Source organism: Diadema setosum, chromosome 10, assembly GCF_964275005.1.
Source record: "Diadema setosum chromosome 10, eeDiaSeto1, whole genome shotgun sequence".
Classification (NCBI taxonomy): Eukaryota; Metazoa; Echinodermata; class Echinoidea; order Diadematoida; family Diadematidae; genus Diadema; species Diadema setosum.
The window spans coordinates 39,412,551-39,484,639 of NC_092694.1; the positions used below are offsets into that span (position 1 = coordinate 39,412,551).

Sequence of the window (72,089 nt, forward strand, 5' to 3'; positions counted from 1 at the left end):
AGACAGACTAACGAGTACAACATCCTGATATTACAAATAAAATCAGCGTGACACACGAAACGCTTATCAAACAAGGGCATGGGGCTCAAGTCGTCTAACCTCCTCGTGGTGAGCCCTGGTAACTGTGCCAACAGCCAGCTTTTGACACAGGCGAATGACGACACCAGAGACTACTACTGCTACTACTACTGCTTCAACACCAAAGCAAAAGATGCCTTCTGGACAGCTGCAGTCTGGCCTTTCCCCTTCCCCGGAACACGTGCCCTTTCGAGGGCAGGCACCAGCTGGTGTCAAGCCGGATGGGATATCAGTCCTGCAACTAAATGTAGAAGGTATCACCAAGTCCAAGATCTCAGTCATCGAACACCTCCTTCAATCATACCAAGTCACTGTGATCCTTCTTCAAGAGACCCACTCCAAGGAGACCTCCAATCTAAAGATCCCCGCCTACGTCCTTGCAGCCCACACAAAGAGTGATATCCATGGTATTGCATCCTTCGTGAGACACTCTACCCAATGGCGAGAGCTTGGTATATCTGCTCCTGAGTCGAGTCTGGAATGGGCAGCCACTGAGGTTGAAGGTGTCCCCGTTGTTAACATCTACAAACCACCTCCCTTTCAGCTCCAACCCGACTCAATCCCAGTGTTTGCCAGGCCGTGCATTTACGCCGGAGACTTCAACTGCCGCAGCACAACCTGGGGCTACTCTTCATCGAGCCCAAATGGAGATACCTTCGAAAACTGGGCATCAGCATCTAGCATGCACCTTCTCTACGACCCAAAAGCAGCCAGACAGCTTCCACTCTGGCCGCTGGAATACCACATCCAACCCAGACGTAGCATTCACCAACTTAGATGGCCCAGCTCCCTCCCGCATCATCCTGGACCATTTCTCCAAATGACAACACAGGCCTTCTCTGATCATCTCAGAAAGTCCAATTTCACCAATGCCTTCCAAGCCGGTGAAGAGGTGGAACTTCCGGAAGGCTGACTGGACCAAGTTCGAAAGCCGTGTGGAGTCAGGCATTGACAATCTTCCCCACTTCTCAAACGCCAATCTGGACCAAGCATACTCTTCTCTCTGCAATCTCCTTCTCAGTTCAGCAAAAGCTACCATCCCCCGCGGCACCCGCAAGTGCTACATCCCACTATGGGATGATGAGTGCTCCACCCACTATCAAGACTTCCTACACACCCAACCTGGAGATGAAGATGCAGCTAACAAGGCATCAGCACTGACTGACTGTTTAGACAGGAAACGGCGAGAGCGATGGGAGGAGACTGTACAAGGTATCGACTTCTCCCATTCCAGCAGGCAAGCCTGGAGAACTCTCAGTCGCCTAACAGGAAGAAGCTCAAAATCTACACGATGCCCTGTGTCTGCAAATGCCATTACAAAACAACTCCTGGAGAACGGGAAGTTCAAAGATGCCAGCAAGGAGCAGGCACTCCATGTCAAACAAGAAACATCTGCCCTGTGGCAAGCCCCTGGAGTCAATGGATTTCTGTCCACTCCTTTCACCATTGAGGAGCTTATGCTAGCCGTCCGCCAACTCAAGAGTGGAAAGGCCCAGGGCCCAGACAACATCCCTCCAGAGTTTCTCATCCACTGCGGCTCAAGATGTCTTGGCTGAGAGGCTTTTACTCCAGCTGCCTCTCAAATATGACAGAACCTAAGATTTGGCGTAAGGCAACAGTCATCGCCATACCCAAACCCAACAAGGCAACCGACGACCCAAAGAACTATCGCCCAATATCGCTCCTTTGTGTCGCGTTCAAGCTCCTGGAAAGACTCCTTCTAGCTCGCTTGGAACCTATCATCGACCCACAGCTGCCGCATGAGCAAGCTGGTTTCCGCCGAGGCAGGAGTATCTGTCCATCAGATTGTCAACCTCACCGACGACATTGAGGAAGCCTTCGAAAAGGGCTACAAGGCGGGCGTGATCTTGGTGGACCTTACAGCTGCTTACGACACGGTATTGCACCAGGGTCTTACCCTGAAGCTACTTCACACCATTCCCGACCGTCATCTCGTGCGGTTCATCTGCACTGTCATCTCTAACCGCAGCTTTATACTGAAGACAAGCGATGGGCAGGTCAGCCGATTGCGCCGCCTCAAAAATGGGGTCCCCCAGGGCTCAGTTCTGGCTCCAACACTCTTCAACATCTACCTCAATGATCTCCCCTCAACCTCATCGTCCAAGTACGCCTATGCAGATGACCTTGCACTCCTGTACTCCGGCAGAAACTGGAAGACGGTTGAGAACACACTGTCAAATGACATGGATGCTCTCGCCAAGTACCTGAGGACATGGAGACTAAGACTGAGCTACGCAAAAACCACTGCGCCACCCTTTACCTTGAACACAAAGGAAGCTCACAGACAGCTTACAGTCAAGCTTGATGGCTCAACACTCCCGAACAACCCCACCCCGACTTACCTCGGGGTGAAACTGGATAGGCAACTCACCTTCAAACAGCACATCGAGGCACTACGTGGCAAAGTGACATCAAGGAACAGCCTTCTACGCCGCCTTGCAGGTTCTTCCAGGGGAGCCCACACAAGCACTCTCCGAACAGGTGCCCTCGCACTCGTCTATAGGCCTACTGCGGCAGAATATGCCGCCCCAGCATGGTGTAGGAGCTCCCATGTCTACAAACTGGATGCTACTCTCAACGACACCATGAGAATAGTCAACGGTTGCCTACGACCAACCCCAGTGAAATACCTCCCTGTCCTCTCTGGAATTGCCCCACCTGCACTCCGTAGAGAACACCACATGGCCATTCTGGTGAAGAAGGCTCTTCCAGACACCTCACACCTCCTACATGCTCGTGTCACCAGAGCCCAAAACCTCACCCGCCAACGCCTACGCTCTCGTCGACCCTTCAGCCGTCATGCAAAATCACTAGCAACTTCCAACTTCAACCTTATGGAGGAATGGCAACATGATTGGCAAGAGACGACAAAGCCCACACAGTTCACTATCCCCCCTGGCATAACCATCCCACCAGGAGCTGATCTCCCTCGTAGAGAGTGGGTCACCCTGAACCGCCTCCGCACTGGAGTAGGTCGCTTCGGGGCCAACATGCATCGCTGGGGCCTCAGTTGCTTGTCTGTGTGGTGCACCTGAGCAGACAGCGGACCACATCCTGCTGGAATGTACCAAGCTCGGACCACCTCTAGGATCCCACACTAACCTGACCAACCCATGCCCAGCAACTGTGGAATGGCTGTGGCACCTTCAAGACGTAGCATAGCAGCAGGTCTCATACGCAACAACAACATCATTCAACTTAATGTTGTGGAAATCAGATTTTTTACTCGAAACATTCGTAGCTGGCTTTAACACATTCCAAGTATTTTTCATATCAAACTTGTATCTTTGCAATTGCTTAAAATAATATCTTTTCTTTTCAGAACGTAAAATCATAGAGTATTTTTATATGAAGTGTATTTACGTTTTGATCGCTCATTTTTATTCCAATTTGTATCTTTAATACAATCGATTTTTCCTGTTAATCGACCGAAGAATTGATTTTGTAATCCACGGCAACCTAGATGTCTTTTTATAATCTGGTTTATTTTTTTTGTTTCGGAATTACATTATCCAAATGATAATTAAATGTTTCCATGAAATAATCAAAAGACAAATTAATATCATCACTTTCAATTACTCTTGACCAATCAACAGTTTCGAGAACCGCATCAAGACTAGCTAGCTTTTCAGATGAGACTCTACGACTCAATAAAGGAGATTAAAAAAAATTAACACATTATTAACTGATTCTTTAAGCGCAAAATGAGTCATAATTGGATAATGGTCTGTCGTATCTGAAAGAATTATATAAGAATTAATAAGGGGTAGGGTATTACAAAACATATTGTTGATCAGAGTAGCGGAGTGATCAGTGACACGCGTAGGTTTCGAAATAAGCGGAAGAAAAGAAGAGGACAAAAATGTTTGAAGAAACTCGTGTGCGGCAGTATCATTTTACAACTTGATTAAGTCAATATTGAAGTCGCCGAGGAAGAAACAATCCTTATTTCTTAAAAACTGGGGATTTCATCAAATCTGAAAGGTAACTTAAAAGATCCTTGATATTGGAGTTTGGAGGTCTGTACATAATGCCGACCACAATATTCCCAATTCCTGGGATGTAAATTTCTAGAAATAATGATTCAACAATATTATCCATTCTGGAAATATCATCATAACCAATACATTCAAAAGCATTCGATATGTACAGTGCAACACCTCCACCACTCTTATAGGGCCTGTTAGCAAACATATTGTAGCCGTCAATCGTGAAAAAAAAAATTTCAGAGTTGGAATTTAACCAGGTTTCACTTAAACCAATAACAGAAAATGCCTGATTTGCATCAGTCTCTAAAAATGATTTAACTCATCAAAATGCTTATTCAAACTCCTGATATTTAAATGCAACAAAGAAAATCTATCTTCAGAAAAACTTTCGTACATATCTTTACATTGATTCACAGTAATATATTTACACAACATATTTTCAGTTAACTCTCCACCAAAATCATGAGGCAATTCATTTACAGATGAATTTAAGTTTTCAGCGACAGCATTGTCATAAAAAATTGTTCGTGAATTTATACTCCACGAACCGGATCTGAACCTAACCTTATGTGCTTAAATAACTCAAAAAAGTCATTATTTGAAAGAGAACTAAACGGTGCATTCGGGAAATTAGCCATTATAAATATGGAACATATCTATGAAAGTTTGTATTACCAATCTAGCCTCAATGACATACTGCGAGAAAATAAGCAACCAACAGAGTGAGGTAAGACACTGGAGAAGCCGAAGAACATGGATTCTGTCAAAATCATAATGAGCAGAGGATCGCTGCGAAGAAGTCGAACAGGGAAGAAAAGAGAGCAGTATAGTAGACGAGAAAGTTCAGTAACAACGAAGAGAAACATGAAACACAAACAACATATAAATGGGGACAAATCAGGTGTCCCCGAGAGATTTCGAGACGATAACAATGGAATATAATCTACAACACAGAAATCCGAGCGGACATTAGGAATGACATGCTAATAGTTTTTGACTGGCTCCCGCAATGTATAGCTAGTGCGCTTTGAGCGCTCGAAAAAGGTCCAGTTGTGATGTAGTGGATGGATAAAAGAGAAAAAAGAATCACTATGCTGAAGATAATAACAGGATAGAAAAAAATATAAACTGTTTGACAGACAGACTAACGAGTACAACATCCTGATATTACAAATAAAATCAGTGTGACACACGAAACGCTTATCAAACAAGGGCATTTGCCCATATAATTAGATGCATTTAAATATGACATTGCGGGGCCCATGGAGTTCCTATAATAAACCAGATCACTAACATTAACAGTATCACAAACCAAGGCCGTGTAAAAAATAACCACTAAACGGGTATGGAAAGCTGTGAGTGGTGCGATGTTTTAGCCAATCGGGTTACAGGGACTCCCATTATGCATAATCAATATACAAGGAACACATATGGAAAGATTTATAAGCATTACAGGGGTCGGTGACTGAGTGAACCAACTTCAAGTCACTGATGTCATTCAACGTGGGCTCACTAGAATAAATCAATAGGTGACCGGACAAAAACCAAACAAACGAAACACAGGCGTGATCGAGAAGGCTAAAAGTAGGCTGAAGCACTTAAGGTATTCGATAGTTTGTCAGACTGAAGAAAACATGAGTGCGCATAGTGATAACACATAATCAACAACTGATGTGTAACAAGAATAATCAGCTGTGGTGCTAAGTACGTAATAAACTATGATAGATTATGCATGACTCAGAGGAGAAGGAATCTGATGGAGCAGGGTTCACGACCACAGAAGACTGTACACTATCATGCAGACAAAGAGTAATTTGAAATCATTTAAAGGATCAAATTGCCAATTCTAAAGAATTTGGTGGACTAAAAGTAGGCAGGAGCACCTGAGGTATCCAACAGTTTGTTTGACTGAAGAGAACATGAATGCTCATGGTGATAACACAAATTATCAGAAACTGATGAGAATAGTCAGCTCTGGGTGTTAAGTGCGTAAATTGACTATAATAGAGGTTATGCATACCCATAAGGAGACGGAATCTGGAACAGGGTTAACGACCACAACAACTTGTGTACAATATTATGCAGGCAGGGAGTGATATAAAAGCTCTTAAAAATCGGTTTGCCTGAGTGAATAAACTCCGTGGATGGTTGAAAAAAAAAAACCACCCGGGAATCTGGAACAGAGGAATTTGATTTGTATAGTTTGATTGTTGCTATGCATGGAAAACATCGGTCACCTATTTGGTAGTTGTAACAATCAACTCGAGATTATGCATGAGGCCTCAACTACAAACACACTGGTTCAGCAAACAAAAATGAAAAGCACAATCAGAATACAAGGGGAAAGTGCTGACACGGCTGTTGAGGTCACTCAACCTCTATTATGTGTGGTACATTATACAACAGCAGCTGGAATGCATTGAACACCCGAAACGAAGTATAATTAACTTCCTTGAGTGTTAGTCGACGACAAATGGTTTGTACACAGAAACTCTTGAACCTAACTGGAAATCTGATACCAATAAATGCTCGTAGGAATTTGGCTTCGGATGGTTTCTATATCAGTCATGAATTTTCATAAAAAGGGACGAGTATAATTATGCATGCAATTATCGTATATGATATTTTTGAAGTGTATCTTAATTTATAGGAATTAAACACAATGACAGTCCCAATATCTTTTGTAAGATGTTTGAAATATCGCGCAGCTAGAAAACAATTAAAAACGATATACTCAATTTGTAATCTAGTATGAATGATGGAATCGAGATGATTTTTTTAAACAACATAAAAGAATCTATAATTTGGAAAATATCGGAAATAGAAAAAAGAAATGAAAATACTTATAAAGTTAAAATTGAATAGGTATGTTACAGTTGTTCGATCAATTTTCATAATTATATTGACATGACATGATCTTTACCAGTCTTAACGCTTTTGACTGGTCATAACAACGTCATAACGACGTCATAACGACGTCATACGATTCATTGCTGTATCGATCATGAACATACATGAGATTAAATTTGATATGCAAAAACTAGTGAAAATAAGGAAAAACATTAATGATTACTGTACTTATGCTGGGTTCAAACTTTAAACTGTATCAGAAATTGTACATTTTATTCTTATCTTATTAGAACTAATCCAACCTTGTGTCATAGAGACATATTTTCATATTTAATTGGGTTTCTCACAAAAGTCTGGCCTAATTTAGTATGTCATGAAGCATCACAACTTTTTGCCCGTTTATATAGAAACGTGATTCAACAGTCCAGTAACTAGGAATAGATGGTAGGTATAGGAATATGACTTAGGACTTTAGGAGTACTGAGATGGTTAGATTCGTAGGATTGTACCTGAAGATGCCCACACCTTTGTCAGATCTTGTAATTAACATAGTAATTGATGTATCTCTGCTTAAAAACGACGTCAAACTGACGTCTTTTTCCTCTGTTTATTTTCGTCAAACTGGCGTCTTTAAGCTCTGGAGGTAGGCTCGGCCGCGGCCGAGACCGGCCTTTTTTTACTTTTCAAACTGGGCCAAATGCGGTACCAAATTGCTATCGGCGCGCTCCAAATAATAGTCGTTTGTTTACAAGCAGAGCACCATTACGACAAAATATTAAAAGGTTTGAATCAAAAGCTCGGGCCCAGCCCGGCACTGTAAACGGACAAAATTGCGGGGACGAGTACCACAATTGACGTCGGACCTCAGGCCCAGCCCTGCACTGTAAACGGGGTCCTGGATGCGCGAGTTTAACTTTGGAATTGTTTAAACCCACGAGCGCAGTGAATGGGTTTAAGACTGTTCCAAAGTAAAACGAGAGGATCCAATATTCTCACCGATCTACGAAATAGGCCTGTGCATCATTTGTGATATAAAATGGGCCCATAAATTCACGAAATACAACCATTTTCCCCATCTTGCGTCCGGTACACTCAAAACACTATACAAGAATTGAGCCATGCATTCGGATTTTACCGCACGCATGGCTCAGTTTGGATCGGTAAAAATCAATGCATGACAATTGACCAATCAGATTGCAGAGATTCTGAATTTATAACATCGTTATCAAACATACCCTATGAAAGCTCGATTGGAATTATACAGATTTGCTTCAATTTTCCTCTAAAGTAATTGTTAGCTATTTCACCAAGCTGTCTTTGTGACCACTCTGCCCCACAAGCAGCAGATAATGGGGTCGTGTTTGAAATAACACTACAGCGACTTATTCCCTCCGCGTGGCGCCAAATGAAAAAAAAGAAGGAGCTCCTTTTTAGTTAAAGATGTCTTTATTTTTCTTCTTTTCTCATGAATCTGCCTTGATAAAGAGATAGCATTAATTAAACTGAATGAAAATGAAAGTCAGAATGACAATGAAGTCTTTATTGGGAGGGAAGGGGTGCCCAGACTAATGTTACCAGCTATCAATATAAGACTATTGAAACTTTTGTCGCGTAAACTAATTTATTGCTTAAATGTAGTAAATAAAAACTTACCTGCAATGTTTCTATTATGTGCCTGTCTTGAATACAGACAAATTCATGTTGTGCAACTATAGCAAACACGTAGGCGTACGAGTAAATAATAGAAATTATGTTCAACATTGTCTATAGATTGACTTTACACCTTTAATCGATGAGGGAAACGGTGACGTTAATCACATTGTTTGTTTATCAGTCACGGGAAGAACATAGAAACTTCAGGGTACCTTTCCTCGGATTAAATTTCCCTGTAATATAAGGTTGCTTATCATCTTCAAACTCTCTCTATAATCAATGATGACTCGACAAGCATCCTTCTTAGCCCAAGATCGAGAGGATGAACCTTGATCCGTGTCTCTACCACGTTAAACATCCTGCCTTCATATTTGTACACCCCACTTAAGTAGAAATTAAATAGTCTCGTTTCTCCCCATTCTAAAGTGCAAAAGACCCATTTTCCCAGGTGCGCGTACCCACCAGAAGCATGGAACGCCATATCGTTGCTGGGGTGACAAGACCTCTTATCTACAAAATGTCAAATGTTCAGGAGAGCAAAAAACAAAACATGGCAGCCAAAGTAATGTAACAAATGGGATTCCCTTTCCTTTGACATGCTGGGGTGGCTCCACTTTTGGGGTAAGACAGCTAGAATTTGGACAGGACATCACTTAACTGATTATCTGACCATTTATCCAAAAAAGTCATTTTCAACAAAATTTGAGATACAAGGTCTTGTCACCCCAGCGACGATATGTTTCAAAAGTCACAGACAAACCCTTGATCAGAGGTTTTAAACAACGCAAACGCCAAGCAATGTCTCGCCCGAAAATGGCAATTTGCAATTATTCAATGCAAGTCCAGTGTCCTTTTGACCTTTGACCTTTTCCGAATTATCCAATATTTGAACTCTCTTTAGGTGATGTACATGTGGCGTGAGTTTTGTCGTCATATCTCAAAGATGTGGAAAGTTATTGAGAGCACGCAATATTTTGTGCTTAAATAAAGGAAAGTATTTTCTACCGATTATGCTATAATCAAATCTGTTGACAATATTATTGATGCGCTTACTAAAAAGGAGCACATAATTGGAGTCTTTATGGATCTTAGTAAAGTGTCTGACACTATTGATAATGACATTTTACTTGAAAATTACATTATTATGGTGTGAGAGGGATTACTCTGTCGTGGTTCAGAAGTTATCTAAGTCATCGCAAACAACATGTTGCATTTAAATCCACGCACTCAACCTATTCTACCGTGTTATGCGGTGTCCCTCAGGGATCTATCCTCGGGCCCCTATGCTCTTTTTGATTTATTAATGATATTATCAACTCCTCTCCTCGATTAAATTAAAAAAAAAAAATTGCGGACGACACCAATGTTTTTTATTCCCACAAGGACATTGTAACACTGGTCGATACACTAAATACGGAATTAAGCAACATCTCGAAGTGGTTTAGAAGTAATAAGCTTTCACTGAATATTTATAAGACATGTTTTATACACTTTCATACTTTTCAATCCCAACCCACCCTTCCTTTATTTTTATTTATGATACAAACATTGCTGAGAAACATTCTACCAAGTTCCTAGGAGTGACCCTAGATAGCAATCTAACTTGGAATACTCATGTTCAGAATATTACAACAGCAATATCTAAAGCAACTGTGTTTTAAGAAGAATAAAATACTTAATTAATGATCAAACTTTAATAATGTTATAAAACACTTTATTTTTACCATATGAAATGTACTGCAATATCGTATGGGGCAACTGTAGCAAAACTAAATTGAACACAATTTTTCTTCTCCAGAAAAAGGCTCTTCGTATATGCACATATTCAAATTTTTTGGCTCACACTGATCCCATATTTTATCGCCTAAAAACTTTGAAGGCCCATGATATACATCTATACCTAACTGCCATATTTATGTATAAACACACTCGAAATTTATTACCATTTTTTCATAATGCCCTAATAACCAATGACCATATTCACTCATACCCTACCCGTCGCTCCCATGATTTTCATTTAAGTAATCCGAAGCTTTTACTTGCTCAAAAGTCGATTAGACATCAAGGTCCGGATACATGGAACACTCTTCCTGAGGAGTTGAAACAGTGTGCCTCCTTGTTTTCATTAAAGCAAACTTAAAGAAGCACATTTTATTACAGTATACTTCAAATACGAACTAAAAACAAATAATTTATATGACTAATGTTGGTCTCCCGATAGCAACATCGCATATCGTCCCCTCTTCCAGCAAACCAATTCTATTATTCTAAATTAGTAATAAGAAGAAGTACAGCATTTGTAATGCGCCTTCGATCTACTAGTATCCTATTCTGAGGCGCAGAGGGACGTAATTATGAAAAGAATAACATACATCGTAGTCATAATTGTACATAAGAAGGTTGAAAAAGAAGAAAGAGATAGGTAGAGATATACACACCAATGAGCAATTCGTTGAAAATTCAATCAAAACAAGATGCGAACATATTATGTGATTTCAAAAGCTTTTTAAATGTTTCAATGGTCTCTGCTGATCGGATCCTATGGGGCTGCAGAAACAAAGGCTTTTTCTCCGAGAGTCGAGATTGTTCTTTTAACTGTTAATTGTTTACTGTTACATGAACGGAGATTTCTGCCAGGGACGTATTCTGAAACATTATTCTATCACTGCTGCATAGACATGCATACTGTATATTATATCATTAATTTTCTTTCATATCGTTGTTTATGCAAGTCAAAAGACTGTGTTAAATTTATCTATATATTTCCTACATGTTCATGATTTATGTACTTGTATATATCGTGGTTTATGCAAGTCAAACGACTCTGTGTTGAATTTACTTTGTATATTTCCTGCATCTTCATGATTATGCAACTTATGTATATTAATTTGCAGAAAATAAAGTATTTATCAAATAAAGGCCATTGACATTTTAACCTTTGACCCTTTCGGAATTCACCATACATTCGCATTGACCGGTATTGTCTGGTGATGTAGGCCTACCTGTGGTATGAATTTGGTGGTCATATAGCTAAAGTTATGGAAAGTTCCTGAGAGTACACCACAGCAGATGTACAGTGCCTACTATAAAGTTCTTGACAATTTGACCTTTGACCTTGTCGGACTTCACCGGGATTTGCCTTGTCCAGCATGAGTTTGGTGGGTTATAGCTCGAATATGTGGAAAGTTATTGAGAGTGCACCACAACACTATGAATAAAGTGCTAATCAGGGCAAGTTCACTGATCTTTTGACATTTTACCTTGTCGGACGACTCCCATTTCGAACCTGACCGGGACCTGTTAGGTAATTCATATGTGGTAGACATGTGGTAGACTTTAACTATCTGTTAAAGTTTGGTGTGAGTTTGATGGTGAGTTTGATGGTCATAGTTAAAGCCGTGGAAATTAGAAAGGATACTCCAAATTATTGACGCCGCTGACGACGACGGAAAAGTGATCCTTATGTCTAACTTCCGCTACGCGGGTGATACTTACTAACTGATCAGAGGTTTTTGCACGGTGCAAGCAAAAGCAAAACTATACTAATCAGAGGTTTTCAATACTGATCATTGCTTCTAACTCTGCGCGAACACCGCAAAACTACTGAGCAAAGAAGACGCTCTGATCAGTAGTTTATACTTTCCCCGAGCAATAAGAAAAAACCTCTGAACAACAATGAAACGGAGGTAAGCCGCTAATCAGAGGTTTCGCGCTGCACGTGCAGATTAACAAACACACAAACAAACAAACAAACAAACAAACAAACAAACAAAAACTACTAATCAGAGGTTTTCCTTTACTCGTGCAGAGTGGAGACCTCTTATCAGTAGTTTTTATGTTTTTGCACAGAGCAAACACCTAGTGATCAGTGGTTTGATATCTCCTACTTTTACAACACATGGCGTTCCATACCTACCCATCCGCACTAAACTCAGAAGCTCTGTGGGACAAGAATCATAAAGACCTGCACAATTCGCAAAAAGTAGCAGATTGTCTTTGCACTTCTCAACAACAATTGTCGTTCATCGAGGTCGCATGCACCAACCTCATTATCAGTTTCTAAACACTGCGAGCGGAGAATCAGTTGATGTATAGAGACACATAAAATTGGTGCGCATCGGGATATCTACTGGTCATCTAAAGTTGATAAAATTATCAGCTCACCTGTGTTGAGAAGAAGTCGACATAGTTGACATGTTTGCAACAGTCTTTCCCACAACTTTCCTCTTTCTACTCCTCCGTTGTCCATGTATTCAAGGTAAGTCTCGTGTTACTTTGCTGTAACTATGTCATCTTTTAAATCAGTATTTCGTACATCATTGCCATGATTGCAAACTGATTAACCGAATGGTGAGGTATTATTGTAAGATTCTTAATTGCATTACAAACTGGTATTTGTTATTTTCATTTCTCTTATACACACACACTGTATACCGTTTATTTGGAAGAAAGTATGTTTGCTACAAATATAATGAGACAGAATGTACTCTTATGACTTTTGAAACGTTTAACCAGGTGTTCATGTGAAGGTTGTAAGGTTTTTCCTAAAATTGTATACCATTATAAAATATACGTGTCTATCTATCATTGATTTTTTTTACGTCACTAAGTTTTAGAATGATGCATCTCCCTCGTGCTTACTGATGCTTTACCATGCAGACGTGACAAAATCAAGAGATAGATGAATTGATGACACTGTAGATTATTTTGTGACTTGCTCTCTCTCTCTCTCTCTCTCTCTCAAAAAAAAAAAAAAAAAAAAAACACCCACCAAGTTTCAGCATATAGGAGACGTTGTCTGTTTCATTAATTCTCTCTCTTTGTTTTCTTAGTCCATGATTTCCCTTGGCCGGTGCGTGTGGGTATCTTGGAATACTGTGGATGAGATGAATGCCAGTTAGATATCAATATGTCACAAGGGAGAAAATAAAAAAAAAGCTGATAAATTGGACGTTTAACTAAATCTGTTAAAAGGGTTTATCAAGTTTTGAATATTGTCTTGAGCAGTGAGTCATCCTTTATAAGGGCTTCCTTATTGGCACCTTAATATTATCTTACTGTAATGTGGTTGTAGGACTCTTAACTGCGATTTGTGTGTGAAGTGTGGTTTTGCCTTTCTTAAAGGACAAGTCCACCTTCATAAACATAAGGATTGAGAGAATGTAGCAATATTAGTAGAACACATCAGTGAAAGTTTGAGGAAAATCAGACAATCCGTTCAAAAGTTATGAATTTTTGAAGTTTTTGTGCAGTACCCGCTGGATGAGAAGACTACTGCAGTGTATGAATAACTTAGATGTCACATGCGTACAACAATATATTGAAAATATAACGAGAATTTCACAAAATTCCATCGTTTGAAAAAAGTACACATTCCCCTGACTCGTTACCGACACGTGTTATGGGTAATATTATTCCCCCTGCCTTTAGAAAGAGGCAAGTCAAGTGCTCTTTTATTATGCGAAAAAAGTGAAAATACGTTGAATTTTCTTTTACATTTTCTTTATACTGTTGTACGCATATGACTCACAAGCTGTAGTAGTCTCCTCATCCAGCGGTTCCAACACAAAAATTAAAAAAATTCATAACTTTTGCATCGATTGTCCAATTTTCCTCAAACTTTCACTGATGTGTTCTATCAATATTGTTGCATTTTCTCAATCCTTATGTTTATGAAGATGAACTTGTCCTTTAAAGGAATAATTCTCCTTTTTACGCCATGCCATAATTCACTCAACTGACGGACAATGTGCCTGTGATTCGTAAAATGATATTCTACCTCACAGAGGAAGTACTGTACGATTAAAAGATTAAAAAGGCAACTGTAAATCAAATTTAAGAACCTGTCGACTATTAAGAGAACCTGCAGGTGATTTATTGTAAGTGCTTCTATTCACTCTTTATCATATTGCTACGCAGGCAAAATTTCTCCTTCAGCATGGGTAATTTTTTCATTTAAAGGAAAACATGGAAAGCATACCATATCTAGCCTATGAAGGAAAAAAAAAACCACAGGTCTCTTGACGTTTATGTTTTTTTCTCTGTCTCTCTCTCTCTCTCTGAACACGTCTATTCTCCTTCTGCACGAAATGACACCCACAAGGGAACTTGCGATGGAGTTTGGGAGGTAAGAGAATCATGTGACCTGAGTACGAATCAAGCACTTCAACGTTCTATTCATCCCTCTACCCCCCCCCCCCCCCCCTTTAATAAAGGTTTTCCCGGTCAATTTAGCACTTTGTCAGTCCAATACCTAATTGCTACACTCAATATAGCAAAATTTAGCGTAGATGACATGTTCGGTATTTCAATTTCATGATCTCTTCATTCAAATTCATTTTGGAGCACTCAAATTACCTTTAGTCTCATTCTAATTATAAAATGGGTTCAAGAATGTAGCCAATAGGATGCGCTGAAATGAGTCACGTGTGCTTTGGTTACTCAGTCCCATTGCACTAACTCACTGCGTGTTAAATCCTATTGCCGATCGTCTGTGCGCGCGGCGGCTCCTTTGAATTGCATGCATACGCGCTGTCAATCCTGTAAACAACTTCTAGTTCGGACTGCCGGCCGGCCGGCCTTTCTTCCCTTGTGCATAGCATGTGTGGCGTACGTATCATACGTATACAGTGTACAGTACGTAGACCAAGCGTTGTGGGACCCGACACGTACATGGAGTCACTTTGAAGGGCAAATCCAACGATTTAGCAGGTTAATTCTCACGCCGTTTTCAGAGTATGTTGTATTGTAGGCCTATATGAGGAGTCTATATCAAGTCTTTAAGGTAAAGGGTGCATATTCTATGTAAAATAAGTAAGTTTTCATGCGGGAACTTAACTGTCCGGAAACCCAACCCCCCATCATACTTATACTGTATGTGCGGGATTTCCGAGCGCGACGTGCGTAAATGTTTGGGACGAACATCTTCGGACGTCTTGACCCACAAAGGTACGCGAAAAACGCTGAAAAATGCTGTTAGTTTTCGAATTTTCGACCCATTTTATAAAACAAATGATGCACAGGATTATTTCGTGGCGTTAGTGGAGGCGTAGCTCACTCTCGGGTATTTACAATGTAGTGCATGTTTCACAATTGTAAATACCCTCGAGTGCACATACGCCTACACTAACGCACTCTATCCTGTGCATCATTTGTATATTAACACCTTTTCGATTGAAATTCGTAAAACGAGCACCATTTCGTTATTCGTTCTTTCAATTTAGAATGACATAGTCACGTGATCACGGACATGCTGCACTCGTTCATGCGAAGTCATTTTTGGGCATCCGATTTAACATCTTTTGCAGTCAATATAACACGCATGTTTATGCCTTAGTTCTTTTCTTCTTCTTTTTTTCAACAAAGTTATTGTTTTGCAAACGTCATTACATTTCATATGTTAGTATTTATCTTAGAGATTTTGGCAAAAGTTTTTTTTTTTTCTTCAATGTGCTTATTGAGTCTTCCAGTCCGAAGATAGTGCATGTGGCCACAGCTGCCCATTGAGCGTTTTATTTCGAGTGTGTCAGCCAGTTCTAGGAACTCAAGTTTATGATCATCAAATCAATGTTCATATGATTCTTTTTCTGTCTTCTTGAGAAATACGTCTGTATCTAACTTGTGATGTCATGACTGTAAGAAGATGAAGTTAATCTGTAGTATTGGTACTTGTAGGCCTAAAATGACATGTATGGAAGGAAAGGGGCGTTACAGAACAACAAACTCGAGTTATATAGGGTCAAACATATGATACTTTTACTGCTGAACAGTGCATGGATGAAACAAAAAATCACATTCAAATACGCGTTTAAATGTTCTCACATTTTCAAAAAAGAAATAACATGACGTTAATTTGAATGAACATGGAATTTGACTGCCCATAAGCGAAATTGAATGACTGAAATACCCCTTTCGGCCAGTGTTGGCGAATTTGAATGACTGAAGAGCACGTGCCAATTTGAATGCCCGTTTTACGAATTCGAAAGGCACATGTGCAAATTTCATTGATCGAAATTATGCTAAATTGATATTTCATGTGGAAGGAAAAATGTACTTACAAGTTCCGTTGGAGATGGAAAAAAAATAAATGAAATGAAATGAAAAATAAATTGAACGACCAACTTGCAATTTTGTATGACAGAATGTGCAGAGACGAGGATTTTCGCTAAACCTTTCATCTTTTATAAAATGGACTGACAAAAGTGCGAAATTGGCCGGAAAAACCTATATTTTCTTTCGATTAGGGTGGAAGCGAAGCGAACTGGCAATTTACATTGGACCGGTTCGTTTTTTTCTACATGTATTTCATTTTCATCTTCATGTGGGGGGGGGGGGGGGGGGAGCGCTGTGGCATAGTGAATAAGACTCCCGACTCCTGATCGGAGGACCCAAGTTCGAATCCCGTGCTTACGTCCTTGGACAAGATGTTTTTACCCACTATGTCCCTCTCGACCCAGGTGTATAAATGGGTACCTGTCAAAGCTATTGTGATGATAATAGCAGGGCCCTTTGGTAGAGCAGTGGTAACACTGAAGAGGCTGCCCTGGGTCAATAAGACCTTATTATTATTATTATTATCATTATTCTTCTTATTATTATTATGTTAATTTTATTTCCAACAAAACTTTAAATGCAATAAAGCATATGAATACATTAGATGGCACAAAAACAGTTAATGTAATCAAGGAAATCATTGTGAACTGAAATACAATAAATGTTATGACCTGAATTTCCAATACTGAATCAAAGTTGTTGGAAATGGAATGTACTGCTAAAAAGCAGGGCTTGCTTCCTTGTTCATGTTTTTGTTTGAGTTTTTCAGCATATTTAGTTTCATGAATTTTTGAGTTCCTCCCTTTTTCGTCGTTTCATGTTACGAATACCACTTTTACCAGAAATATATCAAATACCCAAAATAACTAGACTTGGAATTTGTCAACACTGACAAATTAGGTGATCCGATATATTCGGAAATAAATGTTATGACCTTTGACTATAATTTACCTAGAAAAGACAGTGTCTGATGAAGTAACTGTAATTTTATGAAAAGATGGACTTGACATGGACTAAACATGTGCAAAATGTGGGGGTAAAAGGGCATGTTTTTCTTGAGCTATTGCAAAGAAAGTCACCGAAAGAAACACATATCTCCCGACATTGAAGCTAAGCGTCAATTTCAACCTGGTATTTGGACGTAATCCCGACTTTCAATAGAAATATGGATCACATGAACAATAGCCCAAAGGTTCATCTACAACATATTAAAATCTGGGAGAAATTCATTGAAGGATAAAGTAGCTAGTGCTCAATAAAGACAGTCATGTCATTTTTCATTTCCAGAAAAAATATACTCCCATAGAGATAATACCTAATTTGCACAGCCAAAATGATGTCCGACCAAAGCGTCGTTATTTTACAAAATGATCCATCTATTGAGGTCCAAGTGTGTGCAAAATATGACGGTAATACCATGTACACTAATGAGATTACAGAATGAAGTATATTTGACCTTTGACCCCACTTTACACAGCCAAGATGGCATCTGAGCAAAAAGTTGTTATTTTATGAAATGATTCTTGCAACATTTTCCCTACGTGTGCAAAATGTGGGAAAGATGGGACGTGTATTTACCAAGATACAGGATTAAACACTTTTTGATCTTTGACCCTAATTTACCTAACCAAGATAGTGTCGGAGGAAGTAGTTGTTATTTTATGAAATGATGTTCGTGATATGAACTAAACATGTGCAAAATATCGGGTTGATAGCCATTGTTGTTGTTGATCTATTGTACAGAAAGTGGAAGAAAGAAAGAAAAATAAAGAAAAAGTTAAGGTATTGTAACAAATATAGAAATTTGAAGGAGAAACACAAAAAAAAAATCAGGAAAAGATGAAGTTAGGAAGGGAGAATAAGACTAACTAAAGAAAAAGAAGAAAAAAGTGTGTGTGTTTTTTTAAAGCAAAAAGCAGGGTCGAGCCTCGAACCTGAGACCTTTAGATTAAAAGTCGGATACGCTATCCACTGAGCTATTTCACCTCCATACGCTCTGTGTATCAAGCAAAATGACGCTACATCGAAGCCAAGTACCAATTTTAACCAAGTTTTTCGACGTGATCCCGAAGTCGTATGTAAATAATGGAATGACATTAACAACAGCCTAAAGTCTCAGCTACAACATATTAAAATCTGGGAGAAATTCACCGAAGGGTATTCAAGTGAGCTAGTGCTCGATAAAGATAGTCATGTCAATTTTCATTTCCAGAAAAACTGCACTCCCATAGAGATGACACGTAAACTGGCCAGATTTGACAGGGTTACTTTCAATCCATTTTTATGAGGTGATGACGTCATCCAATCAAAATTTTGATATACAATTATGAAACAGCATTTAATAAGATACAACATATTGAAATCTGGGTGAAAATCGGCAAAGGAGAAGAGAGATACGCTCGAGTGAACTAGAAATTTGATGACGTCATTTTGAAAATTTACTTTTTTTATTTTACTAAGAAATTTGATACATTTTAATCATTTTTGGGGGGGCATCTTTGCACTGTACATCGCCATTGACCCGCGCGCGAAATTTCAACTTTGACAGGCCCGTATGACGTCATATTGAGTCGGATCGACTTGAAACTTGGTAGAATTATTCCTTGACATTTCAGACATCCGATCCGTGTGAAAAAACAGGAAATTTCTCTTGCATATGAGCTGTGCGTGCGTATATGCGCGCGCGCGTACGCGTCCGTCCATTTTTTTCCTTTAAAAAAAAAATGCTCCAAATGATCTGAAACGTGTGCAAAAAAATTTGAGCTCGATTGGAGCATTACAACATTTCAACGTGCGCGTACGCGTACGTTTTAAGCATAGAGATACATTTTTAGAATATGAGTAGAAAGAGCTTGACTTGAACTATATGAGACGTAAATTTCATTGAGAAATTCCATTCCATAAATGAGATATGAATGAAAATGTGATTTCATAAAATGACGTCATTGTGATGTCACGGTCGACTGATCACAATTACTTTATTAGATCTGTCGTCTTTTGGACACGATACATAATATGGTATAATTTTAAAATTGTTAGGCGGAGAACTTTCTGAGCTAATCCCTACACAACTTTTGAGGAGAAAGAAAGAAAGAAGAAAGAATCCGTACAGATATAGAAGGTGATCCGAGAGGATACTCGGATCACCTAATTATTGTCACCAGTTTTCATTAGGTGTACAGCCACATTTGTCTACAAGGTGCAGATCCATGCACCCGATGCTGCTAATCTAACATAAACTAGAATAACAGTCATCCTTCACCTAAGATGCTTCCATTCTTTGTTCCTCGTCTTTCCCTCACTGATACATCTAACTGATGTGTAGATGAGTTCATGCTGGTGGGGGATTACAGTAGACGAGCAATATACGCTTCTAATATCAGGGACATCTCGTATACCGTACTCCCTCTCTCGAACCCTGGTAACGTGCGGAGTCTGGACTATGACCCCGTTCGCCAACTTCTCTTCTGGACGTACCCGGGGAATCCAGGGCGAATACAGAGCTCTCGCCTCGACGGATCAGACGCTACTGTAGTTGTTTCCACAGACATAAGAGGTGACATGGCCACAAAATTCACAAATTTTTCGTTACGATTTCGTTGTTATTCTTCTCTCTTTTTTATTCAAGGGCGCAATGAAATAGTTAGATAATTGAGTGTACAAATTTACTTTTATGTGAGGTGTGAATCTGAAAATTTCCTGCTGCCCAACTTTCTATAGATATCCGGGTGTCTGTCCTTTCACTGAATTAACATGGGATGACACCATCATTTGCAGTTCTGTATGTGATGATGATGATGATGATGGTGTGTGTGTGTGTGTTTGTGTCATTTTCCTTATAAAATGCGATAAGTCATGTCAACATACTAATGCATGAAACGTCTTCATTGTTAAGTTGTTTAAGGATCCTTTGCTGTTGCTCTTCATTTTATATGATTTGAATCTTGATACAAGTTTAGTTCTACATAAGTAGATATTATAATAACACGGATGATTTTTCTGGGTTTGTTTTTCAGATCCCCTCGGAGTGGCTGTCGATCCCAGCGAGTCCAAGGTATACTGGAGTGAATTCCATGCCACCCTTGGCAAGATAGCCGTAGTAAATTACGATGGATCTGGGAGAAGAACTTTGGTTTCTTTACCACAAAAGCGACCATACGGAGTTACCATTAATCCTATAAGAAGGTGGGTCCGTAGGATTTTACACACTGTAGTAGATTTTACTTTAGCTGAAAGTATTCAACAAAAAATGAGTGGATTATATCTGATTCATTTGATTGAAGTCATAGCAAGTTGTGACAATGGTATAAAGTTACATCCGTGAACAAGAAATCATGAAAACTTTTAAAGGAATAACGTCCATTATGATTTAAAAAGATAAGAACAACAGATCATGTATTGCTAAGTAAAGCCAGCCTTTCGTTAGTCTTAACGTTGAATAATTGTTAGTAACTTTTGATACTAATGTAATCAGGTTACAGCTCGTTATTCCGAAGGTTCGTTATTCCGAAGGCTCTTCAGTCCGAAGATTCGTAATTCCGAAGGTTCATTTTTCCGAATTTCATTTTCGGATTAACAAATCTTCGGAATAACGAACCTTCGGATTAACGCCACAAATGTTCGGATTAACGAACCCTTTTTAATTTTCGGATTAACGAACCTCTAGGTATAGGGAATTTGTGTGTTTCGGATTTACAAACCTTCCGAATAACGAACCTTCGGAATATCGAACCTTTGGAATAACGAACAGCACCCTGTAATCAATATAATTTCTCAGATGAATAATAACAATAGAATTGATGATAACATATCATTCTGTAGCCATATCAAATTCTGAAAGAAATATCTTTTCACTTCAAGGATGACTTCAGAATAGAAAAGAGACAAAAAGAAAAAAAAGAGCAGATGATGGAAAAGAAAGCCACAGTCAATGCAGCGAAAACTAAGGTAATAAAGGGCGGAACACTTTCCTTCGAAACTAGAATGTTTTTAGCATTGTTCTGAAGAAATTAACTATTTTGCAAGTTTAATATTATCAGGGAGACCAATCCATAGTTTAATAGCTCCCACTGCAAAGGCTCGTGCTCCATTGAATTTAGTTACGGTTTAGTTGAACAAAGAGAGACGTATGATAGAACGCAGATTTCTGGGTATACCACAGGCCTAACTGATATTTGTGGATAAGTTCTTGGAGATTCATTGTTGGGCCAAAATTATATATGCAGGAGAAAGTTAACAAAAGAATCTGCGCCGGTATGGTCTGGGCAGCCAGTGTAATCCACGCAAGATTGAGGTGATGTGGTCATGTTTACAAACATGGGTAACAACTTAAAGCCGAGTTTGTCTGTTTTTTTTTGTCAAGTTTTCCTATGTGTGGAAGTCCAAGTAAACTATCACAAATTCGTGGCAACATAATTATAATGCTCATGCCATCTCTCCGCTGATTTCCGATTGAGAAATTTACGTATTGTCCCAATTTTAAGGAATGCCGATGAAGCTCTTTTATGATTCATTTACAAAGGCATTAAAAGTTACATGTGAATCAAGCATGACACATACATTACATAATTATATAGGCCTACATAATTCGATGAATTGTAAGATATATACAAGATAAATTAAGATAAGGAAATAAACACTGGTGTCAAAAGGGCTGGAATAATTGATATGCAGTCATTTGCCTGCACTGTGTCTATTTGGCAATACAAACTAGATATTAATTATAATTGATATTTGAAATTCGGGGCGGAAGAAAAAAAACACTTGAAAAAACAAAATAAAATTCACAAAAAGATGCGATTAACAAGAAAAAGTAAAGACCAGGAAGAAGACGTTTATACTACTCGGACTGTTTGAGAAAGATGAAAATTGGCAGGAAGGTTGATAGCCCTTCAGCTAGACATATTAAGTCAAGACATCTACCAGCGAGGTACTCTTACAATAAAAATTAAGGACAGTAACCTAATAAGATCCTGCAATTGTGGACAGTATACCTCCATGGCTGTAGCTTTTACAAATAAGGACAATTTTATACATCAATGGCTATCAGGACAATTACCTCTGCGCTCTGACAGTCTATAGGTATTACATCGATTATGTTACTGTCTCGAATAATTTACACTCTAGGCCATATCACTCATTATACAATGCCATACTACCTGTTCGTAACCTGTTCGTATACGTTGGTGACCTGTTCGTATACGTTGGTTTAATGATGACATCAGTTGAATTGTGAGTTTAAGGTCGTAAGAGGTCAAGTCAACCTTATCTACCGTGTGGGTAATGATGAACTTCAGTTTCATCGCGACTGATCGACTATTTGTAATAATGATAATGATCGGTGTTTATATACATATATGTTAGTAAATCAGTTGCAATGGACATAAAACTTCAAGAAGCATTATATTGTTGGTTTTTAAAGTAAATACACAGGGGTCAGAGCCATCACTTGCCATTAGGCGGAAGCTAGGTTAATATCGATAATGGATATGACACATTATGTATATGTCTAGCGATCAGGAGATCCTGAACTCGAATGCCATTCCAATATGTTTGGCAACAGGAATTTATCACGGCATTTACTCAGCCATTGATTGACCGGGGCTTGCTTTCCTCGATAAAAAGCAATTTGTCATTCAGTTTAAACAAACAACAACAACAATAACAACAACAACAACAACAACCCGACGCAAGAATAATTTGAGTAAACTTCAGTTTGTTAATCTATTTTGTATATGTGGAGGCGTCAGGATGACTTCTGACATATTTGATGTCAAACATACAATAGTCATTCACCCAAAATCACATTCTGAATTTTTCGCACATTACAGAGACTATTGGTTTAGAAAATGGGGATTTTTTGAAAGCTCTTGAAGAGATTACCTTCCTTTTTGACATTCTTGACTGCACGGTGCAGTCAGTCACGCCAAATAGAAGTGTGTTGACATGGTACTTACCCGTGTTCGCTAATCCTCTGTCATCTAATCTAAAATAAGTCTGATCCTAGTCATCTGCCTTAATTCAAATTAAGCGTGATGTCGCAAAACTACGAAGGGAAAAATTGGTGTTGGTAGAATTTTTTTTACTGTTGCCGGTAGGGTGAAGGAACATAAACTCGGAATGTCTTACGGAACATTGCGGAAGGTAAAAAAAGAAAAGTGTTGACGCTGATGGATCGAGATTCATTTGTGATTTGAATTATTGTGAAAGTTAATAAGTTTTTGTTTGCTATCTTCCAGAGAAATGTACTGGGGAGTCCAAACCCCAGGAGCCATTCAGAAGATGAGCATAGACGCCCTCAACGCTGAACCCGAGGATGTTGTCGACACTCAGATCACTTTCGTTCGTGGCCTCGCTTTTAACAATGAAGGTATGTACAGCATTGCTTTGCTACAGTATCAAACAACGCAATGCCATCCAACTATACAACGGATAATGTATTTGGATGAATACATTGCACTCCCGCTGTAACGAACCCGGTTATAACGAAAATTCGGTTACAACGAAGTAAATTCAGGCCGCAACATTATCCACTATGTATTTGTATTGCTTATTTGTTCGGTTATGACGAAATTTCCATATAACAAAAGAAAAATGCCAGTTCAGTGGACTTCGTTATAACGGGAGTGCACTGTATGAGTAATGATAAATGTCATAAAAAATTGCAAGCACATGAGCACACACTATCATGTATGCACATTGACCTATATTACATAGAAAAAGGACAGGTTTACAGGTGTGTTGCTAAATCCAGTGACTTCCGTTACCATCTCCCCTCCCTCCGAAGGTAGCATCCGGGCACTTTGCTATGACCATGATCGTTGATTTAAATGAATTTCATACTGATTTTCTTTACTTACCTGTTGCGCTAGAGGAAACATCGCAAATATATCGAGTTACTCCGCCATATATATATATATATATATATATATATATATATATATAGCCCAGTGGCTACTAGCACATACAATTGCCCGGTGACGCAAAAGTACTCAGCCCTATACAGCCCCTTCTTTGAGTTTATGCAATCATGGAGGTCCCTGATGAAATCCTTTATTTTGCTTCCTGTCAGACTTTCTTTGTTTTCTCGTCGTCAATTCCCCTTCCCCAGAAAAGAGTGATTGACGGCAGTTTACGAGTTTAGCAATTAATTCCTCTACAACACGTCCATAATCTTCAGCACCAGAGCCCCACTGCAAATAACTGAATGTAACTAGTGTGAGGAGGTGTTTCACACCCTAAATTTTATGTGCACTGATTCCATTGTCTTAAGAAGTAGTCAAACAAATTAGAGACCGCTGGTGAGCAATGCAGACACTGGTTCTTTTTCTCCTGCCCCTTGTTTAATATCATTTTATAATTAAGCGGAAATTGACAGGAAACACTACAGCAGATTTTGCATAGAAAATAATGGAAGGAGCTAATGGGACATTTCACCAATGGGATATTATTATTTTGTGGACACCACTCCCAAAGATCAGATTTAACCAATGAAAATAGTGGTAGGAAAAGAAAATGTGAATAGTTAATTAGGTATAAAAGAGCAGGTTTGAGAGTTGTTTTAAAAAAACTTGGTGAGTGTCAAATTTAGTGAATGACTGAGCTGAGAGGAGAGAAGTGGCAAGCAAAATTCGACCGAGCTCCTACACATTACGTAGAGAAGCAATTAAGAGCTGCAGAATTTTGGAACTTTGAGAGTTGTTTGAAGCTTGAGGAGACAGGAGCAGATTTTTAGTTGGAGACCACTAAGATAGAGTTGGAAACCCCCTTCCTTCACCCATCATGTCCTCTCCAAACTAATTAACCTGCACTGACACTGTATACCTCGCTGACATAGAACTGTGAGCGTCACCACGATGATGTTAATCGGACTGTTCACATGATTCAATTCGGCTCACCCAAAGTCAGAGTGTAATGAACTCGATGACAGCTGGTTGACTAGCGTCATGGTCATGATGGTCGGAGCGGTCCGTCCGACTGAGGCAAAGCAGGGACCTATTGTTGTAGGTCCATGGGCAAAGTAAAGTGACAGCGACTGTGTTGATGCTGGACTCCCCACGCCCCTGGTGATGAACCGGTTAACGAGTTTGTGGTAAAGGCAGATTTCCGACTGGACACCCCAGCTCATGGACGATGACGAGATCGACATGCGGAGGAGGTCTTCATGCGTCAAACAGACGTCGCGCTAAGTGGCCACACCCCCACTAATTTCATTTTCCCAACTAACCAAACCCCTCCCCCTCCCGTATAGAGTAATATGGTCGTAAAGGGTCTCCTGTTCATGAGTATGGAAGAGATGAGTGCAAGAGAGAGGTCCAGTTACATTATGTATTATTGAGTATAGTGTTGCAAGGGTGACAAAATGTCGTTCCGTAGATATTTGCAGAAAATGTGTCATGAGTTGTAAAAAGGAAATTGTTTGTGAGCCATTCATTATTTCAGGCCTACGGGAAGGCCGGTGAATAAATATGCCGTTAGAAGTACCCTAGTTTATATTTTGTCCCTGCCGTTGAGGAGAAATATTAGGTCCCTTTTAAATTTTGGTATTGTAAATTTTATGACGATTGGTGTCTATGTGATTACCTAACCCCCGACCCGTACAGAGAAAAGCTAACAGACCAGACCAACATTTATCCGCCTCTGTACACCATTGGTCGCCCCCTTGAGGCAATTTGGGGTTTGGGGTTATATATATATGTATTATATATATATATATATATGTATATTATAATGCTAATCTCTTTCAGTGCCTGTCTGCCTTTCTGTCTATATCCTATAAGCGTTAAGATTTCTCATCGAATGACCTGCCATTGTTACATGATAATATCTGTATCCTCTGCACCGCAGTGTTCCTGTGTGTTCTGTGCGCAACAAACTTCGAGACAGTTCTTAACGAATACATCACATATTTACATTACAATAAATATGTGATGTATGATACACATTTAAATAGGGAGCTTTAGATTTTAGACGCGCGGACGTTCAGAGGGAAAAAACATGTTCTGAGCGTGTGCAGAAGCGCGCGTCAAGTTGATCTATTTTTAGCTTGCGTCGCCTGAGTTTTTCATTACGCGTACTGGGCTATTTTTACGTCCGCACAGTTTGCAACGTACGCCGTGTTTATACAGAGCAAAATTCGAGAGGTCCTCTCGCATGAGCCGGCATGAGCGTGTACTGTATTTTGCTTCTCTGTATAAACCAAAGAGATTTTCCCCTCCCCACCACAAGAGGGCGAACTCTACAATGGAGTCAGCGATTTCATGGGGGCCGCCCACCGAACTAAAACATAGTGGAATGCGTGTCCCTATTCCCAACATACACGAGACCGTGCAGCCAAATTACCGTGTTGCGTCGCCATCTTGTTCCGGCAATTTTTCCTTATATGGAGTGCACGCTTAAGCGCGGTCAGACTGGGCCACTGGTACGCGCGCAAGCAAGAGTACGCCGTCCAGTGGCTAGTGATTATGACGTAACAATGCACGTTTGTACAATATGACAATGGTCTTGCGCTTCGGAGACACAGCCCGCACTCCATATAAGGAAAAATTGCCGGAACAAAATGGCGGTGGTAGCAAGTTTTGGTGGTTGCGTATTTCCTGGGTGAACACGCATTCCACTATGTTTTAGTTCGGTGGGGCCGCCATATACCACTTAAAGACCTAATAAAATGCTTGCAAAATGTTTTAATATGCAAAAGAAATGTAAAATATATGTCATGATTATCAATGTAAATATGTTGTCAGTGTCGTTCCGGTTTTTATCGCTTCTAGAAACTCCCCCAAATATCACATTTTTGGAGGACCCCGTTGCAGCTTTTGCGAAAAAGACAGTCACGTGACCAACGCCCCTGAACCGATTGATGACGTATAAGCACGGAGTTGTGCTCAGTTAGCAGACGCCGCTCAGCACAAGCACTCAGATTACTAGCTTGGTACACGCGCGTACACGATAGCTAGCCCGGCCAGGCCCGGGCCCCGCGGGATGTGCGCTCCCGGTCGACACACTGACTGTCGACATGTACGCATTACCACGTATACATTATCACTAAGTTAGCTTGCACAGATACCTGGTACCTCGAGCATAATGTCTTCCCCTATATGGGTAAACTTCGACATTGATGATGATGATGAAGACTGCAGCTCTGACGATAGCGGAGAGGAAGAGGAGGCACATGAAGTTGAAGGGGAAGATGGGGAGGGAGAGGCAGCCGATGAACCAGAACGTTATCGTGGGGCTGCACCTTACCGATATGAACCAGCTGCATCTCCCCCGCTGCCAGTGCAAGAGCGTATGGACATGGCACCAAGCCCGAGAATAGACCTCAGGGAAACGATCGCCTGGGAAATAAGTCGGATTACAAAGTGGTATGTCTGGTATGCCCCCATATAGTTTAACGTTAGAAAGGATATACTGTATTCTACATGACTGACATTGTAAGTTGTAATTGTCTAGTAAGTAGATTAGAAGAACAGGCCCAGCTCGCTCACAAAGTGAGCGGCTACTCCGGCCGCAGCAAGTAAGCGGGAGCGTCCCGGCCGTGGCCTGGCCCGTCGGCCGGCGCTTACAAGTTAAACTACCAGTAGTAGTCTAGTAGTTTACACTCAGTAATTTAGATGCGTCATTTTCTAAGAAAAACGATACCAAGAAAATGATCGTCAATTTTGGTCGAGTAGTTTTTGTTTTATGCTAAAAATCATACTGTGGAAGGAAGCCCAAACGCCGTGCTTATCTACCGATGAATGCCACGGTGGGGCTGGATTCACGAGTAGGTCTAGGCCTATAAAGCAGGCGAGTCGCCGTAGTATTAGTACAGACACGCAGTGGTGGTGGGGCTATCGTGAAATAGGCCCCACCGCAGTGCGCGTGCACCGTACCCGTGCGTTTAGCAAGCAAGGGTAGGTCCTCCTAGGGTTTAGGGTTAGGTAGGGTTGTATTTATGGTTAAATTGGCCGTTAAATTAGTCGAGCCGAGGGCCATATTATGAAGTCATTTTCGCCGCATTCACGAGTATTCACTGTGGAAGGCAGCCCCACCGCCGTGCTTACCTACCGAGATGAACGCCACACGGTGGGGCTGAAACAGGCGAGTCGCCGTAGTATTACTATTAGTACAGACACGCAGTGGTGGGGCCTATTTCACGAGTTTGCCGAAATGGATATCCAAGCGTACCACAGTTGTAATCTGTATTATTGGCAGTATCAAATATACAGTTCATTAAATATTCTTTTGTCTAAAGGCTTAGCCAATGACAATAGTGCAGCGCAGCACCTGCTATGCGCTCGCTAGCTCGCTCCCCCGCCAGCGCTAGCCAGTGCAGCCGCCGGCCGCGCGCCGGCTGTCGCTGCGCTGCGCTAGCATAGCTTTGCCAGCTCGCTGGCTACGGCTAGACTGGTCGTGAACGACTCCGTTCTTAGACGTCATCACAAGAAGTGATAGTGCGCCGCATGCGGTGAAAGTATAGCAAGTTTTCCAAAACCGAGGAAATTGCATCCAATATGTTAACAAATATAGAACAAAATTCAGAACAGTAAAAAACCCCGCACAACCATAGAATTACTTAGAATTTAACATTTAATATTATTACATCATTGAGAAAAAAATGCCTAAACCATTTTATTAGGTCTTTAACAATGGCGGACTTTGCGTACTAAGTATTCATTTCTACAGCGCGTATTACGCGAACTTCTGAACTTTTACGCGAGTACGCACTTGATTTTGGCTGCTCCTCGGTTGCTCGTTTGCTAGCGTGTTAGCACGATCATACGAGGGGTGAGCCTACCGCCTCGTTGTCATCCAAGCTCCCCTTGCGCTCACAAAACAATGGGTGATTTCAAGTTCGGTGCTAGTGCTAGTGCTAGTGCTAGCCCCCGAATAACAGCGTTAAATCGAGCTCCAACACCGACGGTCAGATTAACGAGGCGATACCGATCAAAATTATCGATCACCAGCACTAGGTGTTGGAATCACAGCACCGCGAGCTCCGCGGGAATTGCACGACGAAAAAAGTGATAGCGCGTAGTCAAAGTCAAATATAAAGAGATGTAGCCATGACTATTTAGTTTTGGACACATAACGAGGAAGAATGATTAAAATGCCACAAATTCCATCCCTTCTTTAGAACACAGTTATCCTAATTTTGCTCATAGGCTCAGATTTATAAAGCCATATCGATGGTGTTCGTTTACGTTACGTGGGCGACCACTGCATTAGCATAGACTTTGCACGTAAAACGTGCAACTACTTATGGACGTATTATGAGTCTCGCACGGCAACGCTAACACCAGCACCGAACTTGAAATGACGAAAATGATAATCCCTAGGGGCTAGTGTTAGTCAATGGAGAAAAAGCACGTAAATCACCAACACAAACGGCGGAGCTCGGTTCAGCAGACGACATTCAACACCGAGCCCAGCACCAGCAACCGGAAATACGTCATAATTTTGAGGTCAACTCCCAACACCGATGTGATTTCAAGTTCAGTTTTATCGCCGGTGCTAGTGCTATCTCAGCACTAGCACTAGCACTAGCACCGAACTTGAAATCACCCAATGGTACAGGGCGTATGAAGACCCCGCACTCTAGCAGTCACTGGGGAAAATCTCTTTGGTATAAACACGCTCAGATCAGAGACAAGTAGAGAGCTACTTCATGCACCGATCATATGGGGGCGCGATTTTATTTTCTATACGTTGCGTCCAAAGAGATTTTCTCCTCCCCACCACGAGAGGGCGGACTCTACAATGGAGTCAGTGATTTCATGGGGGCCGCCATTGTTCCACTTAACAATGGCGGACTTTGCGTACTGAGTATACATTTCCACAGCGCGTATTACGCGAACTTCTGAACTTTTACGCGAGTACGCATTTGATTTTGGCTGCTCCTCGTTTGCTTGTTTGCTAGCGTGTTACCATGAGGGGTGGGCCTACCGCTTCGTTGCCATCCAGTGCTCCTTGCGCTCACACAACAATAGTACAGGGCGTATGAAGACTCCGCACTCTAGCAGTCACTGCGGAAAATCTCTTTGGTTGCGTCCCAGCGTAATCTAAAGCTACTTTTCAATGCGACGCAGGGGAGAGGAGAACGTCCAGCGCACACGTCGTCTCAAACGTCCGCGCGTCAAAATTTAAAGCTCCCTAGTTATCGGACGGCGACGCGAGAATGGGGTCCTTGGGCATGAAATACCAAAAACGAGTTTTCACCGCCACATTGTGGCAATGAACTCTGACGTATTTAGATTGGCAAACCGTTTTCTGAAATTTCAGTCCTAATTCTGAAATTATGACCTTTGATAAAAGCATGTTTTGCCAAAATGTTATTGCGATTATGCATTCACGCGCAGCTAGGTAGCTAGCTGATCTTTATATTTTGTATTTCATTTTATTTATTTATTTTTTTATTTTTTTTTTTGCGCGCGCGCTCGTATAATGGTTTGTCAAACTTCCTTGCCGTTTCATGGCGCTAAGGATCATTTTCTCGCATCGTGACACATTATGTTGATTTCAGCAGAATGAAGCAAAGAGTAGGCCTATACTGTTATCTACCATAAAGGATGTTGTCACTACATTCGCCTCAATTAATGTTCCTCCTACATGTATTCCACGTCTGGGCTTCTATGTAGGAACGAAAATGTACTGGCATGATTACGGTGCCAACAGGATCGAATCTCTGGATTTATTGAGTGGCGAAAGGACCCTGTTGCTGACTACGAGTGGTTTCTATGGACTCACCTGGCACAATGGAGATATATACTTGACTGAAACATCCCGTGACGTCATAGCAATCATGAACGAGACTTCACGAGAGGTTCGATACGTCGGTCCTCGAACATTCTACAATGCCTACGATATTTGTGTGGTCTCGTCTCTAAAAGGTCAGACTTTGTAAACGGCTTTATCAATTTATTCGCGAATTAGTTTAGAAGGGATCATCTTTAGTTATTGATTATGGGCCTACTTCAGATTCTCTGACAAGATTTTACGCCAAAGCCAATGTACAGAGATTCTGTTTTCTGTATTTACCTGTGAAATGGTGTCTTCGTGTTGTCGGAGTGTTTTTAGTAACTCTTTTAAAAGCAAAAACAAAAACAAAACGAAACTGCTTTGATATACATAGGTCTAATCGTGGAAGAGAAAGGTTTAAATTTTGACATTCTCGTCTAGCAGCGGATGATTAGAATATTGAAGTAATTAGGCAGTCAAATAATGACATGATTATATTATCAGAGAAACGACTTCGTCAAGTTCGATTCGGTTGATCTCAACGGGTTATCATTATTAGGCCTACTTCTTTGGTCTAACGTCCCCAAAATATCCAGAGCAAACGACATACGTCACGGTGATGACGTTAAAAAATCTACACCTTTCCTATGTTGAGTGGCAGTAATCTGTTTCTACAGATCCATCACAATGGGCTTGCGATTTCGACAACTTTGGCTCCAATCTTTGTGGGTGGAGTCAAGATTTTCGGGATGATTTTGATTGGCTGAGACTGCCACGTAACGTCAGCAGACATTCAGAGAATGGTCCATCCATTGGTAAGTGGAAATTTCAAGTTCATTTCAGCCATCACCGTTTTTATTCTTATCCAATAAACCTACCAAAACAATAGCTGGATTTTAATAACATTTACCATGGGATGCACTGCACCTGAGAGCAACAGTAAAATGTACGTACACGTATTACTGAAGAAAGCATTGTTGTTGTTTTTTCAGAGCGACGGGGGGGGGGGGGGGTCTGGTGTTCCCGGGAATCCAGTTTCTGAGCATTTTTCCCATGAGCCATTAAAACAGATTGAATTGTCTTTCTTTGATACTACAAATGTTAATGAAGGAAAGTACATGGTCTATCATGTCTATCGTTCGTCATCAGATACGCGGGTAAATCAATGAAATTGTGGTTGTAGGGATGCATAGTTTGACTAGCTACCGGATCGAAGAAACTATCTGCGATTTATTGCCCTCATAAACTCCTTCATTGTAGATTGGTGTCATCTTTTTCTCGTAGGAGATTACAGTATGTTCATCAACGGCACGACACAGGATGCCGGTGCTCGAGCTAACTTCACAAGTCCGTATACCAACACTGTAAGCACGACTGCCACCTGTTTACGGTTCGCCTTCATCATGCCGGGGGTCTCCAGCGACTCCTTTCTCAAACTCTACTTCACCAATCAAAGTTTTTCCAAGCTCATCTGGCTGAAGTGGGGTGACCAGGGACCGTTTTGGAAACTAGCTAGGGTGGTAACCTCTGGGCTGGGTGAGGGACATTTCATCTTCGAAGGCGTGGTCGGTACTCCAGAGCGTAGCGTCTTTGGAGTGGATGACGTCCAGTTCGGACCCTGCGATGACCAATACGATGGTAATCATAGATCACCACTTTGTTATCGTGGTATTCATACACGTTATTGATATTCATACACAAATTATTGTAGGTAACACATCGAATTCTTTGTGAAACATTTAACAGTGTCAGTACTATATGGCCTATAGGTGATTTTGTTATGTTTTGTGAAATATCGTGACTGCTGGATTTCATGTCATTCTTTGTCTGTACCATTAATTTTCTTTTTTCTTCCCTTCTCTCTACCAGCTCCGAAAGTCTCATGTGACAACGGAAAAATGGAAATACTCATTAAAAGGGAAAGTTACCGAATCTCGGCTCCTAGCCAAATTCGCTTTTCCTCTTCCCGTTGCTACGGTTACGCTTTCAACTCTGACTACGTCACCCTTTCAACGTCTTTCGAAAAGTGTGGAACGCGCATAGCGGTAAATATAAAGTTTCGCGGAAAGATGTACCGACAAGATATATTTGACAAGACTCATGAAGATCATCTGGTATCTCTTTTATTGTAACAAGACAAACAAATTCTAGTAATTACGACTTATCCTGCTATGGTGAACGTTTTCAGGTATGCTACTCGTCATCTTTAACCGTCTGTCCAAAGAGCTGAGACGTCTGGTCTTGAATTAGCCCAGTTATACTTGATATTCCATATTATGTCATTCAGTCGCTGCCTGCAATGTGAGATGAAAACTGTCAGACCCCAAATTACATATACTATAGTCGTGGAAATTTAACATATATCTCTGACTTTGTTTTTGTCAATGCGCTTTCAAATGTAAATATATTTCTATTCATTTACGCCCAGAGCTGTAAACAAAACAACACAGGTTTTATACATTGCAGGAAAAATGATGCGTAAATAAACTCAGGAAGTGTGTTTACGATTTCTATAGACAGGGAGGGATGTTGACCCCTGGTCATTCCATCTGACCTTGATCTGATCTGCAGCATGAATAAAAGAGGGTGACAAGTTATAGACCATTGGTTCAGTCATGCTCTGTGTATCGATATCACATGCAACCCTTATTTAAGGGGACCTTCATAACCCTGACACAAATATATTTTTGTATTCAGAGTGACGAGGAGAACTTTTTCTTCACGAATGAGATTGAGGATGTGAGCGGGGTTATGCAGAGCTTCGTTGTCAATTGCACGGTGAGGCGCAGACAGCTCGTCCACACCTCATACATCGCCCAGTCATCTCTATCCGTCTTCATAGAGGCGTTTGGCCATGGCAATTTCACCATTGCTATTCGACAATTCACCAGTCAAAATTTCGATGTAGCTCTGTCGGAACAGGATCCCCCAGTACAGGTATCCCACATCACCCGTCCTTGTATTACATTGCAATTATCATGAGTCAGTGCCATGATTACAGTGTGAATGGTGATAATGATTTCACAATACGACTGAGGAAAGACAATGAACATCCATATAACGTCTCATGCAGGTGATGATTGGTTCGGATCAAGAGAACATGATTATTTAAAAGGAAATTCACTCGCGGAAAATGTTTCATTGTTTGGTAGCAGTTTGTGATGAAGATGGTAGCTTAGATCATTTACCTTGTAATGAAAAATACTTGATGATTTCGAAACTCACTAGAAAGCGAGCAGGAAGTTGGGTAGTTTCTGTGACATGTTGCTCCACGATACTCAGTACTGTACTGATATAGTAAAGATTTGGCACGAGGTACCTTCAGCCTCTTGTCGAGTGAATCGTTCGCGTGTCATTATGTTATTCTTGTGTCATGGAATTATCTCGACTGATTTCCAAATCAATTGTTCAATAAATCAAAACAATCAAGGTGTTTGAAGGCGATACCATCTACCTCGGCACTACAATCGCATCCATGAGGAATCTTTACATCCTCAACGAGCGTTGCTGGGAGACGCCTTCTCCAGACCCAGCAGATCGGAGTTACCGAGATCTGATAGAAAGTGGGTAAGTTTAGGGGAACAGTGATAGCCCTCTTATGCAATACGGGCTTTATCCCTGTATCCGCCTTGTGTTGATATCTTTTGGACATCGGTTCCTTCTTGTATGTCAAGATTGCATCTAAGCACTTCGACAACATTGTTACGATTACTGCGTCTTTGGATCTGCTCATCTGCTGTCTGTAGGCCTATGCTATATGCAAGAATTCGGACACCCTCGGAAAATCTTTGAGGCTGTTTATGAAAATCACTTTTAGTTGGGACATACAAATGGTTTTAACGTGCTGTGGAAACGATCAGTGTTTCCTAAACCATTCAAACTCTACATTTTCAATCGTTCATTAAGAAGCTTTTGATAATGATATTTCAGTTTATTCTTTAACATCTTTCAAATTTAGTCAGTATAGGTCTTGCAAGTGAAAGCTCTTGAGCAAGATTTGTGATTACTGTGAAGAAATTTGATGAGGAACGCGGGTACACATTTCCAGGCGTTTATTAAACCTGAAGCGCGTGACCTAGAGTACCTCCATAATTTAACCGTTCTGTAATGATAAAAACAAAGCTCACTATTTAATGTATTCATCATGTAATTGATAACTGTAACACTTTTTACATCGTGAACTGTACGCATTTCACCAAGCCTTGTCATTTCTAATCAAAATTTATATGCAGATTGGCTGTATCGAGAAACGCGGAAGTCTATGATATCAACAACTCGACGATGAAGGCGTTTTCCGTCCGGGTTTTCCAATTCAGTCGCGTTACAGAGTTGGTGAGAATCTTTCAGCACTTATTTCCATTTTCTAATTACTCTGCAACGATGAACTTTACGGGTGTGTATGGTGGATGTGTGATGGTCTGTGGTAAGTGGACATCATCTCCATAGTTTTGAATATTGATGAATAAGATCAGAGAAATTTAGTATTATTTGGATTATCTGTTGCCAAGATGTTGGTTGAAAAAGATGAACTCCCTTCATGTCTGTGTAGTCGAAGATTCCACTGGTTTTGTAGACCCAGAGTAAGCAAAGATCTACTTGTCTGACAATAGATTATGACGTCATGAATGATGTGTGACACTTTGTGGGAGCTGGGCGCCTTTGAATGTTTTACAGATAAATGGCGCTATATAAATGCTGTTTCATCATCATCATCATCACCATCACCTAAACCGGCCTCAACATTTGAACCCAATGTATCTTTACTTTTTTATTTCATTTCATCTTTTTTTTTTCTCTTCTTTTGAGGGGGGGGGGGGGTCATCCAAGGTTAACGTTAAACTTGACTGTTGCTAGGAAGCTTCTTCTTCAGCCAACTACAACATAAAATTGCAGAAGTTTTAGCTAAAGAAATCCTGATATGACAATGGATAAATGGTGATGATATTCTGATTTTATTTCGATTGTATGTCAATAAAGACTAAATTTGAGGTGTAATTTTATTCAAATTTTCTCCCTCTACGATGAGGGAGACAAATTGAAGAAAAATTCACACCTCAACCTTCACCCCTCTGCTTAATTATTCTCTTGCTTTCAAGACTGAATTTGTTATTTTATCTTGAGTAATAAAGCGCCAGCCACGGAGCCATTGAGCACAGTATTTTGTCATTGGATTATTTAACAGACATACATCCACTGTAACGTTCTGACATGCCAGCAAAACGATCGATTGGAAAGTTGCCAGACTTCGGACCGTTCTGGCCCACGTGCCAAAAGGTATTCGAACCGGAAACCTGCAAATGCTTACGTACTGTCAAGCGGACCAATCGTCGTCCAGAGAAACAAAGGTATAATACTTGATATTGCAAGATGCCATGCAGTTTAAATGGTCCCGGAAGTAAAAATACACCCTGCTTTAGTATACTATTTCTTCTTGTTCCTTCATAAAATTCGACATTTTCCATCATGCATGCGGTACACTTGTACAATGGTGGAGCAATGCGATCGGATTTTACCGGATGTCTGGCTCAGTGTGGATCAATAAGTAAAAATCAATGCATGAAAATTGACCAATCAGATTACAGAGATTCTAAAGCCCATTTAAATTTTATTGATAAGCTTGAAACTGTTACCTCTCTCTCTCTCTCTCTCTCTCTCTCTCTCTCTCTCGTATCTCTTCTACCTTTCAGTGGTTGTTTTCCATGACTATGCGTGTGCGTGAGTGTGTATGTGCTTTTGTGTATTGTCCTATGTGTTTTGGAGTATAAAGTATATGTTTGTATGAAATGTGGAGAGCAATTTTACTGGCTATCGCCATATAAGAAACTGACGCATTCATTTTTATCATGTCGACGTAACTTTTGACATGAATGCGGTTTCTCTTCACATTGCAGTAGGCTCTTTTGATAGTTTTCATTCTTGTTATGTTATGTTATGTTGTGTTTGTTTGTTTGTTTGTTTGTTGTTTTTTTATTTGGTAGCAGCAGTTGTTAGATAGGTTCGTCATAAAGAGAAGTAAGTTAAACATTTATGATTGTATACCTTTGTACTGGTCCTTACAAATTCCTTCCACTGTTCATCAGGTATGTCGATGAGTTCGGTGACTGTATACGTCGCTCTGTCCGCCATGTTGGTCTGCAGCGTCAGTGTCATCTTCTATCAACGCCGTCAGAACACCAGAAACTAAAGGCTCTAGCGATGAAGTGCTTTCAGATAATGAATGTTGCTTCATTTACATAAGTAGTACATGATTAGAAAGGGGAATAGAAAGGGATCGGAAATCTAGAAACGAAAAGGGGAATATGTTAATTTAAACACAGTTGGTCTGTTTTGAAAAAGAAAAAAAATGAACGCGTTATTTTTCCCTATACAGGTAACAGGTATCGCATGCAGGACCATTATCAACGAAGCAGGACTACGCAGTACTGTCACTGTCACTGTGGGAATTTATGTGAAACATATCCCAAGAAAGCACACAAGAACACAATTTGATATTACTGGAATGTATAGCTAATGACGTGTCTAGTGTTATATAAAGACTTTATGCTTATTCATATTATATTCAGAAGACTAACAAATAAATGAAATTGTTATATCGATTGACATGAATGTGCTTTAAAAACAAAACTACTCAACCAACCAACCCCCCCCCAAAAAAAAAAAATTAAAAAAAAAAATAAAAATGCAGCAGAATTATGGTGATTGTACCCGTAGATGAGATATTGTTAGTTATGGTTGGCTATGGTGCATGGTAACAGTGGATACAATTTTCTTGATGAAGATTGGTTTCGATTGTACCAAGATATTATTCACTAAAATAATTTTAGTTTTTGACATTTTCCAGGGTGAATGAAGTTACTTTCACCAATTTAATGGCGCATATTTTTGTTTTAATAGATACTGTGTTTTTAAACCTTTTATCTGTCGATACTGTAATGCATTTGTTTGCGAAATATATGCATTTAACTTTATGGAAAAATCACACAAAACTAAATAATGAAATAAACCCGATAAAGCAAGTCCGAATGCAAGCATGTGGATGAGCAAGTCAGGTTAAAACTCCCCGGTCTTACTCTCTAAAAAAATCGAGTGAAAATATTCACTCTTAAAAGAGTGAATACAAAAAAGAGAGTAGGATCGGTAAATATAGATCTTTGTTTACGATGTACCATGGGCTTCCTACGAGTACCAAATAAATTAGTATGAAATATATGAGGAAAGAGAAAGAAAAGAGTGTATTGGTGCTTTCATTGTGTACATCTTGTGTTCATTTAAAGCGTAAAGTAAAAACATCAACACATTCTTCGCTTTTGATTTCACATTGTGATATTCTATACATTTCAACATAACTAATTAACAACCCAGCGAACTCTCTAAAATTCGTATGTAATTCTATCACAAAAATGAGAAAATCCGATACTTAATTGAACCTTATAGCCTGTCTGTTTACATTTTGTCTTACCATGTTTGTTAGAATTCTCTGTTATATTATTTCATATACGAAACCATAACGGTGGCATAGAAGTGCAGGTGTAAAATAGTTTTACGATGTGTTTGACTACCTTCATGTCCAGGGTGCTAAACGATGGAAATATCTCCACTTTTCGATATATCCATTCAGCTCTATCTATCTATCTATCTATCTATCTATCTATCTATCTATCTATCTACACTGTATCTATCTATTTATCAACCCATTGTTCTGTTATATGACCGCGTGTATGTATGTTTGGTAAAACAATAACTGGTACAATCGTTACTGATAACCCATAATATGCTTTTAATGCTGACGTGGCTAGAGTATCAATTTATATCAGAGTTCAACTCAAGCACGTATCGATAGGCTCTTCATCCTCAACGTAATCATGAAATTGGGTTCCAGAAGATAAACGTGATAATAATGATAATAGTAATAACGACGATAACAATAGTAATTATAATAAAAAAACACACATAGTGAAAAGAGGCACGTTAAGAGTATCAGGGCACTATCCAAAATTGTGAAAAGATAAAAGAAAAAGAGAAAGTTTTGTTATTAAATAGATCAAGCAGTGTTTGCAAGGCTGCAAAGGTGAAATATATAGTATCAGCAACGTGTAGCAGAACTCAGAAAGAACAAGCTCTTCAAGAGGAACCATATAAAGGTAGATATCAGATATCAGGTAGTAGGGATGTTAGAACATCAAGACGAGATCGAGAGTCAGTCAGCAAGTCTGGTGTAAGATTTGGGAGAATCCACTTAAGCGCGAAAAAGATGCAAAGTGTCTAACAGACGTAGGGAGACAATTCAAGTTGAAGAAGTATGTGGGGAATCAACAATACATTTACATTTTTGCCGAATTAGATATCACCAGGGCCAAATCCCACAATGATTGGAAAAATCCTCCCCCAGCATTCCCACTGATTTCCACTGATCAGTTACTAGCCATCGCCTTGAAAGGGGGCGAACGCCCCACCCCATTTTTTTTTTATTTCTTTTGTTTTAAGAAAAGAGGGGGCGCGCCCCCGATGAAACCTTTCTGTGGATCCGCCACTGGATGCAGTGCATGGATTCTGGCTTAAACATTTCACGACAGTCTAAAATCACAGATTGCCCCGGAGAGAGGAGAGGTTCCCCACTGGTACTCTGACTGGACGACCACATTCGTCATGAAGGACAAATCCAAAGGTAAAGTTACCGCCAACTACCATGACTATCGACCCACAACTTGGCTGAACATGATGGAACTTTAATGACTGATATCTTTGATATATATATATGAGATCTATGGCTTCATTGAAAGGAAGGATTTGTTCCTTGTTGAACAAGAAGGTGGGAAGTGGGGGCGCAGATGAATTAAATATGAACTACGTATTGACAAAATGGTGTAATTTTTGTATAGCTTTGATTGACTACAAGAAGTAATTGGATATGGTGCCTCACTCGTGGATCGTATGACTGATTGCTTACGTACAGGTTATCTGAGTTGCAGATAACATCCGCACTTTACTGGCAAATTCTATGAAGACATGATGTGCAGCCTTCACATCGAAAGGCAAAGATCTTAGTCAAGTGAGAACACAACGAGGAGTATTACAAGGGGGCTTCATGACATATCTACCCTTCGTTATATCGATCACTCATCCCACTTGTAATACGCTATCAACCATGTTTGGGCCGGTTATGACCACGAGGGAATTCATAGCTCTCTGCATCACCCTCTGTACATGGACGACGTGACGATAGTTTGTAAAGATGAAAAACTATTTCAAACGGTTCATCTGGTCAGCAAAGACATCAAACAAGTGCGCTGCCCTGATTATGAAGAGAGGAAGGCATGCCGTGAAGAGTGAAGGAGTCAAGTTCCTGAATGTCAATGGGTTCCATAATATAATGATGGTGGGGTATTTCCAATTACAATGAATTAACTGATCAATGCGCTCTACATCAAATTCGTCCCAATGACAGAGTAAAGAAGAAGACGAGATCTTTTTCAAATTCTTTTTCACAATTTAAAGCGGGGTGATGTGTATAAATTGTTTTGTTTTGATACCTACCACGAGCAAACTGACTCACTTAGGTTCTCTAAAATTGCTAACAACTTAACGCATCGAGATGTGTATTTTTATTCTATTTTGCCAATTTCAGCTTGATAAACCTGAAGTAAACATTATAAATTTGATTTCCAGCGAATAAAATGTCATAAAAATTGAAAATCGACATGCATTAAAGGGATAGTATGGTTTTGGTTGAGACCTAATTTCAGGTTTCTAACATTTTTTTTGGTGAGATAATGAGAAACGTCTTATGAAATATGAAAGAGCATGTAATTCTATGAGGAATTCAACGTTTATTTGATGAAAATTGGTTTTGAAATGGCTGAGATATCCCCAAAAGAGCGATTCTAATAAAGTGTGGGACCCATACTTTATTACGATCGCTTTGTTTTACTTTGTTTTTGGATGTTTCAGTCATTCCAAACCTGATTTTCATCAAATAAACTTTGAAATCCTCTTAAAATGGTATGCTCTGTACTATATCATAAGTGTTTTCTTGGAATCTCTCAAAAAGTTAAAAGCCCAATTCTCTTCTCCACCAATACTGTACTATCCCTTTAAATAATATCAATCCAAAGACGATTGACTACTATTGAAATATATCATAGCTCTGCGATGTGTCAATCAGTTTTTCGAGACAATTATGACTACGCATATAATGCTCCTATACCATGTAAACAGCACAATTATAAGATTTATGAAAGTCCCCCAAAAGGTGAAGAGAGTTAATGAGGAAGTTTATGATCAAACATAGAGTATATTATATGAGTTATTCTTCTTATAATTATGTCTCTTATAGGTATATTTTTGCATGCTTTTGTCATTAATTCAGTTAAGTTTTTTATTGTTTTGAGTTCATTATATAGATATTGCCTTTTTCAATAGTGATTATATTAATGTTTATTATAGAAATATGTGCAATTATGCCATCAGCTACTATAAGTGTCTCTTTAAGTTTTGAATTGTTGATCTAGGGAGTGTATAGATAGAAATGTCGTTAGTATTTGTAATTTGATGATTTAATCATTTTCATATTATTTTTCTTTTGTTTACAATTTAGTGATAATTATTTTAGTATTTTTTTTGGCATATTTTAAGTTTTTCAATGTTTAAGTTTAAGTTAATATTTTCAGCTTTATAGTTAAGTGTATTTTGTAGGAGTTTCAAGTTTCTTGTTTTATATGAATTAATAATCATGATTATATCTATTATTTTTGTAAACATGTGCACTTCAGCCGCTGGCTGCGATACATGACTGAATAAAACCTTTATTGAATTGAATTGAATTGAATTGAGAAAGGGAGAGGGAGAGACAGAAAAGGGGGGGGGTGGAGAAAGGGGAATTTTTTTTCTTATGTATCACCAGATTTCCTTACACGTAAACCGAGGTCCTGTGACCTGCATAAACTGTCACTAAAACCCAGTGGAGGATCCAGAGGGGGGCGCAGGAGGCGCACGCCCCCCGTTATTTATCGTTAAAAACAAAAGAAATGAAAAGAAAAATGAAATGAAACCGGGAAGTGGCACCAGAAATATCAGTTGCGCCCCCCCCCCCCCCCCTTTAGAGAATTCATGGATCCGCCCCTGAAAACCCCCTTCTCTATTAGAGCAAGTACATGAGGCAAATATATATATATATATATATATATATATATATATATATACACTTGGTGATTCTATCCTTCTATGAAGAGTGCTCGATATCCTCAAAGGAAGAGCTTTAGACAGAAGTATTGGAACAAGTTCACTCGGTTGACAGCAGGTTCATCCGTATTTATTGCTACTCGGAGTTTCATGCCACCTCCATGAGGAGTTTCATGCCACCTGCACGAGGTGGCATGAAACTCCTCATGGAGGTGGCATGAAACTCCGAGTAGCAATAAATACGGATGAACCTGCTGTCAACCGAGTGAACTTGTTCCAATACTTATATATATATATATATATATATATATATATATATATATATATATATCTTTCTTAATGTCGCATTTTGTACCTGTGAGTCGCCGAATCATAATCACTTCGTATTGTGAACATAAAGTCAGTGACAGCTAGGAAGAAGATGGAACCAACATGAATTTTGTCATGCCACTTAAAAGCTCTAATAATAAAAACAACGGAAATGCGTTAATTCAGTCATGGGCAAGTCTTATGTACGACCAACTCCAAAAAAAAACAAAAAAACAAAACAAAAACAAAAACAAAAAAAACCTAAAAAAAAAAACTTTAGCTGCCAGTAGATAGGAATTAATGACGTTCTACTTCACGCATTATATTGATCATTTCTGAACAATTTGAAACTCTTTTCAATAAAATTTCGATTTTATCATTACTTTAATAGTTTTTCAAGAAAAAGGTTTGTAAAATAATATGTATCCGAAATAGAGGTCGTGCAGATTACGTTTCACCACCACCATTACCACCATCACTATCGCCACCACAACAACAATAACGACAAATGCCGTTATATTAAGCTGCAGTGATTGCTAACATCATTATTGAATATACTCTGTGAAAGCTAGATTTGATTTATACAGATTTGCTTCAATTTTCCTCGAAAGTAATTGTTTCCCTGTTCACCAAGCTGTCTTGAGCACTCTGCTTCACAGGTAGCAGATGATAGGGTCGTTGGTGAAGTAGCGCTACAGTGACTTACCCCCTCAGCCAAATGAAAAAAAAGAAGGAAGCTCCCGTTAAGTTTAAGATGTCTTTTATTCCCTCCTTATCTCATGCATCTATTTTGATCAAGAGAAATCATTAAAAATGAATTAAAGTGAAAGTCAGAATGACAATGGGAACTCTTTATTTGGAGGGAAGTGGTGCTCAAACTAATATGTTACCAACTGTCAATGTAAGGCTACTGAATCTTTTGTCGCGTAAACATAATTGCTGAAATGCAGTAAATTAAAACTTGTCTGGAATGTTTCTATTGATTGACAAATTGTAGACAAATTCATGTTGTGCAACTGTAGCAAACACGTATGTGTACGAGTAAATAATATAAATTATTCGCAGCATTAGATTGACTTTACACCTTCAATCATTGAGGGAAACGGTGACATCAATCACATTATTTGTTTATCAGTCACGGGAAGATCATGTGAAGACTTCATGGTACCTTTCCCCGTATCAAATTTCCCTGTAATATAAGGTTGCTTATCATCTTCAGACTCTCTCTATCAATGATGACTTGACAAACATCCTTCTTAGCCCAAGGTCGAGATGATGAACCTAGATCTGTGTCTCCACCACGTTCCATATCCTGCCATCATATTTGTACATCCTCCTTAAAGGACAAGTTCACCTTCATAAACATAAGGATTGAGAAAATGCAATAATATTAGTAGAACACATCAGTGAAAGTTTGAGGAAAATTGGACAATCGATGCAAAAGTTATGAATTTTTAAAATTTTTGTGTTGGAACCGCTGGATGAGGAGACTACTACAGCTTGTGAGTCATATGCGTACAACAGGATAAAGAAAATGTAAAGAAAATTCAACATATTTTCACTTGTTTTGCATAATAAAAGAGCACTTGACTTGTCTCTTTCTAAAAGCAGGGGGAATAATATTACCCCTAACATATGTCGGTAACGAGTCAAGGGAATATGTACTTTTTTCAAAAGATGGAATTTTGTGAAATTCTCTTTATATTTTCCTTATATTGTTGTACGCATGTGACATCTACGTTATTCATACACTGCAGTAGTCTTCTCATCCAGCGGTTACTACACAAAAACTTCAAAAGTTCATAACTTTTGAACGGGTTGTCCGATTTTCCTCAAACTTTCAATGACGTGTTCTCCTAATATTGCTACATTCTCTCAATCCTTATGTTTATGAGGGTGAACTTGTCCTTTAAATAGAAATTAAATAGTCTCCCTTCTCCCCATTCTAAAGTGCAATACCATAGACTCATATTCCCAGGTGCGCGTACCCGCAGGATACCATAGCATGGAACGCCACATGTTTCAAAAGTCACAGACAAACCCTTGATCAGAGGTTTTAAACAACGCAGACGCCAAGCAATGTCTCGCCCGAATATGGCAATTCATAATAATAATACATGTAGTGTGTTTCAATGCAAGTCCAGTGTCCCTTTGACCTTATACGACTTATCCGATATTTGAACTACCTTCAGGTGGTGTACATGTGGTCTGAGTTGAGTGGTCATAGCTCCAAGCAGGGAGGGTTCCCACCTCCCTGCCCCAAGTTGTGGAGAGTTATTAAGAGCACACACTATTTTGATGCTTAAATAAGGGAAAGGTCATTGACATTTAAACTTTGACCCTGCCGGAATTAACCAATATTCCACTTGACCGGTATCTTTTTAGGTGATGTGCCTGTGGTGTGAATTTGGTGGTCATAGCTCAAAACAATAAAAGTTGTTGTTGTTGTTTTTCGAGTGAGAGAGAGGGAGTAGATCACAAACACTAGATGTGCAGTCCCTATTTAGTTAAAGTTCATTGACAATTTGAACCTTTCACTTTGTCGAATTTCACCCGTATTCGAATTTAACCGGCGTGACAGAGTTTGGTGGTTATAGTTCAAATATGTAGAAAGTAATTGAGGGTACATCAAAATAATATGAGGACAGTGCTCATCAGGCAAGTTCACTTACATTTTGACCTTTGATCTTGTCTTACCTCTCCTTTATTCGAACCCACCCGAGCAAAGAAACACCTTTGAACAGCAATGAAACGGAGTTAAAACTGCTAATCAGAGGTTTCGCGATGTACGTGCAGATAAAACAAAAACAAAACAAAACAAAACAAAACAAAACAAGACACTGCTGATCAGAGGTTTTCCTTTGCTCGTGCAGAGTAGAAACCTCTGACGAAGTGTCTGATCACTGATGAGTAGTTTTTATGTTGTTTGCACATTGATCTGCGGTTTGATATCTCCTATTTTTTACAACGCATGGCGTTCCATACCTATCAATCCGCACTTTTTTTTTCTAACTCAGAAGCTCCGTGGGATGAAAACCATAAAGACGGCAGACCTGAGCAATTCGCCGAAAGTAGCAGATTGTCTTTGCACATCTCAACAAGAAGTATCGTCCGTCGTTCATTGAGGTCGCCTCCACCAACCTCATTATCAGTTTACAAAATACTGCGAGCAGCAAATTAGTTTATGCGAAGAGACACATCGGTGCAGATTGGGATATCTACTGGTCATTTAAAGTTGATAAAATTAACTACTCATCCGTGTTGAGAAGAAAACGGTATAGTTGACATGTTTACAACAGTCTTTGCCACAACTTGCCTCTTTCTACTCCTCCATAGTCCATGTATTCAAGGTAAGTATCGTGTTACTTTGCTGCAACTATCATCTTTTAAATCAGTATTCCGTATACATCATCGATTTTGATTTGATTTGATTTATTTATTTCAACACGGTAAAAAGCTGCTTTTCAGCAAAGCCGTACATAAAAATTTACAAAACTTAATCAAAAACAGAGGAACAGGTACAAGAATAATAATAAGAAAAACAAACTGACAAAACACAATATAAATAGCATACAGTGAACAGAACTCAAACTGGAATGAATATAAATACAAGTATAAAATGACTGACATAAATTTATGTCGAGTACATTTCGATAACAACAAAATCAAACTGTGACGAAAATTATATGTGTAATAAAAAAACAACAACAAATATAACACAAGGATTTGTTTCAAATGAGTGGCAAGAAAATTAATATGATATCTGAAAATTTACTTTCTGAATTGCTTGTGCAATAGAGCTTAAATGATCAATATTTCGAATATTTTGGGGTAAACTATGAAATAATCTAGATGCATTATAAAACGGACTTCGCTTTAAATAATTAGTCCTTGGTATGGGTAAAAATACAATTTTATTATTATTACGTACATTAAAATAATATTCTCTTAATGTGATACGTGAGCATGAACTCTGTGTTAATAAATTATGAATGGCTTTATATATTTGAGTTACTGCGTGCTTTTTCCCAGTGTTCCTTTAAACAATCAATTTTCAGGGTGTTATATAGTGTCTCCCTGCTAAACCGAGCATCTGCGCCTATAGCACAATGCGTAAAGCTCTATTCCGTGGAGTCTGGGGCCTTTGCAGGTCGCGCACATTTCCATTCATCCACGTAAGGGAACAATAGAGTGTGGTTGTATGATCGTTTTGTACAATAAGAGCTGACTTTTCGTCTACAAAACTTCTATGATTGCTTCAACAATTGAAGACTCCTCATGTACTCTTATGTTTGACCTGATTAATGTGAGCCTTCCAAGAAAGGTTTCCATCTAGTGTCACCCCAATTTAAGGTATTTGCATTCTGTTACTCTTCGTAATTTGGTGCCATTCACGTTTATGTCAACATATTCAAAATGACGCAACTTTGCCTTTGTTCCAATTAACATAAAATTACACTTATTTACATTGAGAAGCAAATGGTTATGAAAAAAACAGTCACTAAGTAAAGACAGTTCGGCATTTATTGTTACTTCTAGAATTGTTGGATCCTTAGCAGAAAAATACAAACACGTGTCGTCTGCATACACAGAATTCAAACTTACATTGTTTGATAGCCTGTGGGAGATCATTGAGTGTTAAGATAAACAGTAATGGCCCCAAAATACTCCCTTGCGGAACACCACTTTCCACTGCAGTCATTGGCGAACTACGTGTATTTATTTCCGCATTCCGAAATATTGTCTAAACCACTCAGTTGCCAAATCATCAAATCCCAGGTATTGCCATGATTGCAAACTGATCAACCGAATGGGGAGACATTATTGTAAGATTCTTACCTGCATTGCAAATTGGTATTTGTTTTTGTTTTTTCATTGCTCTTATATACCGTTTATTTGGAAGAAAGTATGTTTGCTAGAAATGAAATGAGATCGGATATAGTTTATGACTTTGAAACGTTAAACCAGCAGTTCATGTGCCAGTTGTAAGGTTTTCCCTAAAATTGGATACCATTAAATATTCGTGTCTATTCTATCATGATTTTTTTCTACGTCACTAGTTTTACAACTGAATATGCATATCTTCCAAGTGGCTGCTAATGTTTTTCCCATGTAGAAGTGATAAAATCAATGGAAAGATGAATGTATGCATGATATATTTTCTTGACTCGCGCTTTCAAAAAACAAAATATATATAAAGATAAAAAATCTGGCCATATGAAATTGGTTTTAGCAAGCAAGACGCGTTGTCCGTTTCTTGGATATTCTGTCTTTGTTTTCTCAGTCCATGACTTCCCTTGAACCGTGAATGCGGGAATCTTGGAGTACTCTGGATGAAATAATTGCTAGTTAGATATCAATATGTCACAAAGGAGAAAAAAAAAAAACCAAAACGGCTGATAAAACAGACGTTTAACTAATTGTTTGTTTGTTTGTTTGCTTTTATTTCTGCATTCAATCAGATGCAATTTGAATGCAAACTTCAAAAAGTACAAAGACAAAGAATAACAAGTGCAGTGAAATAAATCGATAACAGTACATAAATAGATACACATAGGTGAATTCTGTTAAAAGGGTTTATCAAGTTTTGAATATTTGTCATGAGCAGTGAGTCATGCTATAGGGGTTTCCCTATTGACACCTTAATAAGTATTTTGCCGTAATGTGGTTGAAGGAATCTTCCGATTTGTGTGTGAAGTACCGTTTTGCCTTTCGTAAAGGAATAATTCTCATTTTTACGCCATGCACTGATCATGCTGATTACTCAATAGACGGACAATATTGTATCCCTGTCGTTCACATATTGATAATTTACTTTATAAAGGAAGTACCATTAAAAGATTAAAGAGGCAAGTGTAAATCAATTTTAAGAACCTGTCGACTATTAAGAGAAACATATAGGTGATTTATTGTAAGTGTTTCCATTCGCATATTATCATGTTGCTATACGCAGGCAAAATTTACTCCCTCAGCATGGTTAATTTTTTAATGTAAAGGAAAACAGGGAAAGGATACCATGTCTAGCCTACGAAGAAAAAAAAAAGGTCTCCTGAAGTTAATGTTTTTTTTTTTTTCTCTCTCTCTCTCTCTGCACACGTCTATTATTCTTCTGCACGGAATGGCACCCCACAAGGGAACTTGCGATTGAGTTTGGGAGGTAAGAGAATCATGAGACATGATTACGAAACATTCTATTTATCCCTCTACAGATCCCTCGCCCCCCACCCCCATATATGTTCTTCCGATTAGGGTGGGAGCAAAGCAGCTGGCAATTAACATGACACCGGTTCATTATTTCTTTTTCCCTATTTCATTTCGTTTATTTTATTTCCAACAAAACTTTAATTGCAATAAACGTTTGAATACATTAGATGGCACAAAAACAGTTAATGTAATCAAGGAAATTATTGTGAACTAAAATACACTAAATGTTATCACCTGAATGTCAAATACTGAATCAAAGTTTTTGGAAATGGAGTACGTGGACTGCTAAAAAGTATGAGGTGGTATTCTGAGACTGTTTTATCTCTGTTGTAACGTCTGTTGTAACTTCTGTTGCAACTTGTGTTTTATCTAGCGCACTCTTTGCCTGCGCATACCATTAGCCATGTCTACACCTATCCAAAAACTTGTAGTTATACTAACTACGAGCGCAAAAATTCCTTCCCCTAACCACGACAAAACTTCGATGCCGTTCACACCTACATGCAGTTAGCAAAACCTCGAGGTAAAGCTCACTGGCGTAGCCGGGGGGGGGGGGGGGGGCAATGGGGGCGGTCGCCCCCCCCCCCCTAAGATTTGGACAGGGGATTTGGGAGGCGGAAAAAAAAAATGCGTGTATACGTGTGCATGCACATGAAGCGGGTCTCCTTTGCAACCTTTCATCAAATAAGATATTTTTTTTTTAATATTTCACTCAAAGTGTGCACCAGATCGTTGAATTTCAATTCAAAATAGGCAAAATCTCTCGTGCTTGGGAGGGGGTATCCCCCTCCCAAACCCTCCCCCCTCTGTGCCTCTTTCCCTAGCTAAGTACACTTTTTAGATTTACAAAAAAATTATGAATAATTCTGAGTGCACAAGACTTATCACTTACTCCGAAAACTCAAGGTTCCCTCATGTATAAGGGGAATTTCCCCTTTTAATCGACCCTTTCCTCCCTCAGCCCCCCCCCCCATCAGTTGTTGTTTTTTTTTTTTTGGTGATTTCCCAAATGTTGATTCCTTCAAATATTCGTATACGAGATATCTCAATTTCAACCTTAAAAAGGCAAAAGCTCCATCGGAAGGGATGGGTGGAGATAACACTCGCCCACGCCTTCTCCCTACTCGCCCCCCCCCCCCCCCCCCCCCCGCCATGCATAGAAGTAGACTGTGGCTATACCCAGATCGCTTTATTTCAATTCTAAAAACGCAAAAGCTCCACGAGCGGGAGGGGGAATCCCCCTTCCCCTAAGCTCTACCTCACTAGACTTTACACATACACACAGATGGTGCACATTCGGAATAAGAGCTAAATTCTGTGATTTTAACACTTCGATGAAAAAGTATTGCACCAAAAATTTCCACCAGATCGCTGAATTTCAGGTCTGAAAACGCAAAATCACCTTCGTGTGGCAGGGGATATGCCCCTATCTACACCCTCGTGTGCATGCTTTTTCTGTTTGATTGCTGAACAGACAGCGTTCATAATATTCAGTGTAAGAATTAATACAAGAAGACTAGTGTATTTAAATTATACCATTTTATAGGCAAATTGTTCAATAATAATCTACACTAAAATATACTGCAACCTTAAACAAGTGGGACTGTTTCAACTCGTTAAAACACGCAAAAACATGCATCAAATTGCACCATTTGCAACATCAAAATCCAAAAAGTTCTCACCGTCGGAGGGGGGGGGGGGACACCCCCCTCCCACACCCTCCCCTCCCCCTCGCTCGCTCCACTCGCTCGGGTTCAGTCGCGTTCATGATATTCAGTGAAAAGAATTAATACAAGAAGTGTATTTTAATCATATCATTTTATAGGCAAATTGTTCAATAAATTAATAATCTACACTAAAATATACTGCAACCTTAAACAAGTGGCACTGTTTCAACTCGTTAAAATACGCAAAAACATGCATCAAATTGCACCATTTGCAACATCAAAATCCAAAAAGTTCTCACGTGGGAGGGGGGACACCCCCCTCCCACACCATCCCCTACCCCCTCGCTCGCTCCGTTCGCTCGGGTTCAGTCGCGTTCATGATATTCGGTGAAAAGAATTGATACAAGAAATATATCTAAATTATACCCTTTTATAGGCAAATTGTTCAATAATAACCTACATTAAAATAAACTGCTACCATAAACAAGTGGGACTGTTTCACGTCGATAAAACGCGCAAAAAACATGCATCAAATTGCACCATTTACAACATCAAAATGCAAAAAGTTCTTAACCGTGGGAGGGGGGACACCCTCCCCCCCCCCCCCCCCCAAGATGAAATCCTGGCTACGCCGTTGGTAAAGCTAACTACGATAGAAAATAAAGGGCGCCTAGTTTGCACGTAGGGTTGCGCACTATTGTAGAAAAAACTGAGCGTCGTGGTTAACAAAACTCCGTTCACATCTCTACGCGTTTAAACCACGACAACACCCTAAGAAATCTTGTGGTGTTGTCGTGGTGTCTTCGCCTTAAGGTTTTGTCGTGGTTTTCTAAACTACATGCGTCTACATCTACGCTAACTTGGAGTTTAGTGCCTCGTAGTTTACAAAACCTCGAGGTTTAGGAAACCTTAAGGTAAAGGGACCTAGGTGTGAACCTCACTATTGTCTTAGGGTATGCTCACGCGCGTAACAGTGGGCGCAAACCTGAACACACATTAGATTACACGGTATTCTGAAAACTGTTTTATATTCTGTTGTAAGTCATGCCCCGTGCAAATTTATGCTTCTGAGATAAAACAGGGTGGAAGGTGTTTTAACTACGTTGTAACATTCGCTTTAACTTAAGTTAGATAGTGAGATAATTCATTAACTCAATATTGTGGTATGTGAGTTCAAAATAAAAAAGATATACAAAAAATAAAAACAATGCATCTACAGAAAGGCAAAAGATATAGCAGTTTGACAAAATGTAAAGTCATTCCACAATACAAAATTTGGTAACAATAACACTGCAAGTACAAATGCGTAGCATAATTATGCACGTAATTATAAAAACACAAACACAATAATGAACAGAAAGGTAACCGGCACCGTCGGCAGTTTGTTCTAAGCACTATTCATTTCAAAATATTAAACATCTTTTTGTATGATTTCACTATCTTCACCAATAAGAATTCATTATCAGCACCTTTGGGTGTTTCAAAAATATTTATTGCTGGGGATGGTGCGAATCCTGAGAAAAGTAATGGAAGTCTAAGGTTGCATGATGGAACTTGACGTGATATTGATCTCCAAGAAATATCTTGTGCAGATAGTGACAACAACAACAACAATAATAATAATAATAATAATAATAATAATAATAATAATAATAATAATAATAATAACATGGCATTGCAAGAGCTTAACTTATTTAGAAGCGTCTAGTTCGCCATAAACTATGAAATCTGGGTTCCTCTTATGAACGCCAGATATCTTCTTATTTTTTAAACAAAATTTCAAATAAAAAGACTCAATCCGAGATAGCTTTGCAAATCCCCTACCACACCAACTATACGTCAAAACCGGTAAGAAGGCATAATAATCAAGCTTCTGTTGTATCTTTATTAGCCGGGTTCACACGTACACCAATTAGCGAGATACAAATCTCGAGATTTGCATCGCGATCGTCATCCCGAGTTTTTTTTGCACGTGTAGACAGAAAAAACCCGAAAATTAGCGGGATAAGCATCGCGATGCTAATCCCATGAAATCATGCGCTGGTTCGTTAATTAGCGGGATAATTGGCCCCACGCTGGTACGTGTGAACGGTCGGGATTAGAATCTCGAGTTTTTATATTCCATCATGCAATGCGCACATCACAACACTGGGGCCTCTGCGAAGAGGTCCTTCACCTCTTTGGAGAACATAAGCCGGGTTCACACGTATAAAATAGCGGGATGACGATCGCGATGCACATCCCGAGTTTTTTTGCGAGCGTCCACACGTACCAAATTAGCGGGATAGCGATCGCGATCGGTATCCCGCTAATTTGGCGAGCGTCCACACGTACCGAATTATCCCGCTAATTGCCGATAGAGATAACAGCAAAGCCTGCAAACTGGGTCACGCAGCGCACTTCTCTATCACTGCCTGCGCGCACATTTGTCCATTGTCTTTTACGCGTCAGTGGTGTGGTTCGCGCGCTGTTGTTGTTGTGCTCCAAAGATGTGAAGGACCTCTTCGCAGACGCCTCGCTGTTGTGATGTGCGCATTGCATGATGGGATATACAAACTCGAGATTCCAATCCCGACCGTTCACACGTACCAGCGCGGGGCCAATTATCCCGCTAATTGACGAACCAGCGCAAGATTTCTTGGGATTAGCATCGCGATGCTTATCCCGCTAATTTTCGGGTTTTTTCTGTCCACACGTGCAAAAAACTCGGGATGGCGATCGCGATGCAAATCTCGAGATTTGTATCCCGCTAATTGGTGTACGTGTGAACCCGGCTAATAGGGAGCTTTAGATTTTCGACGCGCGGACATTCAAAGGAAAAAAAAAAACATGCTCTGAGCTTGCGCAGTAGCGCGCGTAAAGTCAATCTATTTTTAGCTTGCGTCGCCTGAGTTGTTTACTACGCGTACTGGGCTATTTTGACGTCCGCACAGTTTACGACGTAGAGAGCTCCTTCATGCACTGATCATATGGGGGCGCGATTTTCTTTTTTATACGTTGCGTCCTAGCGTAATCTAAAGCCACTTTTCCACACGACGCAGGGAGAGGAGAACGTCCAGCGCACTCGTCGTCTCAAACGTCCGCGCGTCAAAATCTAAAGCTCCCTAATAACAACAGCGCGCGAACCACACAACTGACGCGTAAAAGACAATGGACAAAGGTAAGTGCGCGCAGGCAGTGATAAAGAAGGGCGCTGTGTGACCCAGTTTGCAGGCTTTGCTGTTATCTCTGTCGGCAATTAGCGGGATAATTCGGTACGTGTGGACGCTCGCCAAATTAGCGGGATACCGATCGCGATCGCTATCCCGCTAATTTGGTACGTGTGGACGCTCGCAAAAAAACTCGGGATGCGCATCGCGATCGCCATCCCGCTAATTTGTACGTGTGAACCCGGCTATTGTCCTATTTGTGCGCACGCCAGAGAATGAGCGCTTGTTAAAACGCGCAGAGTTAAACAAGGCGCATTTGCCCAAGGGAGCAATCTTATTGGTTGAAATGTCGTACGGGTGCGTTTATAAGATTTTGCGTGCCTAGAATCACTGTTTTGAAACACTGTTTCAAATCACAGTTTCGTCAGGAGAGCGTTTATAAGATTTTTTCTCCGAGCGTGTTGGGGCTCTTGCTCAGACTGTGCCATTGCGCAACTCACTCTGCGCAGTTTTTCCTCGGCAAAAGATCAAACAGGGTGCGCGCAAGGCATTGTGACGTCACATAAACAGTGTTTGCGATCGCGGTTGCGTTTATAAGATTTTTGAAACACTGATTCTACAGAAACACTGTTTGTAAACGCACTATTTTGTGCGTTTACAAACAGTGTTTCAAAACACTGTTTCAAATCACGGCGAGCGTTTATAAGAATTTTTTTTTCGAGCTAGAATCACTTTTTGGCCATAAACAGTGTTTCAAAACACTGTTTCTGGCCAGCAGAAAAATCTTAGGCCGCGTTTATAAGATTTTGCGTGCCCAGAATCACTGTTTGAAACACTGTTTTGAAACACTGTTTCAAATCACAGTTTCGTCAGGAGAGCGTTTATAAGATTTTTTCTCCGAGCGTGTTGGGGCTCTCGCTCAGACTGTGCCATTGCTCAACTCACTCTGCGCAGTTTTTCCTCGGCAATAGGTCAAACAGGGTGCGCGCAAGGCATTGTGACGTCACATAAACAGTGTTTGAGATCGCGGTTGCGTTTGTAAGATTTTTGAAACACTATTTTTACAGAAACACTGTTGGTAAACGCACTATTTTGTGCGTTTACAAACAGTGTTTCAAATCACGGTTAGCGTTTAAAAGATTTTTTTGTCTTGCTAGAAACACTTTTTGGCCATAAACAGTGTTTCAAAACACTGTTTCTGGCCAAAAGAAAAATCTTATAAACGCACCCTATGATGCTACTTCTAATAATATTAATTTTCCTATCGCATAATTATGATTATTGCGATGGGCGTGGTTATCATGACTTACAACACCGTTAAAGGTAGGGGATACCTTTTACAGACCTCCCAAAATGCAGCAAAACATTAAATATGAACCTCAGGGGACTTGTTTAGGCCACTGCTGAGAAATTTGGAAGTCAACAGTTATCTACAATTTGAATAATGCACAAAACTCAACTACTCAGTAGTTCTGTGTGTCAGTCACACTTAAGCCTTTTTGTTGCAGTCTCCTGTATTTTTTTATCTATAAACACAAATCTAAAAGTTTAAGAGCTGATGTAATAACATATAGAGTGTGTGGCAAGAATGTATATAGAAATGTTTGTAAGTTTTGATGAACTTTCTTCACAAAACATACATGATGGACACACATGCAGTGCATGGGTCTGCAAAGGTATAGCCTAGTAATGTACTGGAATTTACGGTGAGCCCCGAAAAAAATCAATTCAAAATCTAACGGTCAATAAAAATGTACTAAATGTTACCTTCCACTTTCAATACTTTATGGGAGTTTCTAAAATGATACTCTCTTCAACATACCACTGTATTTATACAACTCTTCATTTAAGGCATGCAAATGGGATTCCTTACCTTTAAAACAGTTTTCAGAATACCAATTTACAACTTTTTTAGCGGTGTTGTAACTCACAGATTTACAACACAAGTTACAACACAAGTTACAACAGAGATAAAACGGTGTTCAGAATACCAAAAAGCAGGGCTTGCATCCCTGTTCATGTTTTTGTTTGAGTTTTCAGCATATTTAGTTCCATGAATTTTCGAGTTCCTCCATTTTTCGTTGTGTCATGTTCAGAATGGCACTTTTTTTATTATATCATATTATATCCGAAATAATGATTGTTACCATCAGTTTTTATCGCGTGTTTGTAAAGCACGTTTGTCTACAAGGTACAGATTCGAGCACTTGTTGCTCCCCATCTGCAATGTGATACATGAAATAACTGTAGAATAATAGTCATTTCCTTCACCTAACATGCTTGCATTCTATGTTCCTCGTCTTTCCTACACTGATACATCTCACTGATGTGTAGATGAGTTCATGCTGCTGGCGGATTACAGTAGACGAGCAATATACGCTTCTAACATCAGGGACATCACATACAGAAGACTCCCTCTCTCGAACCCGGGTGGTGCGTGGAGTGTGGACTATGATCCTGTTCGCCAACTTCTCTTCTGGACGTACGGGGGGAATCCAGGGCGAATACAGAGCTCTCACCTCGACGGATCAGATGCTACTATCATTGTTTCCACAGACATAAGAGGTGACACGGCCATAAAATATACACATTTTCGTTACGATTTCGGTGATATTTTTTTTTCTTTTTTCATTCACGGGCGCAATGAAATAGTTTAATAATTGAGTGTACAAATTGTATACTCTTATGTGAGGTGTGCATCTGAAACTTTCCTGCTGTCCAACTTTTTGTAGATATCCGGGTGCCTGTCCTTTAATTGAGTTAACATGGGAAGACACCATCATTTGCAGTTCTGTATGTGATGATGATGATGATGGTGGTGTGTGTGTGTGTGTTTGCGTCATTTTCCTTATAAAATGCGATAAATCATGCCAACATACTAATGCATGAAACGGCTTCATTGTTAAGTTGTTTAAGGATCCATTATTGCTGCTCTTCATTTTATTTGACTTGAATCTTGATACAAGTTATAGTTCTGCATAAGTAGATATCATAATAACACGGATGATTTTTCTGGGTTTGTTTTTCAGAACCCTACGGAGTGGCAGTCGATCCCAGCGAGTCCAAGGTATACTGGTGTGATCACTATCCCTCTCTCAGTAAGATAGCCGTGGTGAATTACGATGGATCTGGGAGAAGAACTTTAGTTTTTTTACCACAAAGGCGACCATACGGAGTTACCATTAATCCTATAAGAAGGTGGGTCCGTAGGATTTTACTCAGTGTAGTAGATTTTAATTTAGATTTTAATTTTAATTTTTAGATTTTAATTATTAAGTCTTCAAGAAAAAATGAGTGAATTCTATCTGATTCATTTGATTGAGGTCGTAGCAAGTTTGTTGTGACAATGGCATAAAGTTACACCCCTATAAAGACAAATCCTGAAAAACTTATTCTTAAAGGAATAACGTCCATTGTGATTTTAAAAATATAAGAACAGATCATGTATTGCTAAGAAAAGCCAGCCTTTCGTTAGTCTTAACATTGAATAATCGTTAGTAACTTTTGATACCAATGTAATCAATACATACATTTCTCAGGTGAATGATAACAATAGATTTGATAATAATAATAACATATTCTTTTGTAACCGTATCAAATTCTGAAAGAAATATCTTTTCGCTTCAAGGATCACTTCAGAATAGAAACGAGACCAAAAACAAAAATAAAAATAAAATAAAAAAGAAAGAAAGAGCAGATGATGGAAAAGAAAGCAACAATCAATGCAGTGAAAGCTAAGATAATAAAGGGCGGAACACTTCCTTTTGAAAATAAAATGACTTAAGCATTGTTTTGAAGAAATTAACTATTCTGCAAGTTTAATATTATCCAGGAGACCAATCCATAGTTTAACTGCTCCCACTGCAAAAGCTCGTGCTCCATTAAATTGAGTTACGGTTTGATGAACAAAGAGAGACGTAGAACGCAGATTTCTGGGTAGGGCTAACTGATATTTTTGATAAATTCTTGGAGATTCATTGTTGGACCAAAACCACATATGCAGGAGAAAGTTAATAAAAGAATGTGTGCCGGTATGGTCTGGGCAGCCAGTGTAATCCATGCAAGCTTGAGGTGATGTGGTCATGTTTACGAGCATGGGTTATATAACTTAAAGCAGAGTTTTTGATTTGTCAAGTTGTTCAATGTGTGTATCAGGAAGTCCACGTAAACTATCACAAAATCATGACAACATACGCACATGCCATCTCTCCGCTGATTCCCGAATGAGAAATTTTCCAAATTTAAAGGAGTGCCAATGAAGCTCTTTTACATGTTTCATTTACAAAGGTATTCAAAGTTAGATGTGAATCAAGCATGACGCATACATTACATAATTATATAGGCCTACATAATCAAATTCGATGAATAGTAAGATATTAGACAAGATTAGGGAGTAAACATTGGTGTCAAAAGGGCTGGAATAATTGATATGCAGATATGCGTTTTGTGTGCACTGTGTCTATTTGGTGATGTAAACTATGATATTAGTTATGATTGATGTTTGAAATATGGGGCGGAAGAAAAATTACAAACACTTGGACAACAAAATGAAATTCATAAAAAGATGCGATTTACAAGAAAAGGGTAAGGAACAGGTAGAGGACGTTTACTACTTTAACTGTTTGAGAAAGATGAAAATTGGCAGGAAGGTTGATTGCCATTCAGCTAGACATAAGTAAGTCAAGACATCTACCAGCGAGGACTATCTCCGTTCTGACAATAACAATTAAGGACAGTAACCCAATAAGATCCTACCACTGTGGACAGTATACCTCCATGGCTATAGCGTTTACAAATAAGGACAGTTTTATACATCAATGGCTATCAGGACAATTACCTCTGCGCTCTGACAGTCTATAGGTATTACACCGATTATGTTACCGTCTCTGGTAATTTACACTCTAGGCAACATCACTTATTATTACATGTATGAGGTAGTTTTGCGGAGCAATGGTATTTTGATCGGTCGTCGAGGTCAGCGGGCAATATTAGTGCGCATCACCCTCAATCCGCGTCTCGCCAGTCACTTTACGTGTAAGCATTCCGGTCAATCACAAGGAAGAGACATTCACAAATGAGATCCCGGACACATGCTCCGCAGAAGAACGCCAATAAATCAATGGTATTTTGATCGGTCGTCGAGGTCAGCGGGCAATATTAGTGCGCATCACCCTCAATCCGCGTCTCGCCAGTCACTTTACGTGTAAGCATTCCGGTCAATCACAAGGAAGAGACATTCACAAATGAGATCCCGGACACATGCTCCGCAGAAGAACGCCAATAAATCAATTCGTACAAGTCCATTTGTGCTCAATAACTGCTTAGTGACCATCATTTATTACAACTCTCCTAACTGAAACAGAAGAAAAAGTGTAAATACGTTCAGTTCAGTTCAGTTTATTTTATTTAATCACGGCAATTTGCTTCAACAAAGCTGTTCTTCTGCAAATCCGTGAACAATATAAAAATAGCAGTAATACATGCAAAGTGAATATACAATAATAAAGAAACGAACAAGTATCAGGTATAGCAACAAAAACAACGAAACATTAAAAAAGTACAGCAAAAAAGAAAAGAAAACGGAGCAAATACCCTAAAGAAACATATTATTTCAACAATATCAAGTAGAGAGAGAGAGAGAGAGAGAGAAAGAGAGAGAGAGAGAGAGAGAAATCCTGGGCAGTTGCTTCGGCTACAGCAGATTATTATATCAAGAGCTCGTTTGAAACTGGATAGAGAGAACTTACATTTCAGATCATAAGTTAACATATTCCAACACTGCACACCTCTAAAGGAAAGAGTTCTTTTTCCGACTTCTGTTTTTACCTAACACAGCATAAATTTCTTCACACTGCTTCTCAAAAAAATAATTTGTTATATGTTCTTCAAACTTTTGTAAAACATTCTGGAAACATTCCATTAGAAATTTTATACATAACATGTAGTAATTGTTTATATCTTCGTTTTTCCAAAACATCTAATAACAAACGATTGTAGATTGCTGAGGTCGAGTATCTTGATTCAACCAAAAGGACAGTTTTCAACACTCTATTTTGAATAATTTGCAACTTGTCAGAATCCGTTTTTCGCAGATTACCCCATACAACGCTGCAATAATCGAATTTACTCTGAATAATGGATTTATAAAATACAAGAGCAATTTTTTTCAGTTATACAAAATCGTATTCTTTTCAATAAATACAGACTTTTCACTGTGCTTTTTATCACCCTATCCACCTGTTGGCTCCAATCAAGATGTTGGTCAAGATAAACTCCTAAGTATTTACAGCAAGTAACAGAGGGAACCTCAGATTCGTCAATACTGACTCTCAACACCTTGTTTTTAATCCTCTTTCTGGAACCTATCAACATCGCTTCACATTTTTTTTCTCATTCAGAGCAAGTGAGTTTACTTCCAACCATTGTGACAAACACGACAAGTCATTATTTAGACCTCTTTGTATTTGACCGAGATCCTTGCCAGGTAAATAAAGACATGTATCGTCAGCGTATAAATGGACCGTACATTCCTTAATGCAATCAGGCAGATCGTTGATGTATACGTTGAATAACAAGGGCCCTAACGTAGAGCCCTGTGGGATTCCACATGTTACATGGCTAGGCTCGGATATAAAGCCGTCAATAGAAGTATACTGAACACGATCGTGGAGATAATTACTAAACCATTTACACACAATATCATTCAAACCAAGGAGAGATAACTTATGAAGAAGTGTCGCATGATTGACTGTGTCAAATGCCTTTTTGAGGTCAATGGAGACCATTCCAACCATTTCACCCTTATTATGGAGCATTTCTTCTGTGACACAGAGTAAAGCAGTCATAGTGGAATGGGCAGGTCTGAAGCCTGATTGATTTGGGTTGATAATATCATTTCTAGTTAAATAATCATACAACTGGTTGAAGATGAGTTTTTCAATCATCTTTGAAATAACAGACAAAATAGATATGGGTCTGTAATTACCCATCTCACTTCGACTACCACTTTTATACACTGGCGTAACTTTTGAGATCTTCCATTGTTCTGGAATGCAACCACAATTCAAAGAAAGATTAAATATGTACCTAAGTGGTTTTGCAATTATACGTATAACAGGCTTTATCAATGTCATTGGTATAGTGTCCATTCCATATGAGTTTTTTATTGGCATACTTTCAACCACTTTCACAATATCTTCTTCAGTAACATCTTCAAATGAGAACAATGAACTTCTTTTCGGCACATATTTTGCAATCTCTTCCTGTGTTCTTTGATCATGACTCTTGCTAATCGCATCGCCTACATTTGTGAAATATGCATTAAAACAATTTGACATATCAGTTTTATCCTTGACCTGTGTGTTATTATTCACAATGTATTCTATTTGCTTGAAGGTATTCTTTACAGGAGTAATAAACTTTAACGATTTCCAAACATCTTTTGAGTTACCTTTACTGGAAAAAATAGCATTCTTTCTTTGCCTGGCGACATTTCATAGTAACTTCATTTCTAAGCTTCGTGTATAACTTCCACTCACTATGAGTTTTAGATGATTTAGAAATGAGTTTTTGTCTATCTCTTTGACGCATCAGATCTAAAATTTCTTCTGTTATCCAAGGGGATTCTTTTTCTTTACTCTTTTCTTTTTTAGCGGTACAAATGCATTCATCACACTTAATAACTTTCTTTCAAATCCATCATATGCCTCAATTACATTATGGTAAGTTTCTACATGGTTTCACTGTACCTTAAAAATCGCTTCCGCGTATTCTTCCATATTACATTTACCAACATTACGGGACACCTTATATCTATGTACATTTCGTTTTTGGTTCTTGTTTTTTGTACCCCAAGTGCAAAATACAAGGTAGTGGTCGCTCAGAGATATTGGTATAACATTTGTGAACTGAATTTTTCCGACCCTGTTAGTTATGATCAGAAGTTGAAGTTCGCCTGTTACAACTACATATGTATCTTGGAAGTTGAAGTTGATTGATGTACATTGAAGAACAATTTGGCAATTATTCGATATGTTGTTGAAAATCTACAGGTAAGTCAAATATGGCTTGATCTATCAATAACGTATAGCCGTATTCACGTATTTTTCTAATTTACCAAGGGGTTAGGTAATAATTATGAGTCCACGAAAACCACTCCTAGTCAGCAACAGGGTCCTTTCGCCACTCAATAAATCCAGTGAATCGATCCTGTTGAAACCGTCATCATGCCAGTACATTTTCGTCCCTATACATGTAAGTCAGGACAAGAAATAGGAGCAACATTAATTGAGATAAATCATAGTGACAGCATCCTCTATACGATAAATAACATTAGGGGTACTCTTTGCTTATCTTTCTGCTGAAGTCAATAATAATTTCATATATATATGTCAGGTATGGTATTACCGGGCAGTCCGGCATGACGCGCACATTTTTGCGCACAAATGACATTCAATACTGGCGGGACCTTGTGGATTAGCCTCACAGAGCGTTGTATCGGCCGAAATCGCAAAACAAATACGCAAACAAACCGCGACTTAAAAATGTAAAAATGTATGTGAAGAAATTCACATTTCACCTCAGATTAAGAAGAAGATGCTGATTTATCAGAAGGTTTCATCGCGTGAATTGTTCGAAATATTCAAATTAGACATTTTACCGTGGCCATCAGTTATCACAACTCTCCTCGTCTTCGACTCGGGCAATTTTCTTTCAGTTTGGGCAATATTTTCTGATATCTCCCTCAAGGCCAGTCAATATTATATAATTATACAATGCCATACATATCTTCTGGTGACCTGTTTGTATACTTTGGTTTAATCATGACATCAGTTGAATTGTGAGTTGAAGGTCCTGAGAGGTCAAGTCAACCTTATCTGTTGTGTAGGTAATTATAAACTTCAGTTTCATCGCGACTGATTGACTACTTGTAATAATAATAATAATGATCGGTGTTTATATATGGTAGTCAATGAAAAAAAATCATAAATCATAATCTAAGTATTCATCTATTTATTTTTTAGTAACTACGTACTGATCAGAACCATCACTGGCCATTAGGCGGAAGTAGGCATTCTACTGGATATGGCGCCTGTCTAAACATCACGAAATCCTGAACTCGAATGCCATTCGAATATGTTTGGCAATATGCATTTGTCACGGTATTTACTCAGCCATTGATTGACCGGGCGTGGTTACCTCGATGAAGAGCAATTTGTCATTCATTTGCAATAAACAAAAACAACAACAACAACAACAACAACCCGACGTAACAATTATTTATTTGATTGAGCTTCAGTTTGTTAGTATATCATGTAGCCTGATATGTGGAGGCGAGAGGATTACTTCTGACATGTTTCATCACAAACATGTAGTTATTTACCCAAAATCATATTCGGTAATTTTCGCACTTTATAGAGACAACTGGTTTAGAACATGGGAATTTTTTGAAAGCTCTCGAGGAGATAACCTTCTTTTCTGACATTCTTTACTGCACGGTGTAGTCAGTCACGCCAAGTTGAAGTGCGTTGACATATTACCCGTGATCACTAACCCCCTGTCATATAATTTAAAATAAGTCCGATCCTAATCATCTGCCTTAATTCAAAATAAAGGGTGATCACAACAACTTTGGAAAATTGGTGTTGGTAGTTTGTTTGTTTGTTTGTTTGTTTGTTTGTTTGTTTTTTGACTGATGCCGGTAGGGTGAAGGAAAGTAAACTTGGAATGTCTTATGGAACATTGGGGAACGTAAAAAAAAAACAGTTTTGACGCTGATAGATCGAGACTCATTTATGATTCAAATTACTGTGAAAGTGAGTAGGCCTAAGTTTTGGTTTGCTATCTTCCAGAGAACTTTACTGGGGAGTCCACGGCCAAGGAGCCATTGAAAGGATGAGCATAGACGCCCTCAACGCTGAACCCGAGAACGTTGTTGACACTCAAATCCAGTACGTTAGTGGCCTCGCTTTTAACAATGAAGGTGTGTACATCATTGTTTTGCTACGGTATCAAGCAATTTAACGCAATGCCATCTAAATATACCACAGAATGTATTTGGATGAATTAATGAGTAATGATAAATGTCATAAATACTGTTGGTACACGAGCACATATATTTGTATTCACATATTCCATAGAAACCGGTCAGGTTTACAGATGTGTTGCTAAATTTAGTGACTTCCGTTTAATGTCTCTCTCTCTCCTCCCTCCGATGGTAGCATCCGGGCACTTAAATGGTGTGACCATAAAAGTTAAAGGCATAAATATACCAAATGTGACCAGTTTTTATAATAAAAACGTTTCTAGACTAAACCGTTGATTTAAAGAAAGAAAGAGGAGAGAGAGAAAATGGGGCCCTTAAACTAGACTAACCCGTCTACAGTATCTCCTCATAATTATTTTAGGCTTTATTGCGAAAATTTTATATGGTAGGATGTTTTGTGATACAACAGACCTACACATATGCATCAAATGTGATACCTTGAATTCTTTTTGAATCACTGCTCCCAAAGGTAATCTGAAAAGTTAATTCAAATGAATTTCACACTGATTTCTTTTTCTCACTTGTTGCGCTATGGATAATACATCGGAAATGAATTGAGATTCTTGGCCAAACGCTTAACTGTATCCCCCGAACAGAGTTCGAAGGAAACTATAGATTTGGCCTCGTTCCGCCGCGTCTGACGCAGAGATTAGGGAGCTTTAGATTTTAGACGCGCGGACGTTCAGAGGGGGGGGGGGGGGGGGGGGGGGGGGGGGGGGGAACATGTTCTGAGCGTGCGCAGAAGCGCGCGTCAAGTCGATCTATTTTTAGCTTGCGTCGCCTGGTATATATATATATATATATATATATATATATATATATATATTGAAACAAGGAAAGAAAAACTGACCAGAAACAATTATATTAATAAATAGCGAAAACTTTGAGCAAAGAAAGTTTTCGCTATTTATTAATATAATTGTTTCTGGTCAGTTTTTCTTTCCTTGTTTCAATATATATATATATATATATATATATATATATATATATAATGTTCATCTTGGAACTTCGAATGTTGTAATAATAATAAGAAAGAGTCTCAAGTACGCCATGGATATCCAACGGATATACCAAAAAACTTCTCGTTGGATATCCATGGCGAACTTCAGACTCTTTCTTCTTATATATATATATATATATATATATATGAAATTATTATTGACTTCAGCAGAAAGATAAGCAAAGAGTACCCCTACTGTTATTTATCGTATAGAGTATGTTGTCACTTTAACTTACCTCGATTAATGTTCCTCCTATTCCTCTTCTGGGCTCCTATTTAGGAACGAAAATGTACTGGCATGATGACGGTTCCAACAGGATCGAATCTCTGGATTTATTGAGTGGCGAAAGGACCCTCTTGCTGACTAGGAGTGGTTTTCGTGGACTCACCTGGCACAATGAAGAAATATACTTAACGGAAGTATCCCGTGACGTCATAGCAATCATGAACGAGACTTCACGAGAGGTCCGATACGTCGGTCCTCGGATACTCTCCCATGCCAACGATATTTGTGTGGTCTCGTCTCTAAAAGGTCAGATTTTGTAAACGGTTTTATCAATTTATTCGCGAATTAGTTTAGAAGGGATCATCTTTAGTTATTGATTAGGGGCCTATTTCAGATTCTCTGACAAGATTTTACGCCTTCTTTGCAGTCATGGATTCCACAATAACGAATAGCTCGAGCTTAACACCAAAGCCAATGTAACAGAAATTCTGTTTTCTGTATTTACCCGTGAGAGAGTGTCTTTGTGTGTCAGATTGATTTTAGTAGTACACTGTTTAAACAACAACAACAACAACAAAATCTGCTTAATATACGTAGGTCTTATCGCACAAGAGAAAGGGTTAGATTTTGACATTCTCGTCTAGCAGCGGATGATTAGAATATCAAATTAGCTAGGCAGTCAAATAATGACATCATTACCAGAGAAACGACTTCGTAGAAGTTCGATTCAGTTTATCTAAGCGGGTCATCATTATTAGACCTACTCCTTTCGTCCAACGGCCCCAAAATGTCCATAGCAAACGGCATATACGTCACGTATACTATGACTTTACAAAATCTACACCTTTCCTATGCTGAGTGACAGTATTCTGTTTCTACAGATCCATCACAATGGGCTTGTGATTTCGACAACTTTGGCTCAAATCTTTGTGGGTGGAGTCAAGATTTTCGGGACGATTTTGATTGGCTGAGACTGCCACGTAACGTCAGCAGACATTCAGAGAATGGTCCATCCATCGGTAAGTGGAAATGCCAAGTTTATTTCAGCCATCACTGTTTTTTCTTCTTTTTTTTTTGTTACCCAATGAACCTACGGGACAATAGCTGCACTTAAATAACATTTACCTGGGATACACTGCACCTGAGCAACAGTATAATATATTACCGAAGAAAGCACTGATTTTACTTTTCAGAGCGACAGGAGCATTCTTCCTGTGAACCATTAAAACAGATTGAATTGTCTTTCTTTGATACTGCAAATGTTAATGAAGGAAAGTACATTCTCTATCATGTCTATCGTTCGTTCTTCGCGGGAAGAAAAGTATAAACAATTACGTTGTGGTTATATATAGGGATGCATAATAGCTTGACCAGCTACCGGATCAAAGAAACTATCTGCGACTTATAGTCTTCATAAACTCCTTCATTGTACTATCTTTCTCTACTAGGAGATTACAGTATGTTCATCAACGGCACGACACAGGATGCCGGTGCTCGAGCTAACTTCACAAGTCCGTATACCAACACTGTAAGCACGACTGCCACCTGTTTGCGGTTCGCCTTCGTCATGCCGGGGGTCTCCAGTCACTCCTTTCTCAAACTCTACTTCACCAATCAAAGTTTTTCCAAGCTCATCTGGCTGAAGCGGGGTGACCAGGGGCCATTTTGGAAACTTGAAAGGGTGGTAACATCTGGGCTGGGTGAGGGACATTTCATCTTCGAAGGCGTGGTCGGTACTCCAGAGCGTAGCGTCATAGGAGTGGATGACGTCCAGTTCGGACCCTGCGATGACCAATTCGATGGTAATCATAGATCAGCACTTTGTTATCTTGGTATTCATACATGTTATTACAAATCATCATAAATAGCACATTAACTTCTTTTTGAAACGTTAATCAGTACTACTAGGTGATTTTGTTATGTTTTGTGAAATATCGTGACTGCGCTGGATTTCGTGTCATTCTTTGTCTCTACCATATATTCTCCTTTTTCTCTCCCTTCTCTCTGGCAGCTCCGAAAGTCTCGTGTGACAACGGCAGAATGGAAATACTCCTAAAAAGGGGAAGTTACCGAATCTCGGCTCCTAGCCAAATTCGGTTTTCCTCTTCTCGTTGCTATGGTTACGCTTTCAACTCTGACTACGTCACCCTTTCAACATCTTTCGAAGAGTGTGGAACTCGCATAACGGTAAATATAATAAAGTCTAGTGGAAATATGTACCGACAATTAGACAGGACTCGTGCAGCTTATCAATCCCGCCTCTTTTACGGTAACAAGGAAATTAAATTGTAGGAATAACTACTTATCATGCCATGGTATGAAGTTTTATGTATGCTGATATCATCATCTGTAACTATCTGTCAAAACTAAAAGACTTGAGACGTACATGTAGTCTTGAATCAGTCCTGTAATCGTAATTCTACCACATTATGCAATTCACTCGCGGCCTGTAATGTGAGATGGAAACTGCCAGACCCTAAATTACATAAACTGCAATGGTGGAAATTTAACATCTTTCCCTGAATTTAATTTCTGTGAATGCGCTTTGAAATCTGAATATATTTCTATTCATTTAAGCCTGATACTGTAAACATAACAACAAATTATTCTTATACATTGCAGGAAAGGTAATGCGTAAGCAAACTCAGGAAGTGTGTTTACGATTTCTATAGACAGGGAGGGATGTTGAGCCCTGGTCATCAGTATGAATGAAAGAGGGTGACAAGTTATAGAACATTGGTTCAGACATGCTCTGGGTATCGATATCACATGCAACCCTTATTTAAGGGGACCTTCATAACCCTGACACAAATATATTTTTTGTATTCAGAGTGACGAGGAGAACCTTTTCTTCACGAATGAGATTGAGGATGTGAGCGGGGCTATGCAGAGCTTCGTTGTCAATTGCACAGTGAGGCGCAGACAGCTCGTCCACACCTCATACATCGTCCAGTCTTCCGTGTCCGTTTTTACAGAGGCGTTTGGCAATGGCAATTTCACCATTGCTATTCGGCAATTCACCAGTCAAAATTTCGACGTAGCTCTGTCGGAACAGGATCGCCCAGAACAGGTATCCAATATCACCCGTCCTTGTATTACATTGCAATTATCATGAGTCAGTGCCATGATCACAGTGTGTAGGGAGAGTTGAGCCACTGGGAGAGTTGATCCAGGCCACCTCACATCTTCATAGTGACTGACAGCAGTCAGCTGCTGCCATTTCTTGTTCATGCCTATGATTATCTATATACCAGTGTATGAGGCCGCGACGTTGGACGAAGCATGACAATATAGTCAAAGAAAAACCATTTTTGGTCACCAAAAGTGAATGTCAACTTGTCAGATATGTGGTTTTCTCTCACACCAATGGTAGAGGATAAGTGCGGATCAGTTGGATTAGCAGATAGTCTGTACAGTGTGTCTCTAAAAAAAAGTAAACCCAACTTCAACGGCAAATTTTCAGAAAACTATAAAATATTTACACATTATTTTTTCATGGTTACATAGTCCAATAAGTCCTCTGTCCAATGATACCACGTGGGTTATGTATCTCTCATGCATGACTGAGCATGATTCAACTTAGTGAATGGGTGTGAAATCATCACTGTGGCAAGTTCCGTGATCAGCATACTTTCTCACATTGTACCAAATGGCTCTTTGTGTTGGAGGCTGCCTGTCGGGGAACTGCACCCAAAAAGCCTCTTGAATTTCCACGCAACTTCTTGTTTCCTGGTATCGAGTTACCAGGAATACTCTCTGGTCAATTGTCAACTGTACCATGTTTGGAAAGCATGTGAAGTGTGCCTGTGTCAGGAACAACCTTTGCTGACAAAAATTTAACTTCAAATATGCCCTGAATGCATGACAATAGCAAGAAATAACTTGCCACAGTGATGATTTCACACCCATTCACTAAGTTGAATCATGCTCAGTCATGCATGAGAGTTACATAACCTATGTGGTATCATTGGATAGAGGACTTATTGAACTATCTAACCATGAAAAAATAATGTGCAAATATTTTATAGTTTTCTGAAAATTTGCTGTTGAAGTTGGGTTTACTTTTTTTAGAGACACACTGTATATCATTTGTTTCTTTCAGCAAATTTCAACATGTTTGGTGTGGTCACTTTCGTAGGTTTTGAGGGTTAGTTTAAATGGCGACTGTGGGGAGAGTTGTACCAACGTGTCGAGGGAGAGTTGTGCCATGGCTAAACCCTGCATTCCAGTGGCTCAGCCCTCAAGTGGCTCAACCCTCCCTTCAAGTGGCTCAATGAGTGTCATTTTTTGGTCAAAGAAACGGGTCTGCAATTGGATGAGGTGAGGAATATTGGAAAGGTATGTGGTGTTCTCGCCAGGGGTGACGCCCCACAGGCGGTTTCTTCTTCCTAACACCAACAGTTGACTTATTACGCAAATCCAATCAGGGTGCATCTAGAAATCCTGATCATGTGATCGTAGTTGGACCCCAACAACATCCACATTATCCATCCAATGACCCGCAAGTCAAACAGACGCCCCGCCCCCTCTGTTACCATTACACCATCTTTCCTTAGATAGGTTTCCATAGTCATTTTCTTTTATAAGCCTGAACTTCTTAATATGATATGTAGGGCCTATAGCATAGTGGCTCAACTCTCCCAACCCCGTGGCTCAACTCTCACCACATCAAGGGAGACTTGAGCCATTTTGCAAAATATTTTTGTTGAAGTGTCACCCCCAAGTTGTTTGTGCTAGGTGTCTTATTGGGCTATCATATTATCCCTGAATAGTTGTAGTATATACCAGCGAACGAATAATCCATAAATTGTGTATAGTTATTGAACAATATCACTAAATGTAAAAAGTGGCTCAACTCTCCCACACTTCCCCTATAGTGATAATGATTTCACAATACGACTGAGGAAAGGCAATGAACATCCATATAACGTCTTATGCAGGTGATGATTTGATTGGTTCGGATCAGGAGAACATGATCATTTAAAAGGAAATTCATTCGAGGAAAATATTGCAATGTTTGTTAGTATTGTGTAATGGATATTGTAAATGTACTTTAGATCATTTAATTTATAATCAAATGACTATAATGCTTTCGAAAAGAATTTTTCGTGAATCACTAATGAGCGAGCAGTAAGTTGTGTGGCTTCTGCAACATGTTGCACCAGGGTACTCAATACTGATATTGTAGAGATTTTACACGAGGTACCTTCAGCCTCTTAGATAATAGAGTGAGTCAGCAACTTTTCATATTGATACACTTGTGTCATTGAATTATCTCGACTGATTTCCAAATCAATTGTTCAATGAATCAAAACTAACAAGGTGTTTGAAGGCGATACCATCTACCTCGGCACAACAATCGCATCCATGAGGAATCTTTACATCCTCAACGAGCGTTGCTGGGAGACGCCTTCTCCAGACCCAGCAGATCGGAGTTACCGAGATCTGATAGAGAGTGGGTAAGTTTTAGGGGAACAGTGATAGCCCTCTTACTCAATACGAGTTTTATCCCTGTATCCGCCTTGTGTTGATATCTTTTGGACATCGGTTCCTTCTTGTATGTCAAGATTGCATCTAAGCACTTCGACAACATTGTTACGATTTCTGCGTCTTTGGATCTGCTCATCTGCTGTCTGTAGGCCTATGCTATATGGAAGAATTCGGACACCCTCGGAAAATCTTTGAGGCTGTTAATAAAAATCACTTTTGGTTGGGACATACAAATGGTTTTAATGTACTGTGGAAACGATCAGTGTTTCCAAAACCGTTCAAACTCTGCATTTTCAATCGTTCATTAATAAGCTTTTGATAATGATATTTCACTTTATTCTTTAACATCTTTCAAGTTTAGTCAGTATAGGTCTTGCAAGTGAAAGCTCTTGAGCAAGATTTGTGATTAGCAGGGCCGGCACAGCGTTTTCAAAAGTGTGGGGGCCCACTTCCGGGTTTCATGAGTCTCTCCTCTCCCATTTCCGGGTGTTCGGGTACACATTTCCAGACGTTTATTAAATCATGAAATTGATAACTGTAACACTTTCTACATAAGGGCTTTTTACACTTGTGTTTCTTAACCCCGGACTTTCTCTGACCCAGGACTATCGTTAGTCCCGTACCAATTTTTTCAGCTTTTTACACTCGCCAATTAGTCCCGTACTATCTCTTGTCCGGGGCTAAGGAGAAAACTGACCTTTTTACACTCGTATTTCTTAGCCCCGGACTTTCCAAACCACATGAATATTCATAATTACGCTGTGTACTGTACACGTACACGCACGCACCGGCAGCACTTGATTACCTCGTTTCTGATTGGTCAGTGAGGGTCGGACTTCGTCTCCGTTGCTTAGCCCAGGATTATTTTTTCGTTCTGTTTACACTCACTTGCTTGGCACCGCAATTGCGGTGCTCTAGCACCGCAATTGCGGTTCTAACCCCTGCTATTTTGCAGGGCCAGATAGTACCGTACTATCGGTGGGGCTAGCCCACTTTGGCAAAAACGAGTGTAAACAGAAAGTGGGCTAAGGATAGTCCCGTACCAACGGTGGGGCTAAGGCCCCCCCTTAGCCCCACCGATAGTCCGGGGCTAAGCAAAAATTTACAAGTGTAAAAAGCCCTATAGTAAACTGTACGCATTTCACCAAACCTTGTCATTTTTAATCAAAATTTATATGCAGATTGGCTGTATCGAGAAACGTGGAAGTCTATGATATCAACAACTCGACGGTGAAGGCGTTTTCAGTCAGGGTTTTCCAATTCAGTCGCGTTACAGAGTTGGTGAGAATCTTTCAGCTCTTATTTCCATTTTCTAATTTCTCTGCAACGATGAACTTTACGGGTGTGTATGGTGGATATGTGATGACCTGTGGTAAGTGAACATCACCTCAATAGTTTTGAATATTGATGAATAATATCAGGGATTTTATTGGGATTATTTGTTGTCAAGTTCTTGCTTG

The 72,089-nt window shown here is 39.4% G+C and overlaps 2 protein-coding genes and 1 long non-coding RNA gene across 3 annotated transcripts in view; 2 read left to right on the plus strand and 1 right to left on the minus strand.

The window, feature by feature from the left end:
* The first annotated feature begins 12,785 nt into the window (after positions 1 to 12,785).
* LOC140234222 (uncharacterized) lies at positions 12,786 to 38,576 on the plus strand. The gene is made up of 14 exons (XM_072314282.1): positions 12,786 to 12,849; positions 14,695 to 14,718; positions 19,969 to 20,199; positions 20,660 to 20,828; positions 23,882 to 24,012; positions 31,262 to 31,513; positions 32,039 to 32,176; positions 32,646 to 32,999; positions 33,231 to 33,406; positions 34,059 to 34,298; positions 34,792 to 34,928; positions 35,594 to 35,693; positions 36,544 to 36,706; positions 37,442 to 38,576. The coding sequence occupies exons 1-14, from the start codon at positions 12,786 to 12,788 to the stop codon at positions 37,543 to 37,545; spliced, it is 2,283 nt and encodes a 760-aa protein (XP_072170383.1). The 3' UTR covers positions 37,546 to 38,576.
* Positions 38,577 to 46,134: 7,558 nt separating this feature from the next.
* Positions 46,135 to 72,089, plus strand: part of LOC140234362 (uncharacterized) — a 27,535-nt gene continuing 1,580 nt past the window's right edge. The window contains exons 1-12 of the mRNA XM_072314420.1: positions 46,135 to 46,198; positions 48,982 to 49,005; positions 56,203 to 56,433; positions 56,898 to 57,066; positions 63,720 to 63,850; positions 65,194 to 65,445; positions 66,021 to 66,158; positions 66,588 to 66,941; positions 67,151 to 67,326; positions 67,970 to 68,209; positions 70,462 to 70,598; positions 71,811 to 71,910. Coding sequence (XP_072170521.1) covers positions 46,135 to 46,198; positions 48,982 to 49,005; positions 56,203 to 56,433; positions 56,898 to 57,066; positions 63,720 to 63,850; positions 65,194 to 65,445; positions 66,021 to 66,158; positions 66,588 to 66,941; positions 67,151 to 67,326; positions 67,970 to 68,209; positions 70,462 to 70,598; positions 71,811 to 71,910 — 2,016 coding nt within the window. The remainder of the gene's footprint in view (positions 46,199 to 48,981; positions 49,006 to 56,202; positions 56,434 to 56,897; positions 57,067 to 63,719; positions 63,851 to 65,193; positions 65,446 to 66,020; positions 66,159 to 66,587; positions 66,942 to 67,150; positions 67,327 to 67,969; positions 68,210 to 70,461; positions 70,599 to 71,810; positions 71,911 to 72,089) is intronic.
* Positions 66,079 to 72,089, minus strand: part of LOC140234363 (uncharacterized) — a 9,803-nt gene continuing 3,792 nt past the window's right edge. The window contains exon 3 of the long non-coding RNA XR_011901621.1: positions 66,079 to 66,921. This is a non-coding gene — a long non-coding RNA (uncharacterized lncRNA). The remainder of the gene's footprint in view (positions 66,922 to 72,089) is intronic.

Coding starts and splice junctions, on each gene's coding strand:
- LOC140234222 (XM_072314282.1), top strand. CDS start 12,786: ATGTTTGCAACAGTCTTTCCCACAACTTTCCTCTTTCTACTCCTCCGT. Junction 14,719..19,968: donor CTTGCGATGGAGTTTGGGAG/GTAAGAGAATCA, acceptor ACTGATGTGTAG/ATGAGTTCATGCTGGTGGGG. Junction 20,200..20,659: donor TGTTTCCACAGACATAAGAG/GTGACATGGCCA, acceptor TTTGTTTTTCAG/ATCCCCTCGGAGTGGCTGTC.